Source organism: Amblyomma mixtum, chromosome 9 (genome assembly GCF_055824585.1).
Source record: "Amblyomma mixtum isolate Tamu chromosome 9, ASM5582458v1, whole genome shotgun sequence".
Classification (NCBI taxonomy): domain Eukaryota; kingdom Metazoa; phylum Arthropoda; class Arachnida; order Ixodida; family Ixodidae; genus Amblyomma; species Amblyomma mixtum.
The window spans coordinates 67,441,416-67,513,208 of record NC_143020.1 but is presented as its reverse complement, the minus strand read 5'-3'; the positions used below and the strand labels follow the sequence as shown (position 1 = coordinate 67,513,208).

Below are 71,793 nucleotides of genomic sequence, written 5' to 3'. Positions count from 1 at the left end.
ATAGGAATGTTTACGGCTGGTTCGTGGGTGAAAACAGATGAGAAGTACGCATTCATTACGTCCGAGCGAAGCTCATTTGGAACATGACAACCATCTTGATCTAATAAAGATATATTATGCGAACCGCTACGACCTGGAGTTAAAATAGTCCAGAACCTTTTTGGGTTGTTTCGAAGGATATCGAGTAGGTCATTGCTGTAAAAGTTTTGTTTAGTGCTCTTAAGCAACTTGGTGTAATTTCGCAGGCAGCTAAAATATTTTTCCCATTTAGACGCTAAGTTGGAGCCCTTAGCTTCTCTAAATAATCGTTTTAGAGCGCAGCTCTTTGGCGTCCGTTCCTGGGTTTCGCGTCGTCGTCGGCGTCGGCCTCGTAACCAGCTCCGCCCCCCTTTCATCCCCCCAGCGCTATCGGCGTCAGCGGCATCAGTCACTCGCTGCTATCTCTTCCCTCCTCCCTTTATCGTGTTGTCCGCTTGCTGCGCGCGCTTCTGCCCCCATCGTTTGCCGCTGGGTGTACACGCCGCCCCCCTCCCCCCTCTTCCTGCGAGTCTCCGGTTGTCAAAGCGCCGGCTCGAACTTAATTCCTTTCTTCGCTCCTCCTCCAATGCAACCCCTGTGCGGTGGCAATCAGAGCCAGATCGGTGGCGGCGGATCTGTATATGTGCACCGCCCGAGCCGAAATTGCGAATACGTGTGAAAAATAAAAAAAATTACCGACGATTACGTTACTTCCTAATGCGAAATTTGAGCGCAGCAAATAAGCTGTTTCACCTTTTCGATAGATTGAGGCAAAGAAATCGAGCAACACATGTATGCGCTATCACAGAATTTTTTTTTTTTAGCAGACGGAGGACTTCCATCGGTCGTCTCGCTCATGGCTCAGAAAGAACTGGCAGATAATTTCGCAGTGGCGAACGGCAGCGGCAATTTCGGCTCGGGCGGTGCACATATACAGATCCGCCGCCACCGATCTGGCTCTCTGATTGCCACCGCGCAGGGCGAACGGCAGCGGCAATTTCGGCTCGGGCGGTGCACATATACAGATCCGCCGCCAGCGATCTGGCTCTCTGATTGCCACCGCACAGGGGTTGCATTGGAGGAGGAGCGAAGAAAGGAATTAAGTTCGAGCCGGCGCTTTGACAACCGGAGACTCGCAGGAAGAGGGGGGGGCGGCGTGTACACCCAGCGGCAAACGATGGGGGCAGAAGCGCGCGCAGCAAGCGGACAACACGATAAAGGGAGGAGGGAAGAGATAGCAGCGACTGACTGATGCCGCTGACGCCGATAGTGAGTCAACCCCAGCTGCGGATGAAAGGGGGGCGGAGCTGGTTACGAGGCCGACGCCGACGACGACGACGACGCGAAACCCAGGAACGGACGCCAAAGAGCTGCGCTCTAAAAAAATTCTGTGATAGCGCATACATGTGTTGCTCGATTTCTTTGCCTCAATCTATCGAGAAGGTGAAACAGCTTATTTGCTGCGCTCAAATTTCGCATTAGGAAGTAACGTAATCGTCGGTAATTTTTTTTTCTTATTGCACAGACTTCTTAAAGAGTTGGTAAACCACGGTTTTCCGGCATCACCACGAATGCAAACGAGGGGTACATAAGATTCAGTTAAAGAGGTAATTTTATCTCTATACATGGACCAATTATCATCAATAGACCTGAAAGAGGCAGTCTTTTCGAAGTGGAAAAGAAATTTGGCTAGTTCTTCATTGATTTTAGAAAAATTGGCTTTTTTGTAGTCGCGTATGTATTTCACTGAGGGTTGTCGTGGAGTGATGCGAACTGAAAAGTTGAACAACACTATGTTATGATCGCTAAGACCGGAACGGAAACAGCACTACTAGCGGTTTTTCGAGGTCATCTAGAACTTTTGCATTGACACTTTCTTCCTGAAGTTAATAATTAAAAAGTTAGCTAATTAAACTTAACTAATTAGGTAACTTTGAAAAGCGAAAAAAAATACTCAAAAGTAGGCCATGCGACTATGAACAACCCTGAGTCTTTCACTGGACTAGGACACTTCGCCTTTTTTAAAAGTTTGGTTACATTTAGCTTGAACACCCGGTATATGACCGTAGCTTTTCAGACTTCTAGAAGTTTAGGAGTACCCAGTGGCTGCAGTATAAGTTTCATGGTGTTGTACCTCATTTCAATGCTATGTTTGATATTTAATGTGCAGAACTGCAGCTGTACGCTCCGCTTTTCTGTACTTGGTGGAATACTAGCTTGTAATGTCATGGCACAGTAGCACACTTTACTTGTGATGGACAATACAGATAATGAATGTCGATCTATTGCCCGTAATGACTGCATCAAATTATTATTCTTCAACATAACCGCAGGCCCTTTTCCTGGCCTAGTTGGTGTGATATTGTGTTCAGGAAAGTAAAAACAGCACTATATTCTACACAAACCACACAGAAAGACGGACAGGACGGGCGCTGTCCGTCTTTCTGTGTGGTTTGTGTAAAATTTAGCGCTGTTTTTACTTTCCTGAACACAATTACCACAGGCAACAATGAAATTCAGCGCACGTGTGGATCCTCATTTCACTAAGTACTTTTTACAACAAACAACACTATTACAGGACATGGGCACAATAAACACATGTGCGAAAAGGCCTCGAAATTCAGTTAGAGCTTCGCCTTTTTCGCAATTCTTGGCCATGACATCAGCTAGAAAAGTAATTGCAAACCTGCTACAGGAAACCGGTCTAAACATAGTGCGCAACGAAAAACACAGAATTGGCCACGATATGAACGAACACACTTGAGCCCGGCACGTCCCTGAAGAAAATAGCTCGCTAGACGCTTCAAACGTTACACGCTTTAAACGTTACACGCTTCAAACGTTACACGCTTCAAACGTTACACGCTTCAAACGTTACACGCTTCAAACGTTACACGCTTCAAACGTTACACGCTTCAAACGTTACATGCTTCAAACGTTACATGCTTCAAATGGGCATGTAACAAAGTTTCTGTATACTAAGAGTAAAGCGAGAGCAACTGCTTCCTTTACAATATCGCTCTCCGCCCATGTCATGGCCACCGCCGCTCTAACAAGCTCAATCGCCGAAAAACGAAAATGACAGTTATACCAGCATCAGTGACATTCGATGGAGCGTTGCAAGAACACGCATAGGTAGCAACGAGGTTTCACTGCCGATGAAAACGGGAGCGCGAATGGCACACACACACTGCACGTACAGGACGCGAAACGTCCGCACAATGCGCCGACGACCGCTCTAGCGCACGCCGTATTGAATCACTGGTGAAAGAACAGCGCGTATGCAGCGGCGGTCTCCCGACGGCTCCGAGCAGTGACTGAGTAGACGAAATGCCCGTGCGATCGTGGTCGCCGAGCACGTTGAAATCAATGCACGCAACAACGAGAGTTTTCCAGCGAATTCCACCTGAGATATGAGTGAACGGCGCCAACGTCAGCCTGTGAGCACGAAAAAAACTAACTCGAGCAGTTGAGGAAAGTACGAATACGCCGCACCGCAAATGCTACGCCGCGGCCGTCTGCTATCGCCCGGATTGTAAACAGCAACTACGACGCCATCGCCAAGCAGCAGGGACAAGATGGCCTCCCAATCGAGAAAAAAAACACGTGATTTCCTTCACACTTTTCTCCCAGTGGGCTTCTTCGATTAACAGCGCTCGGGCAGCCCGCTGGCGACCCGCAAGTTCGTCTCTGAGAGGAAAACGCATCATGGTCACGTGGGCTGGCGGCCACCGGAACCAGCCGGTCGGCAATCACGGCGGCAAGCAAGTCGCGGATCACGGAGGGCAGATGCTCTCTCTAGCTTCGCGTTCTGCGTCTCATTGCTACGCACGCGTACGGTAGAAATAGGCTGCTTGGTATCGAAAACAACGACTTGCAGTTATTGAGGGCTGCGTGCCGCAGACTGCAGAACATGCAGCTGATCAAGCTCGCAAATCGGCAACGACAACGCGAGCGTGTGCCTTCGGTGCACTGTACGTGTAAGCTTCAAGAAATCCTCAAAAGCATGCGATGAGCAATCGCAATGTAACGTGTTTCAGTCGACACCACATAGGACGGAAAAACTGCCCGTGCGTTGTTTATAAAACGTACGACAAGCCGTACTCTCGGATTATTGCGTTTGCTTACTACGCAGTAAGTATATATGACTGGTATGACCGCCGACGATCGACCCTGGTGGACTCTGCTGTGGTCGTTGCGATTTCTACGCTCGTAACCTGCTTCCTGTAGCTGTAAGCAGAAAAGAATCGGGATACGTTCGTTCAACTGTAGTCTGTCGGCCGCCGGCTTTTGCTGCGGGCAAGGAACGCATAATCTCGGCAAAATTTGCGCATATCAGCTTATTGAACGCCCACCTAGAACAAGCGGGTGCGCTGCATAAATTTAGCTGCGTATCGTTTCTGTAATAATACAGCTTTATAGCAGAGAACTGCCACTGAAATGAAAGGCGCTACAATAAAGCCCTGCGTGTCGGCGCCTCACGTTCCGCGTGTGTTTGCATGACGATCAGCACTAGAGCTCATTTTTATCTATTTTTTTAAAATGAGCCAAACGCGAGGAGGTGCATGCCTGCGGTACTTCTCAGATATTTTGAGCATATGTAGCAGAAGGCCCGACCATGAAGCTGTACAACACTTGGCCGTGACGACAGAATCAGCACTTGGTCGGCGCGACAGTTCTGTGTGGCCACATATATATGCCCGCAGAGATGTCTCGAGCAATGTGCTCGTGAGGGCTTTTAATAAAGGACATGTTTCAGTCAAGCGTTTTTCAAAGCATATCCACTTTTGCACTGCGCCAAACGCAATGAAGACCATACGCTCTCGTACCGCGCTCAACCAACACTTCGTAAGACACGGTCAGCACATGCATATATATATATATGCGCGCGTCTGAACGCGTACTCGGAACTGGAATCCGGCTGCTCTCGTGAAAGGCCTGGAACACCATCGCAATATCCGCCGGGCGCACGAAATTAACAGCCGAGATATTTTGTGAATCAGAAGTATGCGATCGTAATATGAAGCGAGCAATTGTGCTTTCGAGGTGGTGAGACGATCGAAATGTGATCGCGCATACGCACGCAAAACGTATCAATAAACAGCGAGAACTACCGCAAAAGGTATCATTGCAGGCGACACAGTCGATATGCATCGTGGCCTAGTCGAAACAAGCGCCTGCATCGCGCAAAACATCGCATGAAGAACCGCGGTCCTTCTAGTCCTTATAAAAATGGCCGCGCGAGCTTCCCGCGACCATTCACCTCTCTGTCGTCTGCTAGCTGCCCGAGAGCTGCCAGCACAAAATCGTCCTGGCGAGTCTGGCCGCCGGCTGGCAGCCCGAAACCGCCCAGCCAGAGAAAAACGAACGCGTTCCGGGCGGCCACCGGAAGTGGGCGGAGCAACCCGAGAAAATCGAGCGCGCTCCGGCAGCCCGCAAGAAACCCGCGGGCTGCCAGAGGCGGATAATCGAAGAAGCCCAGTGTATCGAGTGGAAAGGGCCTCTTCCTCTTTTTCTTTTTCTTCCTCCATGACCGCCGCCCTCCACCGACAGATCGAGCTGGGGGGCCATTTTTTCGCAGCTGGTATGACGTCACCTCGACTGCAGCGCCACTGGTGAGAGGAGCGCGAGGCTCACCGCCGTGACTACCGCCGCCCTCCGCCGACAGATCGAGCTGATCCAGATCATGAGAGGGAAATAACTAGAAGAATAAGAATGGGGTGGAGCGCATATGGCAGGTTATCTCAGATCATGAATGGCAGTTTACCAATATCCCTCAAGAGAAAAGTATACAAGTGTATCTTACCGGTACTCACATATGTGGCAGAAACGTGGAGGCTAACAAAGAGGGTTCAGCTTAAGTTAAGGACAACGCAGCGAGGTATGGAAAAAAAATGATAGGTGTAACGTTAAGAGATCGGAAGCGGGCGGAGTAGGTAAGTGAAAAAACGCCGGTTAATGATATCCTAGTTGAAATGAAGAGGAAGAAGTGGGCTTGTGCAGGGCATGTAATGCGGAGGCAAGATAATCGCTGGTCCTTCAGGGTAACGGAGTGGATTTGTATCCAAGAGAAGGCAAACGTAGCAGGGGGCGGCAGAAAATTAGGTAGGCGGATGAGATTAAAAAATTTCCGGCAATATGGTGGCCGCGGCTGGCGCAGGACAGGGTTAATTGGAGAGACATGGGAGAAGCCTTTGTCCTGCAGTGGGCGTAGTGAGGCTGCTGATGATGATGATGGCGTCACCTTGGCTCTAGCGCCAATGGAGAGAGGAACGCGAGGCTCACCGCCGTGACTACCGCCGCCCTCCGCCGACAGATCGAGCTGGGGGTCCTTTTTTTCGCAGGTGGTATGACGTCACCTCGACTGTAGCGCCAGTGGTGAGAGGAGCGCGAGGCTCACCGCCGTGCCTACGGCCGCCCTCCTTAGACGGATCGAGCTGGGGGCCCTTTTTTCGCAGCTGGTATGACGTCACTCCGCGAAAGGTCAACCGTAAGTACCGCCGCGCCACGCTGAAGGCTCAAAGCTTAGCGTAGTATTGATTTCGCTGTAATAAAGAGAGTTGGGGTTTGCTGCCCCAGCGGCTAGCGCCGACGAAGGAGACGAAGAAGATAGAAGACGAAGCTGACGAAGCTCGGGAGCGCGCTTGCGAACGCTGGCCTGCTGAACAGCACCGCTTGAACAAAGACCGGCCGTTCACACTAATTGTGCGAGTCGTCTCATTACACTTGGTGGAGGTGCTGCTTGCTCTTCTCCTGGAGCTACGCCACGATGCTCAGGCTACCAGGCTCTACCACGACAACCGAAACTTCGGCCCAACCTGTCCCCACCGCTGTCATCTGTTCCGGTGCCGTCCGTCAGCGCGACCCTGCGATTTTCAGCGGCACTGACGACACCGATGTAGAAGATTGGCTGGCCTCCTACGAACGCGTGAGTGCTTACAACAAGTGGGATGACGTCGTAAAGCTCACGAATGACATCTTCTACTTGACCGATGTCGCCAATTTGTGGTTCCGCAACCACGAAGCGGATTTTGCTACCTGGGCGGCTCTAAAAACCAGCCTGACTGACGTCTTCGGCCGCCCCGCTGTCCGAAAACTTCGTGCTGAACAACGGTTGCGCAGTCGTGCCCAGCAGAACGGCGAGAACTTCACGAGCTATATCGAGGACGTCGTTGATTTGTGTAAGCGGCTCAATCCATCTATGAGCGAAGCAGACAAAATCCGACACATTCTGAAAGGGATTGAGGACGATGCGTTTCAAATGTTGTCCAAAGATCCACAAACCGTTTCCGATGTGGTGTCTTTGTGTCAGAGTTACGACGAGCTTCGCAAACAGCGACATGTCACCCGCCGTACCAATTGCTCGGACGACACCATTTCGAGCTTGGCAGCAGGCAGTCCTGCCCACGATCAGCCGGCACTTCTTCAGCACATCAAGCAGTTTGTGCGGGAGGAAGTCGCTCGTCAATTATCGCTTGTTACCTGCCAATCCACCCCAACCCCATCGCTGTCGCCATCTATTCAGCGTGTCATCCAGGAGCAGGTAGCTGAGGTCCTGCCGCCCACTAATCCACCCCCTCTGGTCACTTCACCGCTGACCTATGCAGAAGCACTCGCCCGGCCACGACCTCAGCCAGTTGTGCCTGCTTATTCGCCACCTGTCACCGTGTACCCTCAGCGGCAGCTCGCCCCTGCACTGCCACTCACTCACCATCCTCTGCCTCGAACCGGTCCCCGCCCTATGAATCCGTGGCGTACCCAAGATAACCGCCCGATATGCTATGCTTGCGGTCTCGCTGGTCACGTGGCCCGCTGGTGCCGCACGCGCGGATCCGGTTCTCACGACTACGGGCGCCCGCCGACGTACGACGTTCCGTTGCCTTCCGTACCTGTCTCTTCTGCTCTGCCTCCTCAGAATCCCTCCCCGTCCAGCTCCGACTCCTACAACCGCAGCCATCGGTCGCCGTCTCCTCGACGCCGTTCGCTCTCTCCTATGCGCCGCCGGTCACCACCCCTCCAAGCGGAAAACTAGGCGCCGCAGTTCCGGAGGCAAGAACTGCGCCGTCGACGACCGCCTCAAGCCCTGTCACCGCTCCTACGAATGTTATTGAAGTGATCGTTGAAGGTGTTTTGACGCGCTCATTGACACTGGTGCTGCCGTGTCCATCATTAGTCGCAACTTGTGCCGCAGACTAAAAAAAGTGATGACGCCGCTTTCGGACCTTTCTCTTCGCACCGCCAGCGCTGACCCCATTCGCCCTCTGGCAGCGTGCACTGCCCGCCTCGTCATCCATGGCCTCTCCTACACCATTGAGTTCTTCGTTCTCACCCGCTCCTCTCATGACATCATCCTCGGGTGGGACGTTCTGTCCGCGCATCACGCCATGATTGACTGTGCACGTGCTGAAATTAATTTGTCGCCGCTGTGTGATGCTCTTCTGGACGCCTCCCCTGTTACCGCCGCGCCTATTCTCGCCGCTGACGACGTCGACGTGCCAGCTTTCTCATCTGTTCTCGTGCCGCTGACTTGTGCTGCCCTCTCTGACGCTACTATCCTTTATTCACCCTCTCCTCTTTGTGCGCACCGAAAATCTGTAATGCTCCCTCATGCCGTGCTCACACTTTCTGGTGGTTGTGGTGCCCTGTACGTCGCGAACCCGTTGCCTTTCCCCACCACTTTACTTCGGGGAGAATCGCTTTGCACAGTTGATGTCATCGATCTCGACGACGCTTCTCCTGTCCTTGATGAGCCTGCCGCCCATGACATCAACGCCCTCACTCCTCCCGCTGACATCGCCGACCCGTCCTCCTCGGATATGTTTTCCCATTCTGTCGATGCCGCTCTACCACCTCACCACCGCGCCCAGCTCATCGGTTTGCTGCAGCGCTTCCGCGCATCCTTCGACTCCCCTCAAGCACCGTTGGGTCGTGCAGCAGCGGTTCGCCACCATATCGACACTGCCACCCATGGACCCTTGCGCCAACGCCCCTACCGCGTCTCCTCCGCCGAGCGCCGCATCATTGATGAACAGGTGAACGACATGCTACACCGCGGCGTGATCCAGCCCTCTCACAGCCCGTGGGCTTCTCCGGTCGTGCTCGTGAAGAAAAAGGACGGCTCCATTAGATTCTGCGTAGACTACCGCCGGCTAAACAAAATTACTCGGAAGGACGTCTACCCCCTGCCTCGTATAGATGACGCGCTGGATTGCCTGCAGGGAGCAGAGTACTTTTCTTCGTTGGATCTGCGCTCTGGGTACTGGCAGGTGCCGATGGCCGAAGTCGATCGCCCGAAAACAGCTTTCATCACACCTGATGGGCTGTATGAATTTAATGTGATGCCCTTCGGTCTCTGCAACGCGCCTGCCACATTTGAGCGTATGATGGACAACATCCTCCGTGGGCTTAAATGGCAGACCTGCCTATGCTACTTGGACGATGTTGTCATCTTCTCCCAGAATTTTCCTTCCCATCTTCTTCGCCTCGAGAGTGTTCTTCGCTGCCTCAGTGACGCTGGACTGCAGCTAAACTTGAAAAAGTGTCGCTTCGGCGCCCGACAGCTGACTATCCTAGGCCACGTCGTGTCCAAGGATGGTGTACTCCCGGACCCTGCCAAGCTCCGCGCAGTTGCTGGTTTCCCGAAGCCCACATCCCTGAAAGAACTCAGAAGCTTTCTTGGCCTTTGCTCCTACTTTCGCCGGTTCATCAAGAATTTTGCTGCCGTTATCGCCCCGCTGACGCAACTTCTCGCTGGTAGCAACGACTTGTCGGCTTGGTCCCTTGCATGCGACGAAGCTTTTGCAACGCTGCGCCAGCTCCTCACCTCTCCTCCGATCTTGCGCCATTTCGACCCTTCCGCGCCTACAGAACTGCACACAGACGCCAGTGGCATTGGTCTCGGTGCCGTTCTAGCTCAGCGGAAACCCGGTTTCAATGAGTACGTTGTTGCTTACGCCAGCCGTGCGCTCACAAAAGCGGAGACTAATTATTCCGTCACAGAAAAAGAATGTTTGGCGATTATTTGGGCGATCACAAAATTTCGTTCTTACTTATATGGGCGCCCGTTCGATGTCATTACCGATCACCATGCCCTTTGTTGGCTGTCGTCACTCAAAGATCCGTCTGGCCGCCTCGCTCGTTGGGCTCTGCGTTTACAAGATTACGACATTCGGGTCATTTATCGTTCCGGCCGTAAACACTCCGACGCCGACGCTCTCTCGCGCTCCCCTGTGACCTCTGAGCCTGACCCACCATCTATTTCCGGCCTGACACCTTCTCTTGACTCTATTGATATGGCTTCTGAGCAGCGCAAGGATCCTTGGATTACTTCTCTTCTGGATTTCCTAGCCAACCGCTCAGCGCACCTCCCTTCTCGAGCGCTCCGTCGTCAAGCCCATCACTTTGTCGTGCGTGACCAGCTGCTGTACCGTCGGAACTACCTCCCCGATGGTCGCAAATGGCTGCTCGTGATTCCTAGGCATCTCCGCTCCACCATTTGTGCCAGTTATCATGATGACCCGCAATGCGGTCATGCCGGTCTGCTAAAAACTTTTACCCGCCTACGCCTTCGGTATTATTGGCGGGGCATGTACCGTTTTGTCCGCCAGTACATACGCTCTTGCCTGGAATGTCAGCGTCGCAAGAACCCACCACCGCACTCACCTGCTCCTCTGCAACCTTTACTGTGTCCCGTCCGGCCATTTGACCGTGTTGGAATTGACCTTTATGGCCCTCTTCCCTTCACTGCAGCCGGCCACCGCTGGATCATCGTCGCCATTGATCATCTCACGCGCTATGCGGAAACTGCACCGTTACCAGCTGCGACCGCCTCTGAGGTAGCCGATTTCATACTTCAGAACATCATTCTTCGTCACGGTGCGCCTACGGAATTGCTCAGTGATCGGGGTCGCGTCTTCTTGTCCGGCGTCGTGGAAGCCCTCCTTCGGGAATGTCATATCGTTCACCGCACGACGTCTTCGTACCATCCGCAGACCAACGGCATGACCAAGCGCTTTAACCGGACCCTCGGCGATATGATGGCCAAGTACATTTCTGCCGATCACTCAGACTGGGACCGCGTTCTCCCTTTCGTTACCTACGCTTACAATTCTGCAACGCAAGCCACTACTGGTTTTTCCCCGTATTTTCTTCTCTATGGTCGCGAGCCTTCCTCCATCATGGTCACCATACTCCCTTACTGCCCCGATTCGTCCGAATTGACCACCGCCTCTCAAGCCGCTGCGTACGCCGAAGAATGCCGTCAACTGGCCCGTTCCTTTACTTCTCACGACCAGCACCGTCAGAAAAGCGCCCGCGCCGCTTCCCCCGGTCTGCCGCCGCCTTATGCTCCTCAATCCTTGGTTTGGCTTTGGGTGCCCTCCTCCAGCTCGTCGCAGTCTACAAAACTGCTGAGCAAATACCAAGCAAGGCCCCTATCGCGTTGTTCAGCAGACATCCCCAGTTAACTACCTGATCGAGCTCCTCACGCCTTCGTCTGACAATCGCCGCCGCGGCCGTGAAATTGTGCACCAAGACCGCCTGAAGCCCTACTACGACCCAGCCATCGTCTCGAGCCCTTAGGCAGCCAGGATGGCGCCTTTTCACCCCGGGGGTATTGTAATAAAGAGAGTTGGGGTTTGCTGCCCCAGCGGCTAGCGCCGACGAAGGAGACGAAGAAGATAGACGAAGCTGACGAAGCTCGGGAGCGCGCTTGCGAACGCTGGCCTGCTGAACAGCACCGCTTGAACAAAGACCGGCCGTTCACACTAATTGTGCGAGTCGTCTCATTACATCGCAATCAAAATTTGCACTGGCTTAGCTCTGCTATACCAGGATATACGTAGCTTGAGGTAAGGGCGAGGTGTCCACATCTCGGTGGAAACGTGAACCATAGGGAAGGCGGATAACTGCCCTCTTGGAACAGTGGACACATCAAACGTGCTTTAAGCTAAGTGGTGGTAGTGACAGGTGTGCGGTGCATGCGTTGGCATTTACAACTTTGTGCCAGAAACGCGACGCTGAAGCCATAGGCCGTCTGCTACCCTCTGCCGTGCGGTGCTTACGCAGAACAGCCAGCCTACGCTGACATATTATAACCACGAAAAAACATAACTTTTGTTATTTTCATTTTCCGCGTTCAGGACGATTTCATACGCAGCACGCGCTGATCTTACAGTGATGCTGTGCAATACGCAATGTCGCAGAACAAATAGAGTAGCGCATAATCGATACACGAATGTATGGCAATTGCTATGCAGAAGGCAGAGCGTGGGAAAAATTTGGAACCGGAAGTAGCTGACAGACGATTTTCCCATGGTTCTTTGCGTTCACTTCGGAAACTCACCTCACCGCACCTGTTGAAAGGTATAAGAGGAAAGAGTGAAAGTACAGACGCGCGTCGCAACAATCGCGTACCCTGACGCGTCGACGCCGGCTGTAGCAGATACCTCTATGCCACCATTCCCTCATGGCGGATTTATTAAGCCGGAAGCCTTTAGTGCCTCATCGTTGTAAGCAGGTGTTGTAGACAGAAATGTCATGCTTTTTAATTGGTAGAAATGGTCGTGACGTCAAAGTGCGCGAATTTCAAACGGCGCAAATTATACTTTGGCTAGTAACCATGCAACCAATTAAAGGTATCGCATAGTCATCCTCCAACGAAGTGGGACTGAGTTTAGTTCATTGCTTAATTAACCAATTATTCTAATTAAGCTTTCTAGCCAGACCACATCAATAAATAAAACCGAGTAGGAAATTGGTCGAGTTGGGGAATCGAACCAGGGTCTCCGGAGTGCGAGACGAGCACGGTAAAAAATCCGCCATGCCAGCTCGATGGTTTGGAATGAACAAATGTGCGTCTAGTGAATACGGTGTCTTCGTTTACTCCCATCTTCCTCCCTTCCCTTAAGGCGAAGTTCAAGTCTCCACGCAGGTATGCGAGACATACATTTCCTTTCCTCAAACACTAATTTACCGAAGACGTAGAGCCGAATGGGCGATGTCGTTCTGAGGACTCACTGGCAGGCTCCAAGACGCTATCGAGTTCCATACTCAGAGGCGAAGCTTAACATAGTAACCACACATCAATGACACTAGCAACAATACCGCGCTTACGGCTTCCGCCTCTCCGCGCTTTAGGCCCACAAAGCGCCCCCCTGAATTTTTCTGCTCTCGCGCGCCCCTCCTCATTTTCACGCAAGAGGTGACGTCACAGCTCTGCAGCGACGCTAGACGGCTTCAGCGAAAAGTAGAACCTTCTGCACCTTTACAAAGGTTCGTGCGCCGCCTCATGCTATCTTTCGCTCACAGCGTCTACGCCCACTGATCTCCACTAGGTGGTTGGATGCCGCATTACCGCTTTCCGAGACGAGCGCGAGTGAAGCCACCGGAAGCTGGACGGCTTGTCCCGGAAGTCGGGTGTATTGTGTATTTCAATGCACCAAGTCGTGTCTTTCGCCCTTTCGTTCCCAGTTTTTTGGGTGTTTCTTGTGTAATGTCTGCTGTTATATGAAAGGAACAAGGAAGCTGAACGCGAGAAATGTGAGCATTCTACGTAGAACCCTGGAATTTCAGAGAAACCGAAGAAAACAGGCAAGCAGGTCTCACCTTGCCGCTGCTAAGCAGTACGTGCATTAAACGCTATGTTCGACCAACTATGTTCGTCGCGACTAAACTCCTCTTCCAACTCAAAAAAACTAATTTCGCTTTACACACGATTCTCTGGCGACAAATCACGAACTATTTGAAAAAGCGCTGTTCTAGTGAAAAGTTCCTTTGGACAAACATTTCGGCTGTTTTCTCTGCTTCGCTTACCTCTCTCCGAAGCAGCTCTTCCGCAGGGAAGTCCGCCAGAGCGACGTCCTCCTCCTCGTAGTGGTTGCCGTCCAGTGGACACGCATGCGAACCATCCCGCCCGCACTGCTCGTAGCAGCACTCGCATAACACGTGTGTGCACGGTAGCCAGACCGTTCTCTTCCTCACCAGGCCGCAGGCACTGCATATCCGATGCGGAGGCAGGGGTTCGACGAACTTCAGTGCCCTCCAGTCGAGCTCAGGGGAAAATCCCACTGTCGCATACTGCGCGCTTGCAGCAGGCATCGTTCTTGACCTTTGCTCGTTGCACGGAGTGTCGAAGAAATGCGTATTCCGCGGGCACACAGATCGCAGTAACGTCTTTCCTTTTTTCCCTCCCCGTTTGCCAGGGCGACAATCGCAGGGTGATTGGCTGCCGCTTTTGCCGCGTATACCGGAATGCGCACCGAGCGAAATATGTCGCCGCTGGAAAGCTGTGTCACTCACACGGGTTGATCCCGTACGCTAAACAATATGCGAAAGACTGATTGTTGTGTGATAGCTTTTGGTGCCGCTATCCGCCAAAACTCTTCCCCAGCTGAAGAGTTTTGGCGGATAGCGGCACCAAAAGCTATCACACAACAATCAGTCTTTCGCATATTTATAGGGAACTAGATTGAGGTATCCACCACCACACAGAGCACTGACTAGGGAAGAGGCTGTAGGATGGCGTAGGCTACAGACGAACACTTTTCCTAACCTGTACATATACAGCAAAATGTCACCAATGCAATTCAGATCAGACTGTCCCTGGTGCGGCGGTACACCTACACTCTATCACATTACCTGGGAGTGCGAAAGAAACATAGCATTCCACAATTATCAAACACCGAGTGAGGAGCAATGGGAGAGCTGTCTCTCCAGCAGCGAGCTCGAGGTCCAGAGGGCCTTGGTCAAGCACGCTGTTGAAGCGGCACGACTCAGTGGAGCCCTGGACTGAGGGCCCACCCTTGCTCGAAGACTCAAGTCGCCAGCGCCCAAGCAGGACGAACAAGAAGTCTTCATCTCCGCGAATCTCTTGAAAGAGCAATAAAAGTTTTCTCTCTCTCTCTCTCTCCCCAGCTGATGAGTCCAGGCACATTGCTAATTTAGAGCGAAAGCTATGCTACGACCTCAGGGGCGTGTTTCATTCGTTTGCACATTCGCACTGCTTCAAATGATAAGCCCTGCTGAAAAACAGGCATTGGTCTTGATTATCCTCTCTTGATAACATCAGAAGGTTACTTGTTATCAGGAGGCTTTCTCGAATTCTTTTTCCCGTGACTGACGCCACCACGAGGCAAGGTAGCAAGACCAGTCGTCTGATCAATAACATCATGCGTCAAGCTATGGCAAGATGGGCTGCGAACCATAAGCTCTCATATCAAAGTTAATTTTAGGTTAAATTCAGTGACTTTAACTTCGCTGTAGAGAGTGCACCCGAGAGGGCAGGGTTCGAATAGAATAATATATATTATACATCAGTATCCGCTATAAGTATTAAACTATGTCACACAAAGGATTCAGAACTTCGACTCTACGCCTTATGATGACAACGGCGCAATACAAAGTACACGTCGGCGAAATATATGCACCGTTGCTTTTGGTTATAACGAAGTCGAAGTGGCCCCACGACCTCTTTGTTAAATCTTAGCTTAATTATATTCATAGGTTTACTTGACCGCATACGTGGCATTGGAACAGGCCTGCGTAATACCACCTTGATAGAGGAAAACCTATAAAGCTTTCAGTGCGCCGCCGATGTGTGCCGAGGGAGACCAACACTTGTACCGAGTGCTCTCGAGGCTGCCCAAAAAATGTATACACTGACCCAATATGTCAGCCTATATGCAAAGCACCCATTTCTACCCCTGCCCGCATGAGGTTCAGTGCCAGAAACAGGGGCTTGCAGGAGTAAAGTCGTTGATGAGAGGGAGAGGACAGTGGAGAATAGCGTCCATTTCTAAGACATGGTTCCTATACGGGCTGCTGTGGTTGCTAAAAAGGGCACGCTCAGGGGATTTCGTCGCGACTATCCACTTCGGTTGGCTTCCCCGTGTTATTTACGAGTACTTTGGCCTGAACGCTTCACCACATGACAGTGACGCACAGCACAGCGGCCTCTAACATTTCGCCTCCATCTAAATTAGATCCCCGCGGCGTGAATAGGAACAAGACAAAAGGCTTGCACATACGTATTCCTTTCCTCCTTTTCTGCATTGGTTCTGACACTTCGCAGCGAACGCAACGGACCGAACACACGCTCATTTTCTGCTTGTTTCGCAGGTTGGAATTCTCGCAACTTTGTTGCATTACTACTCCTAAGTCTTTCCCGTTGCTTGTGCCGATGCGGTGGCTCAGTGGCTATGGTGCTCGGCTGCTGGCCCAAAAGACTCCGGTTCGATCCCGGCCGCGGCGGCTAGAATTTCTTTGGAGGAGAAATTCTAGAGGCCCGTGTGCTGACGATGTCAGTGCACGTTAAAGAACCCCAGGTGGTCGAAATTTCCGGAGCCCTTCACTACGGCGTCTCTCATAGCCTTAGTCGCTTTGGGACGTTAAACCCCACAAAACCAAACCAAAACCGTTGCTTGTGCTGCCAGTTGCTGTTCCCAGTTGCTATTACCTACGACCAGTGTAAACGTGTTTGTTGTTCATCATGGGAACTGAGATAGCTGACTTGAAGCGTGAAATGCGCAAAGAAATAAAGGAACTGAAGGCTAGTTTTGAGCACATCAACAAAGATGTCGAGGAGTTTCGGAGAGACTGTGCTGATCTGAAAAATAGAAAGCCGCTCTGAAAGTGACATATGACGAGCTGATCAAAGAACTTGCACAACTAAAAAACATGGCAAATGAAAACTCGATGCGGATCACCGCACAGATTCAGTACTCGAGGAAAAAAAAATTGCTGTGGCTTAGCTAAGGTTAAGCCTAGTCAGATGAGAAGCATATTGATGGCTAGGCTTGGTAATACATGGCTTTCCTTGGTTGAATACTTGGTCATTTTAATACAACCACTAGAAGCCTTCGTCGTGGGGGAAGACAACGGCATGGCTACAGCGGAACGCCGACTAACCCCGAGGCGCGCGTTGGGTGAGCGCTTGGATTGCCAGGGAAGCCGCGTCCGCCTGCCCGGTGGAGCGAGCGTTTCACCTACGCCGAGTGTGAACGCGCGTTCGAAATGCGCGGGAGTGTGACGTCACCATACCACGTGATTGACACGGCGTGCAACCGCAGCGACGGCACAAGTTGGAGCCCCGTCTCTCATCTGTCGTGACGTCATTGTGTCACGCGGTGTGACGTCACCATACCACGTGGTCTGCACGGCGTGCAACCGCAGCGACGGCACGAGTTGGAGCCCCGTCTCTCATCTGTCGTGACGTCATTGTGTCACGTGGTGTGCACGGAGTGTAACCGTCACGAAGGGCTTGGGTTACCTATTGTAATATGCTTCGCATAAAAAACTTTGAGATTAATGGCATTCCTGAGGACGAAAACGAAAATTTGATGGATGTTCTTGGCAGGCTTGGTGACGCACTTGGTGAATCTATAACACAAGATGATATTGAAATCTGCCACCGGTTTCCTGTGCGAAGCACTGCTGCTGACCAGAAAGATGGCGACGACGATACTGTCGAAAAAAAGGCCGCAGCAAAAAACGAATAGTAACGGCGACATTGCAGTGGCATTCAACAACCGCGCTAAGCGCGATGCCATTCTTCAGGAAGCAGATGAACTAGGTTTCTCAGAGAAACAGTCTGTCTTTGTTAATCAGCATCTGTGCCCAAAAATGAGAACATTGCTTGGGATGACAATTGGCAAGGAACGGGGGGTGGGCTGGCGTTACGCATGGGTCAGGAACGGCAGGCTTTACGCACGGAAAACGGAAACGTCCCGAGTTATCCGAATTGATAGTGAGTCCGACCTTGATAAGATGCGCAATGTAGCCGCCTCTCCCTGAGTGCCTATGGCCTGCTCTTTTGTACTTGTATATTATTTTTGATAGCTGCTCCTAACGATGTTACCTGTCCTTCTGGCAACAGTTATATCAGTGTTGTGCATTGCAACGCCCAAAGTGCGCGAAAGAAAAACGACGAACTGGCTATGTTTCGTACCGAATTCCGTTTCAAGTTTCAAGTTATTATGGTTATTGTTCAACTAGTCAGAATGATATTCTATAGCGCGATGTTAACAAAATATTGAATACTGGCACACGAAACAATCAAGTACTTCAACGAATAGTAAATGCTAAAACACAGAAAGGGAAGGACCTCGCGGACGAGTTTAACAAATACTTTACAAATCTCTCTTCAGGAACACCTATAAACGACAGCGCTGAAATTAAAAAAAATATTTAGGTGCACCTAATCCTAAATCTACCTTTTTTGAACCGATAACGGGGGACAAAATTTACTCTATTTTTATGTCCTTAAAGAATAGTAAAGCTCAGGACATTGATGATCTTGAAATTAAACCCGTTAAATACGTCTTAGACCTGCTGACTGCATCTCTTTGTTAAATTTACAATACGTGTTTACATACTGGTACCTTTCCAGATATTATGCAGTGTGCAAGAGTAGGAGTTATATATAAATCAGGCGATAAAAATAACTTTTCAAATTATCGACCCCTCTCAGTGTTGCCCGTGTTTCCAAAGGTCCAGAAAAAATAATATGCAAGTGAATCGAATCACCAGTTTCAGTGATAAGCACAAGCTTTTATCTGTACAGTAATTTGGGTTCCGTCGAGGCATGTCCACTGAGTTACCTTTGTTGACGCAGAAGGAATTAATACTTAGAGGGTTTGAAAATAACAAAATGACCCTAGGTATTCTGATCGATTTCTCGAAAGCATTCGACAGAATGGACCGCAAAATTTTATCTACAAAGTTAGAGCATTATGGGTTTCGAGGAGTTTCTGGTAACCTTCTCAAGTCATATTTAAACCACCGTAAGCAATGCGTCGTAATCAACGTAGCGTACTCTTCCCTATTAAATGTCACTTCAGGTGTGCCGGACGGCAGTGTACTCCGACCAGTTTTATTTAATATTTACATAAATGATATAGTAAACGCCAGCACACTTGCATCTTACACCATTTATGCGAAGACAGAAGCATTTTTTTCCAGTCAGCTACTATCGAAGAACTCACTGATTTCGCAAATGTTACACTTAAAAAATTCTCTCAATAGACTCAATAGTTTATAAATTAACGTTCCTAAACCAAGAGCCATATTATTTACTCCTGTACAGAAGGTTATTAGTTGGGATATCGACATAAAACTCGGTTCCGAACAAATAATAGTCGTTAAACAATAAACACACTGGGTGTGACGTTCAGTCAACATCTAAATTGGAATGCCCACGTGCAACGCGTCGTGGGAAACCTGGCAAGAGCTTCCGACTAAAATTAAGTTAGTTATTTATAATTCAATTTTCGCTGACATATTAACTACTGCAGTCTTTTATGGACGGACACAACTCAATCCAAACTTACCAAATTAATGCTATTACAAAAGAAAGCAATTCTTCATTTAGCAAATGCCTCATATGACGCCCATACAAGAGAACTTTTTGCTTTGTTTAATGTACTCCCCATAAACCACTTACATAAACTTAACCTCGTTATAAAGTACAAACACATGGTGTCTTCGGCTGACATGCACTGCCTCCGTGCCGGTGCGCAGGAAGTGACGTCAAATACTACACGAGTGGCACGTCTCCTTGCACATCAGCTGAACGTGCGAGACACTCGCAGAGTGCCGTTGCTCTTTCTGCCGTCTGTTAACCGAGGCCTCCGAGACCCTGGTCGATCTCAGAGGCTATTCCTACGAGCGGCCGACGCCAACGAGCGCAGTCAACAGTTTGTAGAATTAGCAACAGCCTTTTCAGAACAGTGCAGTACCGCGCTTGTAACAGGCGTTGGTAGAATCGGCGGGAAACGCGGGAACCACGAGCCTGCTTGTGAGATACTGCGATTAATTATTTGGGCGCAGTTTTGTAAGACACCACACCAAGGCGTTGTGCTTGCCGGTTTCGGTGCATACGCCTTTAGAGTTTCGGCTAGAGTAATTTCCGAAAATATCACCAGGTGATTCTCAATCCACTAAGCGCCCCACACTGCCGCTTTAATGATAAGCTTTAACCTGGGCATACGTTTGCAAAAAGCACGATGTTATAAAATGCAGCCATGCCGGATGAACAGCATATGCCGTTCGCTGCAAGAGCTAAGGCAGAACTTGCAAGCTTGGCAGTGCTCCCTACTTGTGATCGGTTAGAGCGGTGGGGTGTGTTACTCTCCAGTACCTGTCCGAATTGCCCGCTCCCGGAATCTAATCGCCACGCTACAGTCACCTGTGTTGTAGCGCGTGTCTTTTGGCGCGCGGTTCATGCGGGATTTCGTGGGCAGGGCATTTCGTGCTTCGTCTCCCGCGGCCGCTTCCCCAGCGGCCGTTTTGCTCGCCTGTTAATAGTTGCAGGTCTTTTTAGTTTATGGCGCAGTCGATGCGCCGCGGTCGCTAGTGGCTTTCGACGCCGCGCTGTGTGGCCAATTCTCGGACGTCTCCGACGGGAGGTGATCAGTTTTTTGTCCGAGGAAGTCTTTTTCTTGGGTGAGGAAGAGCTTCTCCGACAATGGTCATGCCCATTTATTTCTGTAAATAACGGTCGTCTTGTATTGGTTTTCAGGCCAAACTGGCGCTAAGGTCTCCTTTTCAATGTTTCAGTGTCTAATTATCGACTTTTCGCTCTTCTCTCAATCGGTATATATGCATTCCTATTTTACATTGCCCATTCCTGTTAGTTACTTAGAAATGTTTATGGTACCTCTTTAATTGGCTCGCCTTACATGCTTAACGTCATGTGTTTTTGTAAATATGAATGTATCTTGTAACCTTGGCACGTGTACATTAGTAAATAAATTTTTTCTAAACACGCTTGCAAGACTAAAAATATTGACGAACCTTTAATTTCCTCATAACGGAAGGCACATGACTGGCCGGCCGGTGGCTGCGTGATTGCAGCGTGAATAAATGCATTGCAGCTGCTATAATATTCAACATTTCTTTAAGATGTGCCCGCTTGTAATGCTTCGTCCTTTTTTCCTCTTCGTCGATCTAGTAACGTTGGTCGATGCTACGTCAACCAACGAGCGTGAACAGCGTCGTCTGCTAGTGCTAGCGCGCGCTGCACGACGGGATGGCACCGCGCTCCACCGTCAGTCTCCACGGTGGCGCGGTGGCGCGCACGCGTGTCGTGCTCGTCCCACCCGAATGTACGACACTGCACGAGTGGCATCCAGCCGAACGTGGGGCACCGCACGAGTGCGTAGAAAACTCCACGAGTGCCGTCAGCCGAAGACACCAACAGTGTTCAAACTAACAACGAAGCTTTCCTCGACTTATGTAATTTACATCGACCTTTAGAAGTGCCCTACATATTCGGAAACAGAGAATACTGGTGTATACCCTCTTCCCGCACTAATGAGGGTCGACACATGCTGCAATACCACATGCTTACACATTTGAATTTCCTACAAAATAAAAATATAGATATAAATAACCTTAGCAAATACAGGTGGTAGAAATAACTTATTCTTGAAGACATATGGGTTTAATTATGTTTCATTTCTCCGACACAAACTGATTTTGTACTGCGGATGTATTGTATCTTTTTGTCATCGTCCATTTTCCTGCCCCAATTACATAAACTTGTGTACACCCTATTGTATCTGGCCCTTTGGAGCTGCTGACGCGATTTTTTAAGGCGAAAGCCGTTAATGTCTCACCGTTGTAAGCCGCAGTTGTCGACAGAAATGTCACGCTTTTCAGTTGGTCGAAACGGTCGTGACGTCAAAGTGCGCCAATTTCAAACGGGGCCAATTGTACTTTGGCTAGTGACCATGCGTGACCAAGCGACGGTGCGATTAATCCGCCGCATAGCTAACCGCAGACAAGGGGTGAGGGAAAGAGATTTATGCCGACTAGTGCAGGCCTTTGCGCTAAGTAGGATACTCTATGCCACCCCTTATCTCAAATTTTCGAAAGCAGAAAAGGACAAATTGGATAGTATGATACGGCAGGCCTATAAGGCTGCGTTAGGACTCCCACTAAATGCCTCAACTGAAAGGCTTATGAGGTTAGGAATACATAACACCTACAATGAACTGAAAGAAGCCCATTTAATGGCTCAAACAGCGCGATTAGCCAATTCCAGAACTGGCAGGAGTATTCTTACCAGGCTCGGAATTAACTTTCAACCTACGAATAACGATGCTAAAGTAGACTTACCCCGCGACTATAGGACGGCCCTACTAATCAAACCACTCCCCAAAAACATGCACCCCTTACACCATGAGGGTAGAAGACAAGCAAGAGCCAAAGCCTTACATAACAAATACAAACAGTGCGCTGGAACACTTTATGTAGATGCAGCAGAATACAAAAATACCAATGCCTTTGCAATTGTGGTTGTGAACGAGAATGGTGACCACATCGTCTCGGCGACAATCAAAACGAAATCCTCTGAAACGGCAGAAGAGGCGGCTATAGCCCTCGCCCTAGCGCATACCCAAGGAAGCATCATCTTCAGCGATTCCAAAATGGGTATCAATAATTTCGCTAAAGGGCGAATTACAAACACCTCCCTTAGAATCCTTAACGCAACCAAATTCTCACAAAATTATTCCGAATTGATATGGGTCCCAGCCCATTCGGGGAATCCGGGGAACGAGGCAGCCCACAATAAAGCCCGAGGTTTCGTCGACCGGGCAGTGGATGAGTCTGGCTCCCTGAATTTCACGAAGGACTCCATGATCACATATCATGATCTCACCAATCATTTTAAACTAGAGAGGAGAATTTTCCCCCCTCCAGACAAAAGACTTAGTAAAGAACAAGAGGTTACGTGGCGTCGTCTACAGACGAGATCGATACGCACCCCATCACTCCTCGCGCGCATTTATCCAGATCTTTACAACCCAAACTGCAAACACTGTGGCCAACGTGCTACCTACGATCACATCCTGTGGGACTGCAAAATAGAGCCACCTCCGGGTGATCTAGTTACAGCTCCTTCTCTCGAGCGGTGGGAGACCGTGCTGGCTAGCTCTGACCCCAGAACGCAAGTTTTGGCGGTGGAGTGGGCTGACAAAGTCGTCGAGGGCTATGTACTCTCGACCACTTAACGCGACCTCTTGCCAAGCTCTTCCCGGCGAATAAAATGTTTTACAATCAATAGTGACCATGCAACCAATAGAAGGGATCATATAGTGATGCTCCAAGTAAGTGGGACTAAGCTTAGTTAATTGCTTAATTACCCAAGTAGCCTAAATAACTTTTCTAGTAAGGCCATATAAATAAATAAAACCGAGTAGGAAATTGGTCGAGCTAGGGAACCGAACCCCGGTCTTCGGAGTGCGAGACGAGCATGCTATCCACGCCGCCATGCCAGCTCGATGGTTTGGAATGAACAAAGGCGCGTCTAGTGAATGCGGTGTCTTCGCTCACTCCCATCCTCCTCCCTTCTCTTCCGGCGAGGTTTAGGTGTCCACCGAGATATGAGAGACACATACATTTCCTTTCTTCAAAAACCAATTTACCGATGAGCGAGGCGTAGAGCCGAATGGGCGATGGCGTTCTATGGACTCCCTGGCAGCGTTGCAAGGCGCTGTCGCATTCCACTCTTACAGGCGAAGCTTAACATCTTAAGCACACATCAGTGACCACACTTCAGGTCAAAAAAGTGCCCCCCTGAATTTTGACGGCTGTCCATCGAGATATGCGAGACGGTTACTTCGTAACTTCCTTTCCTCAAATACAATTTTCATTTTCTTCATTACGGGCCCTCTTTGTCTTCTTTCACTCCCACTTCCTCCCTTCCTCTACGGTGCGGTTCAGGTGTCCACCGAGATGAGATGACAGAGAATTACTGCGCGATTTCCTTCCCTCAAAAAGCGTTGCGTTCAAACGGCACGGCAACGCGCCGGACGTGTGGTGGCGTTCCGTGGACTCCCTGCCAGCGCTACAACACGCTGTCGCGTTCCACTCCTAAAGGCGAAGCTTAAGCGTAATTAATTAGCAGCTAATTAGTATTCATGCATTAATCAGTAATTAACCATTAATTAGTGATTTGTCATCACTTGGTAATTAGTACTCAATTACATGTGACGCCACCAGTGCCACAGAAGCAGTCAAAGTGGTGCGGAAAACGCTTTCGCCTCTACGCACTTTAGACAGTCAAAGTGCCCCCTGACTTTTTCTTTCGTTTTCTGAGCGTTGAATTGTAATCCTAATATCTATAAATAGTCAGCGACGGGTTAACACAGACACATGTTCCTTTTCTCACATCAAAACTATTTCAGATATAGCACCTGTCTTATTGTACATTCCTTTGCATACTTTTTTTTCGCTGGTTCTAAGTTCTGCATGTATATATATATATATATATATATATATATATATATGTAATAACGTGACAGTCTGTTGGTGTCAAGATACTGCATTTGTAGCTTTTTGCTACTACCCTAGCATTTGTTTTCTGTTCTTCAGGACAAAAAATGCTGAATAAAGTTGATTTGAAAGCTGATTTGATAAATGATTAAACTTACGAGTCGACAGCGAATGTATTACAAACATGTTGTACTGAAATGCTGCATAATAACCTTTAGCACAGCCTGCATTCTATACGTGGGGAAAAATTTCATTGAACGTTTTTCGTTTAATGCGAAAGCTTTACTAGTCCCATTACGAGAAGCCCGGCGGCGTGTGTACTCGCAGATTGTGGAGCAAATTCGGGCGATAGCTTGAATAAAGTCCGAGGAAACTTCGGCAACTAAAGTGTTGAGAGGCGAAAGCCGAGGTCACATATGTTCTGACGACTTCCGGTGGATGTGACGTCACACCGTTCCCGTGGCTATATCGATACCGAAATTATACATATTTCGGGGATCATAAGTGTTAATTACGTTTAATTACACTTTTTTCCATCTAATTTGACTCAAATCCAACGTTATTCCAACCATTCTGTGAAAACATTTACTCTGCCGTGACGACTTCCAGTGCATGTGACGTCCCACCATTCCCGTAGCTATATCGACGTCCGCGCTATTTAGACGCAATTTCGACATTTTTGCCTATAATTAATGTACGAACTAATCTAGAGTCATCATACTTGGCTTCTGCGTTCACATTTTCATCCTCTTTCTGAAGCAAGAATTGGCTTTCTTCTATCTTTTATAGTTCCCGAGTTAAACGCGTGTGACAAGCTTTGTTAGTGGACGGACGACAATATGAGCCATTATAGGCTTTCGCCTTAAAAATAAGGTGGCGTTATACAGCTGCCGTGTGGCCCACAGAGCAAGATGCACACCCCGACTTCAAACGATGCTATGCACGTTGTTCGTCTATATATATACCGGGTGTCCCACCTAAATGTAACCAAACTTTAAAAAAAATGCGTAGTGTCCTAGTCCAGTCAAACCAACCATAGCCTCCTTTATACTATAAAGGAGGCTATGAACCAACTCAGGGTTATTTATATGCGCGTGGCCTTGTCCTGAGTATTTTTTCGCTCTTCAAAGTTAATTAATTAGTTAAATTTAATTAGCTAACTTTTTAATTATTAACTCCAGGAAGAAAGTGTCAATGCAAGAGTTTTAGATGACCTCGAAAAACCGCTAGTAGTGCTGCTTCCGTCAAGTTACGATTTACGTAGCTTCATTTATCGGCCTTAAAAGAAAGTTGTCACGTGACTTGCTGCTCGCTCACTTCTCTGCCCCAATGTGCACCCAAAGTCTCATCGAGGAGAAAACTACAGAAAAACTAAATTTTATTCTTTAAGGCGCGTCTTGGGACGTTGAAGTGGCACAGTTGTCATCTGGAAGCTTTTTCTTATTGCGCGAGTTATAGTTAAAGGCGGGTAAAAAAAACTTCGTTACGTAAACATTACTTTGCTGCAAATGCCTCAGTAAGCTGTTTCTCAAAGCGATCTACAACTTTTCCATTGACACTTTGTTCATCAAGTCAGTAATTAAAAAGTTAGTTGAATAAGCTTAACTAATTAGTCAACCTTGAAGAGCGAAAAAAATACTGCAGAGTCGGTCACGCGACTCGAAACAACCTTCACTTGGTTTCAGACGGCCAGGACACCCCGTGTTTTTAAAAGCTTGGTTACATTTAGCTGGGAGACCTGGTATACTCGCCACTAGTTTTCGCGAAATTCGTTCTAAAATTGTGGCGCAACATTTTGTCGTAAAACATTTCAGGTAGTGTCGTACAATTTCTCGCTTCGTATATCTTAGATGTGCCTGTCAAGCTAGAGGCCAGCTTGAGGCAGGGCTACGAACTATGACATGTGCACGTTCGTATAAAGATTGTGATGCAACCGTTCGTCTTTTTTATTTATTATTTATTCGTGGACTACTGGAGCGCCCGAAGGCATGGTTGCAGGCGTGATGTACAAGGAAATGAAGCATTGCAAGTGCCTTAGTCAGATGATGGTACTATTCGAAGGACACATGGAACAGCCATAAAAACATCAAAAACACGCAAACACACACGTACATTTAATTGTGGAATCTTAGCATAAAATCAGTTTATGAAATGAAACACTTCAACATTTGTGAGGTCAACAAAGTTTTTAGGCAGTTTGTTCCACAAAGATATGTAATGTGGAAAGCAAAAATTCTGAATTCTGATAAGCGTTATTTAGACAACTGCATTCTTGTATCTTAAAAGCGTGGCCACAACGTGCAGATTCAAAATGAGGCAGGAGAACACAGAGCTTTATCAATCCGAGTTTTATCGCACTAGATGGGTAGAACATTTCTAATTCACTGCACAGGAGCCTAGTACTAAGAAGTACCCAACCAAAAGATGCTTTCATGGCTCAAACGCTGTTTTGAAAATTGTCGTCACTGGCGACAGAACGAGCTGCACGGCACTGTACGCCACCTAAAAGACCTAATAATGCAACCATACACGTATCCCACTCATCACTGGCATATTCAAGAACGGGTCTAATGTGTTTCAGGTGCAGCAGTTATTCTACACTTGCTGGGGCCTCCGGATAGTGACCATCCCATTCCCCTATATCCTTTCCTGGATCCCCCCAAAAGCCTATACCCCCCCCCCCCTGCTCTCTCGACATCCACCTACAGGACCCCCTCGCTCATATCCGTCTCCAATGCCCGGAGGATCCTGCACCGCGGAGCCTGGAGTACCTGACCGGCTGGGCGGAATGGGAGACCTTATTGCGCTCTGCGGACACGAACACGAAGAAGGTTGCGACGGACCGGGCCGCTGACGTCACGGACCATCACGGACGTCTCTGTACAGTGCGGCAGTGCGGAGCCCTGGTGGGGATTACGTGTACTAACACCCCGTTCCTCTTTCCGGGTGGTGTCACACGAGTGTGTGTGTGTGTGTGGGGGGGGTCTTACATCGGCCAACGGAAACGCCGCACAGCCTCATGCTTCCACTCTCCCGCATGTAAGCAATCATAAGTGCATGACCGATTTTTTTTTTCAATTTCCATTCCAGTGGGCCTGCCGGAGTTTGGATTCAAACACTGCGCCTCTCAAAACACAGCAGGATGCCAAAGATACTGTAGCAATGAGGCAAGTCATTCAAGATCCAGTCAAAATCGCAGCGAAGCACAGAAAAGAAGTGGACAATGATTTCAAATTCGGTGACAAAACGAGAATGGTAAGGACAGACAAGTTAAGTCACAGCCAAGAAGCCTGTGCAATACGTCCAGCATCAAGCGGAAGATTCACCAAATATTTCTCCGAGCAGTGCCACTCTTTGAGGAAGCCTTCTTTCGCCCTCCTCTCACTGCATCTGGCGGCAGCAGCTCCCACTTGACGTGGAGGTTGTCGTTAGCGACGTAGCCCCGAGTGATGAGGTTGTCCAGGTTAAGCCATTCGCCATCTATGTAAGCACTTGCGTTTTGCGATTCTTGGGGCCTTTCAAACCACTTGCCGTAACTCCCCATAACTTGGAAGCCCGCTCTTGAGCAGTCCTTGGGATGCACAACGCTTAGGCTCATTTTATGCCGGAACGGCCATGGAACAAGGTCGTCCATATCCCCCTTGTATAGAGCCAAGACCACATAAAGATTCTCAGATCCGCCAACTTTTCTGAGGCAGATTCCGGGGCACAGGCAATATCCACGCAGATACACCAGATTGTGGTCATACTTTTCAACGCCTTCGTGAAGCGCCTCTTCTCTAAGTGCATTCATGCCTGGTACAATAAAGTTGCCGACCGTTACTTGGAGGTGCGTATATCTCAATCCTTCTGTGATTCTCTCGAGTGTCGTCTCGCTATATTCTTTCAGTTCGGCGTTAAACGAAGCAGCGATGCTTTTCATATGTTCTCGAGTAGAGTTTGTCACATAAACCAGTGCGTCTGTCAGCGTTACACTCCCAGGAAGATTATTTACTGTATCAAGCTCAGCTGTCAAACCATTCTGTTCGTCTTCATTACGGACGTTCAGCTCACGAAGAAATTTACTTGAAACCTCTCCATTTGGCTCGGTTTTAGGGGTAAGTTAATCTTTCATTGTTTCTTTGAACTTATTTATGCCTTGTGAAATTTCGCTGAAGCTATCACTGTGCGTGCGAATGTCAACAGCTATTTGTTCTACGCATCGTCTAATTTCTACTACCTGGTGGTGAAATGCTACTGGGAAAGAAGGGAGAATTGGTTTTTCCTCCTTGTTGCCTGCCCTTCTTGGTCTTCGGATTCAACTGCTTTCCTTCGCGTAGAGCAGTCTGATGTCAGATGAGAGCACACGTCCACGCAAAGAACCTTGGCTGAACACATGGGACAAGTAACCGAGTGGTGTCCGCATTCGGTGTGAAAATGGCGGGAGATATCCGAAGCAGACGTCACAGTCTCGCAGCCACTCGCTTTGTTCCAGCAAGTCACCTGCAGGGATAATGGAAACGGTGTGTACAATGCAATTATATCTGCTGCTCTATGAACTAATCTGTGGTGCTCTCGAAGTTTTGAGTTATCTTAAGGTGGGTTTTTAGCAGCATTTAAAGCACTACGACAGCAGGAGGAGACAGGAAATCGCACCTGTGCACTCGGTGTGCACTCGGAGTGCACTCGGAGCGTCGTGTGCTGAACAAAGGAGATGCACGGTCATATCGTCTCGTCAGAGCTTCGCAAGCAATTGCAGCAGCGGGTTCGTTGAGGCTGACAAGGCATTGCATTCGCCAGCCTTGTGCGCAAGATTATACTAACGAAAAAAGAGAATATTTCCTAACTTTTGCCTTTCGCGAAAATGGAAGCCGTGTAATATGGTATTCTTGCGTGTTGCGCTCAAATGAATGTTGGTACTAGATTTCCAAGCACTATGACATTACAAAACTAATTTCTACATAGTCTTTTATGCGCGTGGACGAAACCTGTCAATGCACACCATCCCTAAGGTTAGAATAATTCTGGCGGCTTCCAACAGAAACATGAACATCGAAGCACTGAGTAGGCTGCATTGAGCATCCAACTTCCAGAAAATTCCACGCCCCTGGTTTAGTTTCAGCGACTGCATAGTGGCTGATAAATCGTCTCGATCGCTGGAACTCTCATCAGGTGTAACAGTTGTGCCCTTTTCCGACGTTTAGAAGTTTCATGCAGTAGAATGAGGGGGGTGACCAGGCGTGAGCTACGCGGGCCACAAATGAATTACCTGGCATTGCGTGTTTTCGTAAAAAAACAAACAACCCCTGATACCTAATTGCCCAAACTCGAATAAACCATGCGACGCTGAGCGAACAAAACCGAATTTTGATTGCCGTGTTTTGGCTTCACTACAGCCACAACACGTAACAATTCACAGCATCGTGTGCGTTTAAACTGCTCGGCTCTCACACTTTTCAACGAGAGAATTCATCTCCTCTGCACACTCAGACTTTTATCCACTGGACACGAGCAGCGGCCGTGCAAAGCTTTCTGTGTGCAACGATGAGAATTGGAAACGAGAATAAGAAAAAAAATGTCAGTCGATTTCGGTAATTAGGTCAAATGCTGATATGTGAGCTACCGTGACGTGTTTCGGGGCTGCGCCTCTCTGCTAGGTTAAGGTGGTTGTTGACGTGTGTGTTCTTTCATGAAAAAGTAAAAGAAGCACATGGAAACTCCTTCCACAGCACCTGCCTTGTGAAACTGTGCCACTGCTCACCTTCCCGCCGGCTACACATTGGCAGTTAAGCCCCCAGTGGCGCAGTGGCACAGGGCAGGTGCTGTGGAAGGTGCTGCCATCGGTTGGGCTTGGGTTGTTTTGGTTGCGTTGCGACCCAAGTTCCTCTTCCCGAGCAGCCTCTCACGAATAAAAGGGCTACCGCCTGACACGGTTGGCGGGTTGCCAACCACCAGGTATGCAGGCGAGCAACCTGCCAAAAAACCGACTTCAAACAAGCAGAGAGATAGACAAACAAACAACGCCTATATGCGGGGAATGGCCACTAAATGAGCTAGAGCACTAAAACATGCGAGCTTGATGCCTCTTAATCATATCAGCTCACCTCTCTTCTCAGCAGCTGGTCGGCAGGGAATTCCTTCCAGTCGACGTCTGCATCCTGGCACTCGTACCCGTCGAGTGGACAGACGTGCAGGCCGTCCTGGCCGCATCGCTCGTAGCAAGACTCGCACAGCACGTGCATGCAGGGAAGCCAAGCGGTGACCTTTCGCACGAGGCCACAGGTGCTGCAAACCCGGTTTGGTGGTATAGGCCTGACGAAGTTGAGTGGCTTCCAGTCGAGTTCCGGAGAGAACCCAACGAGTGTGCACCGAAAACTTGCAGCATCCATTGCTCTTCTCAGGCGCTCACTGCAAAGATCCATTCAAGAAATGCTTTTTTTTTTTGGGCACATGAAGCGCTGTTTTATCGTTCTTTTCTTTATCAAGAGTGGACATGGCGTTAATTGCACCCACTCTGCAGTCTCTTGTCGAACGTTTTACAGAGTCTGCGCGAATGATGTACACAATCTTTCTGTAAGGCTGCCAGCGCATGCGATTTCGTTGAGAGATAATAATTCTCACGCTGCGACGTTGAAACTTCGCCTTGGAAAGCAGTGTTTGTTTATTAAAAACGAAAAATACGCTACTGATGTTTGAGTTGACCGGCTCGGTCAGTGCTTTGCTTGGTCATAGACACCGGGACCAGTATTCAATGGAAGCTGAACTCAAAAATGTCTGCGATTGCTCGGCGCTCTTGGTACAAGTTGACCGCAACTTCTACTGAGAGCGCAGTGCAATTTTGTCGTATTCTGCGGTCTGGGATCAACGCATCGACGTCAAGCATATCGAGGCCCTTGAATCCAATCACTGCCCATTCGTGCGACAGATATAGGAACCCCATGATATAGAAAACACACCCGCAAACACACAGCGGTCTCAAGGCTGCTTTCTATATGCTTACTGGCATTCCTACAAGGTTTTCGTGGCGCCTCAAAGTCCGGCCTTCATTGCCCTGTGCACACTCGTTCATCGCCCCTCAAAGTAATTGCTTCGGTCCGGAGTCGGATGGACATGCTCAGTATGCTGACGTTGCACTGAAACTTCCGAAGGCTGCTTCCTCCAGGCCCCGCGCCTTTTCATGCTTAATGATGATAACATGTCCACCAATTAGACCCTCTTCTGGTTATTAGTATAGCAGCAGTGCATGAGGCCTACGATGGAAGCTAAGGGCAGCGGCAGACTCCAAAACAAACTACTGATCACGCTCACGCACGTAACATAGGCGTAGGTGACACGGCCGTGTGGGATTTCATGTGTTATGTCCTGTCATGGAGCGTAATACAAAAATCTGTCGCAGCGCGAAAAAAACAGGGACAAGAAGAGAGAACAAACACGACAGGACGAGCCCTGTCGTGTTTGTTCTCTATTCTTGTCCCTGTTTCATTCGCGCTGCGACAGATTTTTGTATTATGCATCAACATCAACTAGCCCAAACTTCAGTACTCCTTCACATCATGCAGCGTACACGCAAGCTTCGAGTTATCCTCAAAAGTATGCGAGCAGCAGTCGCAGCAGTCGCAGTTGCAATTTGGAATTCAACGCCACATCTGAGTGAAAAAAACGGCACGCACATTTATCATCTAACGGCGCACTGAGCTATCGGTTATCGCATGCTTTTGACTAAGTACGCAGTAATTATGAACGCAGACAAACCTTGTGATTAACTCTGTGATTAACAGTCTCTATGATCGTGAATCGCTTCCTGCGGGTAGCAAGCTGAAATTAGTTAGGGTACGATCCGCCTCAGTGTAGTCCGCCGCCTGCCGGCCACAGCTGTGGGCAGGGGATGCGCACATACCTTTGATGAACGGCGGTAGGACGCTTTGTGCCAGAAGAACCTTTCTCGCGTGCCGGGGCTTCACATACTGCGTGTATGATGACCCGTGCTGGGAAACATTTGTCTTTATTGAGCCAAATGAGAGGTGATGGCGCATGCGTGTGGTACTCCTCAGATATTTTTGAGCATTTATTAAAGTATATCGGCCTTCTCACTGCTCTGAAGACAAGCAAGACCACGAGCTCGCATCACGCTTCATATAGCTATTAAGAGTATGCGTGCGCGTGTATGCTTGACCGACCAGTAAAAATAATGAAACAGGCCTTTTGCAATTCCTTACCGGCCGCAGCCTGCACAAAGTAGCCGTTTAAACGACTGAAGTAAGAAGGAAACCGCGTCACCGGCCACCTAACGAGCCCAACAGAGCGTCAATGCTTTTGAGAGCTCGTGCTTTTTGCTGCGTACAATGACCACGCGCAGCTTGGGTGCACGGAATGCGATGCGAATGATTCAGAACCCGTGCTTGCGTCTTAAGGTTCTCTCCGTCGTCTGCTGTGGCTCGTTGGCTCCTTGGCCAAGCTGCATTGCTCATGTTTGGAACGTAAGTGACCATTGACGGCGATATAGTGCTCCTCGAGAAAGCGCATAAATACGTATCCAGCCACAATTCTATGAATCTAAGAGTGGCGGAGCAATAAGTACTTCGCTTTGACGCTGTTTCGCACACGCAGAGGCATTGTTCTCCGTGAGAACGGCATATTTGCTACTTCGTGATGAGAGTATGGGCTTCGTGAGTATGGGCTGACTAAGTATTCCACTTTTATGGGTCTTTCACAATTATTTGAGCCGCAACGTACAGAAGACTATGAAAACAAAATCGGCAGTGGCTTAGCTCAGCTAGGTCCGGATATACGTAGCGAAAGCAATGTCGTGTAATGACATTTCAGTAGAGACACGCCGTCGTTGTCGTTCAGCTGAGCTTGAACGTCTTTGCGAGACGTTCTTCGGGCGTCTCGGCCACCCGCTCAGCCTTTCTCTCCTCGGTTTCACGCGGTCGGCCGGCCTTGTACCATGGGACAACTTCTGGATCGGAAGACTCAATTCCACGCAGTCTTTACTGCTGCCGTGAAGAGCACGACCGCTCTCCTTCTCCCACGGTGGGCGTCTGAGGATTGAGGGCATCGCTTCCGGCTTGTATCCCAGCTACGCGGTGCGACCCTGCGCATGCGCAGTGAACCAGAGCGCCTGCGTCGCCACGGCTGCCATAGTACTGGCTGCCATGGTAACGGCGCATGCGCAGTAGTGGCCCTTGGCAGGCAGCACAAAATGCGCTCCTGCTAGGCTAGTGTAGCTTTCGCTACAAAAACAAAAGTGTTAATAGGTTGAATGTGGCTGCACAAAGGTTAGAAGTCATTGTAAGCTGGACAGATTCATTCGTGATGATGACACTTTTTAGTGGTGTATGTGCGCCGGCATCGCCGTATTCGCGTAGGTGTCGCACTGCGTCTGGTGTGGCACCTTGACGTTGCGCAGAGCGTTCAGATCCGCCCTCAGGTACGCATTTTAGCATCACAAGGCTCGGTTTGCATAATAGGGACATGAACGAACTTGTTCAGTAGCCATTCCAGCACAAACCAAGGCGGAGAGTTACTGATCCCAAAAGAGGCGACGAACGCATGCATGAATTTAGAGCTTTTAATTCTGGTAAATATATTTATAACATGCCCACACTGTCAAGCCGTTTCTAATGTATGTGTATTACTCGTCGCCTGGCCTCTCTCGGAACACTTTCATTATTAATGATTGTTGAAATAGAATTCCTTCTGTGCCAGTACTATTAGTTCAGTGCTGTAGACCTTAACGCATTAATTCCTTGAGGCTTCTCTCACTGTCACTGGCGTTAACTCGGCTCCTTCTGCTGCTGTGTATTCGCGCCTGCCTAACAGAAATAAATACATGTTGATGTGTAACATTGGTTGTATTTTCACACTCGGTCGCGGCGGTAGAATTTCGATGGAGGCGAAATTCATGAGGGCCGTGTACTGTGCGACGTCAGTGCGCCTTAAACAACCCCAGGTGGTCTAAATTTCTGGAGCCCTTCACTACGGCGTGCATCCCTGATAGCCTGCGTCGCTTTGAGACGAGAAATCCCATAAACCACAAACCACGTTTCACAAATCCACCTTGTTTTAGGGGCTTCGAACCCGGTTGACGAAAAAAGGGGAGTTCCGCCCTTGTACTGATAAAGGTGCAGGTTTCACCCAGCTATTTCAGAAAAAAAAACGAAGGTGTCTAGAAACTTTCTAGACCGGAATGTTCAAGCGCCACAGGTAAGACTGTGGTCTGCGGGGCATTTTATCTCCTTCTACAATCATGTCTTCCACACTGTCAGTGAAACCAGTTAGCGCAAGAAACGGGACGACAGAAAGAGGTCACACCACGAGCGCTCGTGGTGTGTCCTCTCTCTGTCGTCCCGTTTCCTGCGCTGGCTGTTTGCATGGATAACCAACAGGCCCACATTCACGCGTTCACGTTGTCAGCGTTGAAGCTGTGACAGGCAGCAAGCCCGGGACTATGCTATGAAGATATTTCTCTCACAACATGAGTCAGGCAGGTTCCTTCCTCCGTTCTATCTTCCTTCTTCTCCCGAGTCAGCCAGACAATATCGGAGATTGCAGATTACTAATTGCCGAAATCATTCCCAAATATTTGGTTTGGTTTGTTGGTTTATTGGGGTTTAACGTCCCAAAGCAACTCAGGCTATGAGAGACGCCGTAGTGAAGGGCTCCGGAAATTTCGACCACCTGGGGTTCTTTAACGTGCACTGACGTCGCACAGTACACGGGCCTCTAGAATTTCACCTTCGTCGAAATTCGGCCGCCGCGGCCGGGATCGAACCGGCGTCTTTCGGGTCAGCAGCCGAGCACCGTAACTACTGAGCCACCGCGGTCGGCATTCCCAAATATTTAGTATGGGGGTGACAACTTTGCCGTCAGGGCACGGTGTGCAGAAGTTTTCTTCCGTCGTGGTATCTGCTTCCTGCAGCATCCTCCGGCCCTTTTTCTGCTCCGCATACCCCGGGCCGTATCCTCGTCATCAGCGGACTCGTAGTTGCTCTGTCCATTCGTCCACCTTTAAGCTCTTGCTGCCCGCCGCCTCCGCAGACGCATCCTTCGCAACAGGAAACCAACGGGCTCTGCCGGTTATTGGAAACGTGGTGCTGTTTTGCAAAGTTGCCCAACTTGGGACACGGACTGGTGGTGCGAAGGAGCTTCGGAGAAGTGACGGACTAACAGTCGCGTTTCGCCCACTTGGTAAACGGCTGCTCCAGTCAGGCTGTGGCTCCTGGTTCGAACCTTGGACTAGGGAGGGCATTTTTCTTTACCAATGAAGTTTTTTTGCGTTTGTTTCCTTTCCTTTGTCGTCATATTGCAGCGCTTGGGTGGATGGCGATGAGTGATTACTCCCTGATTAGTAGGATACGAACTGTGACCGCGTTGTCGCCTGTTGCATAGCTGGTTGCGTCTTTCTACAAGGTCACATCCCTAATCAAAGCTTCGAGCTCCACTTTGAGCCTGCGTGTTTTTAAATGACTTTCATTTCTTCTTTTTCCTTACTGCGAAGAATTTTCTTACGTTCTCGCTTATAAGCGACATTTTAATCATTTATGATCGATGCCAAATGCTTCTGGAGGGAATGTCGCATTCGTCAAGGTCACGTGCCAAGGTGGACTGCAGCAACCCTCGCAAGCCACATACCGGGCTCGTTATGTATTCTGTCATGGTTAAATGAATATAGAACGAGTCGAATTAAACGTTAAGCTCAAAGGGAGGTAACCTAAGTTCAAAATTGCCAGTGGTTCAACCCTGTTGAACCCAGTTTCACACAGCGAAAGCTAGAAGCAGCTGGCCGCATTGCTCCAAGACGTAGTTCACTATGCGTGCGATCCTCAGCGCGCTCTCCTTCATCCATAGCGCGCAGCTGTCGCTATATATACTCAATACTTGGCGTCACAACTGTGAGTTGAATCAGGGGCCACAACTTGATTACCACGTGGCTTTCTTGAAGCCTCTGCGCACTACTTGAAAGGTGATAATTCCATGTCAAAGTTCAAGCTCAAAGTTCAACTTAAAAGTATAAGATCAAATATCATGGTGAAAGATCAAAGGTTGATGTCAAAGGTCGCGGTAAAAGTTGGAGGTCAATGTTCAAGGTGAAAGGTGGCCCACTAAGCGGACCATGCGTGGTTAGGTATACGTGCATAGCAACACTAGCCATGACTTAACTCGAGGTCGTTTCAACGCCATTCGGTGGCTCACTGAGACATATATAGCTATAGTAGAAGCTATAGCAGTGTAGCTTTCGCTACATAACTTAACATCGGTGTAGCTGGTCTGAAAATTGCAAGGCCCCGAAAACTGCTGTCATGAATGCATATGGTCCACGCCGGCATGTCGTTTCAAGCAGCTAGTATTGCTTTACTTTAGTGCTCGCCGTTTACCAGTCTCTCTGTCTGAAAAACTTTATTATTGTTTTACGAATTGGAAAAACAGCGCAATGAAAGACGACACAAGAGAAGGACAAAACACCAGCGCTGGTGTTTTGTCCTTCTCTTGTGTCGTCTTTCATTGCGCTTTTTTTCCAATTCGGAAAACATGTACCAACCAGCCCGTTTTTGCCCTCTTCTGGAATTTATTATCGTTACATAGATAGATAGATAGATAGATAGATAGATAGATAGATAGAACTTTTATTCACGTCAATTGCCAGACAACATAAATCAGGCCTACCAAAGCCTCAAAGGGCTTGAGTGGCAGCGCCTGGCAGACAGCTAACATTGGCAAAACAAAGGAAAATAGAGACGTTGCAATGAACTTTGCATACTTGAGGTATCCCGGAAATGGCCACCTCTCACAAGCACTAGTTGCGCTCTTGAGTACAGGAGCCCATTGGCGACGGCTGCGGCTCGGGCGCGCTCGACCAGGGCCTTCTCGCTCACCAGGTCGGAGCAGCCGAGCAGGGCTGCCTCCCAGTCCTGCCGGGTGGGGTTGGGTTTTGGGACGAAGTTCGGAGTTGAATGACATGCCCATACCATGTAGAAGATGTCCGAATACTTATTCGCACAGTACGGACACTTTCCTGTACATGCGGGACCAATATTGCTTTAGAACTGCCGGGCACAGCAGTGTTTTCGTGTAAAGACGGAGGAGTTTGCGTTCCTCCGTCATTGCAAGGCCCTTTCAGGGCTTAGGATAAATTGCATGGCCGGATTGGCATAATTCAGTAATTTGTCGAAAAGTGAATGCCGGATTGGGTTCAGGATCAGTTTCGCAAGGATCTAAAGGCTTTGCCCGGAGAGTGAGCGTGCGGTCGGCGGCATCTTCCGTTTCATTGCCTTTGAGGCCCATGTGAGCAGGAGCCCATACTATCGTTCGAGACGCGGGAGCCTCGTGGTAGTCGCTATATTTAAGGATGCGATACGCAAAGAAAGGAATGTATCCCTCTTGAATATTTCTGCAGGCCCCTCTAGAGTCGGTAATGATGACTCGCGAGTCCTGATATGCGGCGTCTAGCGCAGTGGTGACCTCCTCCGCATGTGTTATGTCTTGAGCCCGGAACGATAGGCCGTTCACCACGACGTTTTGGTGGATGACTGCGGCCATGTACCACCCCCCATGGTGAGGGCCGGAGGCGTCCACGTAGAGGATTCCGCGTTTCTTTCTCTGGTGGTGGGTCAGTGCCTCGGTCCGCGCAAGGCACCTGCCACTGTGGTCGTCACGTGTCATGTTGGCTGGAAGAGGACGCACGTGCAGGGTGTTTCTGGAGACTTCGGGGATGCGTACGCGCTCTTCCGTCAGTGTTGGGTGGTGGATGTGTAGTCGGGTGTAATCGGTTCACCCAGTTCGAGTCGGCGAGTTGTGCCGCGTACTCTGCCGCTCATTGGGTGACCTCGGCCATGGAGTTACGATGCCTTTACCATGCGTTTACAATGCCTTTGCTTTCTAGTCATTTCACGCCAAAGGTTCCAGATATTGCGCTGAACCATCTACGATTTGTTAAAAAAATCACGAAAAGTTAGTAGAACGTTCGTAACCCAGGCCTTAAATGTTTTTGCCGAAAAAAATTTATTCATGAGGAGAGCGCAGTTCGGGACATTTAGGAAAGGTATGACGCTTGGCAACGCACAATAACATATCAAAAATAATTTTTTTTTCCACAATGCTTCATATCCATTAATAGCGTAATGACAGAGTTCGGCTTTAGATGTGATTTAGGACATGAATGAACGGTCGTTTTTGGTTCAAACCTCACTTTTCTGCTACTTCAGTTCTATTTTTTAGCTCGACGAGCTCAGTTTCATCAGCTGTAACAATTCTCCAGGTAATAGACGTCCAGGGAAACCAAGCGGATGTTTTCTAATTTCTGAGAGCAATTTCATATTAACGAAAAACGAAATGGTGTAAATTTTACATTTGCATACATTCTAAAAAATATTCAATGCGTATAAAAATACATGACTCGAATCTCGAAAAAAACAAGATTCTTTGCAATGCCATTAAAAATAACTATGGACTGTGCTGTAAAATGTTATTTTGTTTTTTTTTTCAATTACTGAGCGGTGCTTTATTTCACGTCATTTCGAAATGTTCAAGCTGCGCTCCCCTCAAGAATGAATTTTTTCCGACAAAAATACTGCAGACTAACATTGCGCTCGTTGTGGTGAGTTTTCGTGCATTTTCTTTAACAGACAGACGAGGTCAGGCGCAACTTCCGGGTCGTTTTGGCGTGGAGTGATTATATATTTTGACCATAACGCGATAAAGAGTATCGGTACATGCACAACTATTAAAAGCTTAACTCTCATATTTTTCTGTGATTATTTATGGAGTTCTCTTTTCGGAAACGTATTGTGCAAAACCAAGCAATAAATATATATCAATAAAGCAATAGTCGTTCCCACTGCGCATGATCGAACTACTTATTAAAAGTTGAACTAGGAGCTGCTCGAGAAAAATGAAGTTCCTGCCAGGATTCGGTGCAACGCGATAAATAAGCTCTCGTGCGGTAGGCTTCTTCATCTATCAGACCGCAATGAGGCACTGAGCATTGACCGGAAAATTAAGCGCTCAGTATAACGAGAAGTGCTTTTAAAACTCCACTTCCTGCCAAACTTTTTGAGACACGAATGTTCGTCTCCTCCGAAAAACCATACACTTGTCAATGTTATTTCCCCACTGTGACAGGCTCATCCACAAAGGCTAAATCGGGAAAAAATGAAGCTTGCAACCCCTCAAATCAAAGCTTTTTATTTATTTTCATCACGACCAAACCGGTTACAAGGGCATGTTTACCTCCTGCTAAATTGCGCTTTCTGCTATACAGACGCTGAAATACGTGGTACACTAAAGAAGAAAAACCAAAGAACGAAAATAACGTGAATTTATTTTTTATGGTGCATTTATTCCCTCCAGTTCGTAGCTAAAGTAAAAGGCAGCGCTTTGGAGCATCCCAGCTGTTTACTTTGTAACGCACCATCTATCCTCGTAAGCATTCAGTATCATTTCAGAGAAACATCTGTTTTCGGTGCACTGTGGCTGACGCGGGCCCAATTACACAAGTCTAGTTACTAAGTCAAATACATGAAGCAAAAAACACTGCTTAAGAAAATAACTAGATAAAGACTCTTTGCTTAGGACATTGCGTCACACGTTTCACTGGCAATTAATGCGATTTCTTCATATTAGACCAGAATAAAAGAAAAGAAGCGAACTGAACGCATGCACATCGTGAAAGAAATTGAATAGACGGGCGAATTCGTCCATGATAAATGCGCTAAATATTAACAACAAACTGCTGAAACCAAAACCTGTGGGAAGAATGGCTTCCATCCAACGCCTTCCGCCAGCGCGGCTCACGGCAGCACTTCCCACTTAATCTGAAGCTGGTCCTCCACCACGACGCCACTGAGCCTGAGAGTGCTAAGCCTAAACGAAGGATCAGAAAAACAAAATGCTGAGTTACTTGGTGTTGTAGGCTTTTGTATGCATGGATATTCACGGGGTGACTTAATTTCAACGAGATACTGCCTCTTATCTTGCGGGTGTATTACGCCCAGCCGTATTCTGTGCTGGAATGGCCACTCAACAGCGCCGTCGTTGTCACCCTTATGCAAGCGGAGACTGGCGTGCAGGCGCACTGATTCGCCATCCTTTATCAAGTAGACTCCAGGTGACATGCAGTATCCACACATGTACACCTGGTCGCTCTCGTAGTAAGCATGGCCTTCTCTCAGCACTTTTTCTTCGAGCGATTCGATGCCTCTGACATAGAAGACTGTATGCTCTGGTCGTGGTTCATGCCTTCCAAGCACTGCCTTAATGCGGTCCAGAGTCCTCTCGCTATTATCCACAGTTTCAACTTTCATTTCATGAATTGATTCTAGAATTCGCGAGCAATTGTCACAGCTCTCTTTCTTTGCAGTCGCCAACTCATCTTTAACTATTTTTTCCAGTTTGTTTAGGTTGCTCGAAAGGTTATCAGTACGCGTTATCAATTGCTCTTTCAACTGCTCGTTACCACTGGCGGATTCGCGCACACCCCTTGTCACACTCTCCTGGATTTGTCTCGTTGCTTGGGTCAGTTCATCTCTGAGCGCTTCTTTAAAGGTGTTTCTCCCGTGAGACATTTCGTTTAGTCTATCACCGCGGCATTGAACATCAGCAACCAGCTGCCCAAGATGCTCTCTCATTTCCACCGCCTTCTCCTGAATGACTCGTTGGAAGGAGTTTGGAAGTGCTGCGTCTTCCGTGTCGCTGGGCTGATGGCCAGATTCTGGAGCACGAGGCGTCGACGGTGCTGCACACTCCGATCTCAGGTGTGAGCACACATCGCTGCACAGAACCGAGGCCGAACACTTGGGGCACCATGCAGAGTGGTGTCTACATTCCCGCTGGAAATGCTGGGGGAGCTGGGAAGCAGCCACCACGGTCTCGCAGCCGTTGACTTCGTTCCAGCACCTAACCTGCATTGAATAATTGAAGGAAATGTAGAAAGTGCAACTTCCCCCATCGCGCTCCAGACTGGCGCGCGCGGGCGCCGCAACCACCGCCGACATATCGGTATTCCCGAAAAATGAGGTCGTCGCACCATACCAGCAGCTGACTTCATTCACTCAAGCCACGGTTGACATCAGCACAATCGTGACGCGCGAATGCGCTAGTCACGTGTTTTTTTGTTTTGTTTTTTGCATTTCGCGTGCTTTCTTTGCAGCTCGGAAAAAAGATACACGTGAGGCTTTCTTTATCCCAAATAAATGCAATGGGTGTTTCTGAAGGTGCTCTCCAACTGTGCTATTCACATCTGCTGTATAATATCAATATTTAGGGGTTGAGAAAAATGATCTTAATAGCTAATTAATTATTTACAAAATAAAAATTGCCTTGGATGCGCAAGCTGGCTGGTAGCTGTATGTAAGTGGTTTCCCTGGCCTACCTCAAATGTCTTTTTTTTTAACCCTTGGCTAAAGTTAGGCTTGACACCCTGTATAAATGTTCGTAACATATCTGCGAGCAATTCAAGCATGCTAGTACCAATTTACAACCTTCACTATGCCTGCTCCGCGCGTTCACGGAGCAGCATATACAGAGTGTCCCAGCTAACGTGGACCAAGTTCTAAGCGAATAAGAGAAAACCTAAGCGTTCTTCAGAACTGAAATTGCATGGATGTTGTTGGGGTTTATCTGATGTTACGATACCATTTTTTTAGCTCCTCCTATTTGAATAATTAGTTGAGATAAATAAATTAACTTTTTAAACTTGATACGTTCAGGCGTCAATAGGAATGTTGTGGAGTTCCACAAATATTGTCCAACCCAGGCACTGACAACGAGATACGCTTAGCGTGGCCGTTTTTATTTGGGGTAAACGAAAGCCCGCGGAGTATAAAAAAATACCACGTGGCAACGAGCCCCTTGCGCCCGAATGCGCCGCGATTATAGTGCTCTCATGCGTGCTTTGTAAAGATGCATCACTCGCTTCGCGCGTTTCGTGCTATATTAAAAAAGTTAATTGATTTATCTAGACAAATTATTCAAATAGGACGAGCGAAAAAAATGTTACTGTAACTTAAGATAAACACCAACAACATCATCGCAATATCAGCTCTGAAGAAAGCTTCGGTTTTGTTTTTAAATCTTTGTCCAAGTAAGTTGGGACACCCTGCATACCTGCAAATTGTTTCAAGTACCATGAATAAATGACAAAAAAAGTTGCCACTGGCTTAGCGCAGCTATGCCAGGATATACGTAGCGAGAGCTACCTGGCGTCTGCGCCTCGCAAGACGTTCTTCTCTTTCCACAGGCGTCTCCGCCGCTCATTCTCGCGTGGCGGCGGCGGCGAACTGTGACGTCATGCGCCGCGCACCTGCTGCTCCTCTATGGTTGCGCGCATGCGCACTATCAGCCTCGCAGGCTCGCGGCAAAATGCTCGATTTGGTTGCGTGGTGTAGCTCTCGCTACAAAATTGGCTCACCGGAGCTGGGCGAAACCAACAACATATTGTTTCCCGTCATGTGGGGATCCTCATAGTAATTTTCAAATCCGCTCTATTTGTTAATTACCTAAGATCACTTATGCAAATTTTCTATTATTTATTTCAGCGTCACGTGCGTTCCCTTACGTTGGAGAGGGAGTAAAGCAAGAAACCGATCCCGTTTTTGCAGCAACGTATCTTCTACATGGTGCTTTTTTTCGTAGTTTACATAAAGCCTATGAAATATGAAAAATTGGCGCGGGCTTAGCTTTAGCCTGGTAGGTTGCGAAAGCCCCCAAGGATTCCTGTAGTGAGCAGGGGAGTGAAGGGATCAAAAGGTCCAGGTAATACCATATTATCATAGGTTTTCACATAATTTCAAGAAGCTGGCTGCGCGTTATAATGTACAAGTAGTTTTCTCTGCCTCATGTAAGCTTTCCAAGATCTGCACTAAGAAAATGGTAAAACGAGATGACTGCACGACCAAACATAAACGAAGTTTACGGAATGTCAGGCGAACGTTCTGTACAGAATTCCTATCAGTTGCGGGCGTCACATTGGGCAGACAGGAAGATGCTTCAATGAGAGGGCAAGAGAACAAAGATTATGCGTACGCAACAAATCAGGAAGCAACCTAGCCGACCATTGCAAAGCATGTGAAACAGAGCGAGAGAACGGAGGCTATCCAAAAATAGATAAAACAGAATTCTTAACATCAGCTAAAGGAAAAACAGAGCGTGAAGTCATGGAGGCGTATTTTATAAGAAAAGCTGGGAAAAACTGCGTTAGCGCACCTTGTATTCAATTACTGGACAGTGAAGCTGAATTCCTTGTTGGCTATCTGTAGGTGTGAACCATGTCTCAAGACTGCTTACCGTAAGCACCCTTTCTTGTGAACTGGAACGGTCCCGCTTTTCCTTTTCGTTTTCTTACTGCTTTTATTCCTTGCCATTTTATTGGCTTTTACTTCATTTGTCCTTGCCATTTCTCATATTTGCATATCCCCCCCCCTCGTTGTTTTCTCGTGGAGCCCTCTACACTCCTGTTTTATACTTCTCGTTTTATCCTTTTCTGTATCGGTCTTTCTGTATTTTTTCATGCACATATTCTTCATCGGTTCCTAGTTTTTAATTTTTTTTCCATTTTATTATGTACAGTATCACATCCCTTACCTGTTTTCGGCCTAATTGTCTGCTATCTTTTACTTCCATTGCCAATCCCATAAATGTAGTTTCCTCATTGTCATTCTGTCTTCACCACGTGCTTGTCTTAGTGTAGAGCCTTGTACAATCCTTTCATCTTTTAGCCGATATATTTTTGTCTCCCCGTTTTGCGGCGTTATTTGTTTGGCTGTTAACTTTGACAAGCTTGAAAAGCGCTTTTTGCAGTAAGTTTCAGTACACGATGTCTCATTTCTCTCGGTGTTCCCCCGGCACCGTGTTTTCGTTTTCTTACTTTACCGGAATTTTTTGCTTATTGTCCACACGCTATTGTGCTCTTCTTTGCTCATGCTCATCGCTTGATGTTGGTGATGGGCTCCTATATATTAGACGTGGTGGCATTCCGAAAATAAAGTTGCAAGTTAGCGCCTGTCCTCTCCTCTTCTGTGTCGTCCGTTTCCTTTTTGCGCTGTTTTCGAAGGGAGATACTTGGCCGCCTTTTTAAAAACAAAAGACGCCGAAATCATTTCCAGGAGAGCTAGAAACTACGGCTTTGGATAGTGAACTTCACGATTCTGTTGAGTACGCCGAAGTTTGTGCAGAGGACTGCTAGTGTTGTTCGTCGTCACAAGCACGCTAGCAAGGCGCGCGAAGCATGAGGCAGGCGCATAAATGACATCACGTGGAAAACCTTTCGTACACGCGTTTAAGTACAGCGACACAGCAGTACACCATATGCGCAGCTTCACTTCACAAGTTTCTGAAACGAATATCCATAAAAAGTCCGTTGCAGAAAACTTGCTGAGAAACGTGACCCTGCAAGCAAGACGCGCAAAGCATGAGACACATCGCAATCCTTTCGTTGACGAGCTAAACACAGCGACAAAACCAACACGTGAAAAAATGGGCCCGTGCGCGCCGACTGCTCAAAACTGGCTCTGGCGCAGCCGCAGGACGGGTTAGGGTGCCTCGATTCCAGCGCCGGGTCGGGTTGGACGGGTTACGGGTCGGCTCACAGCGCCCTCTCGCGGACACCAGCGGTGGTGCAGCGCAGAAAAAATGCTTTGTTCTCTCGGCGCCTGCTCAGGCCGTAAGGAGAGAGCGAGAAAGCGCGCGCGTCGAGACCGGCCGTGCCGTGACTACCGCCGCCCTCCGCCGACAGATCGAGCTGATCCAGATCATGAGAGGGAAATAACTAGAAGAATAAGAATGGGGTGAAGCGCATATGGCAAGTTATCTCAGATCATGCATGGCAGTTTACCAATATCCCTCAAGAGAAAAGTATACAACAGGTGTATCTTACCGGTACTCTCCTATGGGGCAGAAACGTGGAGGCTAACAAAGAGGGTTCAGCTTAAAGGGACACTGAGGAGAGCACTATTAATATTTTTTTTATAGTAAAATCCGATAGTTCGGCATGTCATGGCTTTGTTGCCACTTGGTCGGCAGCGAAAGATGCATTTATTTCTAAGAAATTTGAATTCGAAGTTGAAAAAGTTTTTCCCGCCGCTCTGATTCAAACTTGGGATTCGTCTATGACGACAGAGGACTAAGAGACGTGAAACATGACGTGCACATGACGTAACGCAGACTCCGTGATTTCTGGCTGCCAGCAGTGCGGCCTAGCAGCAGCCGAAAAGAAAGCTACCGCCGGCCGCACGTTGAAGGCATCTATCGGCTATTGCGGCCGTCGCTACAGTCGCTTCGATTAAGTTTGCACTGGCGTTTTGCCAGCGTTACGATGGATCTCGTTCTCGAAGTCGTCAACGAAGTTCTCGCAAATAGACACCTTTAGCATACCTTGCACCTTGTTACCGCTAGCGGAATACCGGGAGCCCGCCTACCGCCGGAAAAAAGGCGCTGATTTGTCCCGATGCTTCAGGAGCGCGCGTAGCAGCCGGGCACGTGGCGCCATCTGGCGACGTCAAGGAGATTTGCGCATGATTGGCTGCGCCTCAGTGATGCATGGTTTCTCGGTTCCTGGTGTTGCTAGAACCATTCGTTCTAGCAACACTGTTTTGTTCTATGATCTCATCACGCTTGTACTTGCGAGTTTGCCTGTGGCGGCGATACCTGTATTTTGGTTCTTGCTCTTTTCTACGTTACAAGAGCTTTGTTGTCAGTATGAGTGGCGTTTTTGTAATCAGGAGCTGGTATTCTGTCGATACAAGCCAACTTCAATTTCTCCTCAGTGTCCCTTTAAGGACAACGCAGCGAGCTATGGAAAGAAAAATGATAGGTGTAACGTTAAGAGATCGGAAGCGGGTGGAGTGGGTGAGAGAACAAACGCGGGGTAATGATATCCTAGTTGAAATCAAGAGGAAGAAGTGGGCTTGGGCAGGGCATGTAATGCGAGGGGAAGATAATCGCTGGTCCTTTAGGGTAACGGAGTGGGTTCCAAGAGAAGGCAAACGTAGGAGGGGGCGGCTGAAAATTAGTTGGGCGGATGAGATTAAGAAATTTGCGGCAATAAGGTGGCCGCGGCTGGCGCAGGACAGTGTTAATTGGTAAGACATTGGAGAGGCCTTTGTCCTGCAGTGGGCGTAGTCACGCTGATGATGATGATCATGACGTCACCTTGACTGTAGCGTGACTGGTGAGAGAAGCGCGACACTCACCGCCGTGACTACCGCCGCCCTTCGCCCACAGATCGAGCTGGGGGCCCTTTTTTTCGCAGCTGGTGTGACGTCACCTCGACTGTAGCGCCACTGGTGAGAGGAGCGCGAGGCTCACCGCCGTGACTACCGCCGCCCTCCGCCGACAGATCAAGCCGGGGGCCCTTTTTTTTGCAGCTGGTATGACGTCACCTCGACTGTAGCGCCACTGGTTAGAGGAGAGCGAGGCTCACCGCCGTGACCACGGCCGCCCTCCGCCGACGGGTCGAGCTGGGGGCCCTTTTTTTCGCAGCTGGTATGACGTCACCTCGACTGTAGCGCCACTGGTGAGAGGAGCGCGAGGGTCACCGCCGTGACCAAAATGAATAATGGTCTGGCAAGAAGTTAGCAGATGCATTTAATGACTTGTGGAACTGAAAAGAATTGATTATGATGAAATGGCTTTGAATTACATAAAGTGCACCGTGGATCACACCTGTTTCTTAAGTCCTGTTACAGAGGCTGAAGTAGTGTCAGTATTTCTGGCATTAAATAACAGCGGAAGTAGCGATGCTGACGGTGTTAAGATTAAACCTGTGAAACATGTCCTCGACAGAATTGCACCCTATATCACACACATATTTAACCTTTGTCTAGCAAATGGTGTGTTTCCACAGAAGATGCAGACTGCAAAGGTAACAGTTGTCTACAAAAAGGGAGACAAAAATGACTTTGCAAACTATAGGCGATTGTCAATATTGCCTGTTTTCTCCAAAGGGTTTGAAAAAATAATTTTGTCCCGGATGAATAACTTCTGTAATAAGCATAATATAGTAACACCTTCACAGTTTGGATTTCGGAAAAATCTTTCTACGGAACTTGCTTTGTTAGAACAAAAAGAATTCGTTTTAAACTCTTTTGATGACAAATGTTTAGCTTTAGGAATATATGTAGATTTTTCAAAGGCCTTTGATCATCTTAGCCACATGTTACTGCTTAAAAAGCTTCAAGTATAAGGTTTCCGTGGACAATCCTTGTTACTTTTGAGCAGTTATCTTAAGCATCGACCGCAGTATGTAGCATTAAACGGTCACCGATCAGATGTCAAAGCTATCTTATCTGGTGTGGCCCAAGGCAGCATCTTGGGCCCATTCCTTTTAAATATATATGTGAATGACATAACAGAAATAGACATAGAAACAAAAATTGTAATATATGCAGACGACACCACCTTGCTTTTTTCCGGGTCATGCCCCTCATCTATGATTGCAAAAGCAAACACAACGCATACTCAACTTGAAAAGTGGGCAAGATTTAACGCCCTCAAGATTATTACCTCAAAAACTAAAGCCATTATTTTCCGGCCCGAGAACAAGAACATCCAAAATAATGCTGGTATATTTCTTGATAGTTTGAAAATAGATGTTGTTAGCTCTCAAAATACTAGGTGTATTTTTCAATGAGAAAATGACTTGGGACGAGCACAGAGATTACATAGCATCTAAACTATCCCGTGTCATAGGAACAGTTTACGCTCACAAAAACATTCTCCCTGTAAATGTAAAAATGCTCCTGTATAATTCATTGTTCTGCTCGCATCTAAATTACTGTCACTTGGTATGGGGAAATACATCTTTCACAAACCTCCAAAGATTATTTACCCCAAAAAAAGAATTCTTAGAATAGTATATAATGTAGCATATGACCACCCATCGAAACCACTTTTTGAGAAAGGCGACATAATGCCAATTACTGATTTATATGCATACTGCTTACTCTCTAATTAGAAAACCGAAAATAAAAACAATACTCCTTTCATTGCCACACTGGCTTCATTATGCAAAAAACACGCATCGTACAAAACAAGAAGCAACGAAATATGGCACATTTATGCATACAGAACAGGTTATGGCAAACAGATGCATAGGTATAGTCTGCTGCACTATCTTAACCTCTCCCATAGCCACAACATGACTGTTGAGCACTCGAAAAAAAAAAGAGTTGCAAAACTTTGTTTCAAATATATTGTTACCGGGTTTAACTTTTGAATCGTAATTTCTGTAATTTTGTATAATTTTTTGTGGTTGTGATTTTGTAACTTCTGAATGGTAATTCCTGTAATTGTGTTTAAATTTATGTGATTACAATTTTGCAATTTGTCATTTTATGTAATTTTGTCTTTACGTTTCATTTTTACGCGCTACAAAGTGTTACAGTTGTATCAAAAAATAGGTTCTGTTCATGCTTCCTTTATTTCTTTAGTATTACTGCTGGGTTTTTCTTTCTTTTTTTTAATCTTTGCTGGTATGCTGTTATGCTGTCTGCATATTTTTCCTGTAGAACTTCTATCTATTTTTGGGGAGGCGAGAGCTCGTCAAGCTGCATCCCAAGCTTTTTCTCTCTGCCTCCCTCATCCTTGTGATGGAAAATAAAGGCATTATTATTATTATTATGACTACGGCCGCCCTCCGCCGAGGGATCGAGCTGGGGGCCCTTTTTTTCGCAGCTGGTATGACGTCACCTCGACTGTAGCGCCACTGGTGAGAGGAGCACGAGGCTCTCCGCCGTGACTACCGCCGCCCTCCGCCGACGGATTGAGCTGGGGGCCCTTTTTTTCGCAGCTGGTATCACGTCACTCAGCGAAAGGTCCACCGTAACTACCGTCGCTCCGCGCTGAAGGCTCAAAACTTAGCGTAGTATTGCTTTCGCAATAAAAATTTGCGCTGGCTTAGCTCTGCTATACCAGGATATACGTAGCTTGAAGTGAGGGCGAGGTGTCCACATCTCGGTGGACACCTGAACCACAGGGAAGGCGGAAAACCATTCTCTTGGAACAGTGGACACCTCAAAATGTGCTTTAAGCTAAGTGGCGGTAGTGACAGGTGTGTGCTGCATGCGACGGCATTTACAATGTTGTGCCAGAAACACGACGCTGAAGCCATAGGGCGTCTGCTACCCTCTGGAAAGCGCGCCGGCGCCGGTGCGTCTGCCAGGTCTATGAATCTACGGTTCTGAAGTGCGCGTCGGCGCCTCCGGCGCAACAGCTGCTCAGCTGTGACGTCACTCGCTCCTCGCGCATGCGCAGCTTCGCTCATGCGCTCTCTCGCGAAACTGCTCATCCACGACAAGTATAGCTCGCACGAGAAAAAAACAAAACTAATATGTAATGACTAACGCGTTAAACTAGTTTAACCGCCTACTCAACCAAGTGCCGTGCTTACGCAGAACAGCCAGCCTACGCTGACATATTATAACCACGAATAAACACACAACTTTTGTTATTTGCATTTTCCGCGTTCAGGATGCTTTCATACGCAGCACGCGCTGATCTTAAAGTGATGCTGTGCAATAAGCAATGTCGCAGGACAAATAGAGTAGGGAATAATTGATACACGAATGTACGGCAATTGCTATGCACAAGGCAGAGCCTGGAAAAAATTTATAACCGGCAGTAGCTGACAGACGATTTTCCCATGGTTCTTTGCGTTCACTTCGGAAACGCACGCTTCCGCACCTGTTGAAAGGTATGAGAGGAAAGAGTAAAAGAACAGACGCGCGTCGCAACAATCGCGTCCCCTGAAGCGTCGACGCTGGCTGTAGCAGATACCTCTGTGCCACCATTCCCCCATGGTTCATTTATTAAGGCGGAAGCCTTTAGTGCCTCATCGTTGTAAGCAGGAGTTGTAGACAGAAATGTCACGCTTTTCAATTGGTCGAAATGATTGTGACGTCACAGTGCGCGAATTTCAAACGGGTCAAATTGTACTTTGGCTATTAACCATGCAACAAATTAAAGGTATCGCATAGTGATCCTCCAACTAAGTGGGACTGAGTTTAGCTCATTGCTTAATCAACCAATTCTAATTAAGCTTTCTAGCCAGACCACATCAATAAATAAAACAGAGTAGGAAATTGGTCGAGTTGGGGTATCGAACCAGGGTCTCCGGAGTGCGAGACGAGCACGGTAAAAAATCCGGCATGCCAGCTCCATGGTTCGGAATGAACAAAAGCGCGTCTAGTGAATACGGTGTCTTCGTTCACTCCCATCTTCCTCCCTTCCATTAGGGCGAGGTTCAAGTCTCCAGGGAGACATGCGAGACATACATTTCCTTTACTCTCCTCAAAAACTAATTTACCGAAGACGTAGAGCCGAATGGGCGATGTCGTTCTGAGGACTCCCTGGAAGGTTGCATGGCGCTACGAGTTCCATACTCAGAGGCGAAGCTTAACATAGTAACCAGACATCAGTGACACTAGCAACAACACCGCGCTTACGGCTTTCGCCTCTCCGCGCTTTAGGCCCGCCGAGCGCCCGCCCTGAATTATTCTTCTCTCGCGCGCCCCTCCTTATATTCATGCAAGAGGTGACGTCACAGCTCTGCAGCGCCGCTAGATGGCTTCAGCAAAAAGTAGAAGCTTCTGCACCTTTACAAAGCACGTGCGCCGCCTCATGCTGTCTTTCGCTCACAGCGTCTACGCCCACAGATCTCCACTAGGCGGCTGGATGCCGCATTCCCGCTTTCCGAGACGAGCGCGAGTGAGGCCACCGGCAGTTGGACGGCTTGTCCCGGAAGTCAGGTGTCTTGTGTATTTCAATGCACCAAGTCGCGCCTTTTGCCCTTTCGTTCTCAGTTTTTGCGTTGTTCTCGCGTAATGTCTGCTGTTATATGAAATTAATAAGAGAGCTGAACGCGAGAAATGTGAGCATTGTACGTACAACCCTGTAATTTCAGAGAAACCGAAGAAAACAGGCATGCAGCTCTCACTCTGCCGCGGCAAAGGAGTACGTGCATTAAACACTATGTTCGACCAACTATGTTCGTCGCGACCAAACTCCTCTTCCAACTCAAAAAACAAATTAATTTCGCTTTACACACGATTCTCTGGCGACAAATCATGACCTATTTGATACAGCGCTGTTCTAGTGAAAAGTTCCTTTGGACAAACATTTCGGATGTTTTATCTGCTTCGCTTACCTCTCTCCGAAGCAGCTCTTCCGCAGGGAAGTCCACAAGAGCGACGTCCTCCTCCTCGTAGTGGTTGCCGTCCAGCGGACACGCATGCGATGCATGCCGCCCGCACTGCTCGTAGCAGCACTCGCATAACACGTGTGTGCATGGTAGCAGGGCCGTTCTCCTCCTCACCAGGCCACAGGCACTGCATATCCGATGTGGAGGCAGGGGTTCGACGAACTTCAGTGCCCTCCAGTCGAGCTCAGGGGAAAATCCCACTGTCGCATACTGCGCGCTTGCAGCAGGCATCGTTCTTGACCTACGCTCGTTGCACTGAGCGTCGCAGAAATGCGTATTCCGCCGCCACAAGGATCGCAGTAACGTCTTTCCTTTTTTTCCCTCCCCGTTTGCCAGGGCGATTATCGCAGGGTTATCGGCTGCCGCTTTTGCTGCGTATGCCGGACTGCGCGCCGAGCGAAATCTGTCGCCGGTGGAAAGCTGTGTCACTCACACGTGTTGATCCCGTACGCTAAAAAATATGCGAAATAATGATTGTTGGTTAATTGGTTTTTGACGAAGGAAATTGGCGAAGTATTCGTCTCACATATCTCGGCGGACACCTGAAACGCGCCGCAAGGGAAGGCAGGAAGGTAGGAGTGAAAGAAGAATGATTGTTGTGGGATAGCTTTTGGTGCCGCTATCCGCCAAAACTCTTTCCCAGCTGATGAGTCCAGGCACATCGCTAATTTAGAGCGAAAGCTATGCTATGACCTCAGGGGCGTGTTTCATTCGTTTGCGCATTCGCACTGCTTCAAATGATAAGCCCTGCTGAAAAACAGGCATTGATCTTGATTCTCCTCCCTTGATAACATCGCAAGGTTACTTGTTATCAGGAGGCTTTCTCGAATTCTTTTTCCCGTGAGTGACGTCATCACGAGGCAAGGTAGCAAGACCAGTTGTCTGACCAAGAACGCCATGCCTCAAGGAATGGCTGCGAACCCTAAGCTCTCATATGAAAGTTAATTTTAGGTTAAATTCAGTTACTTTAACTTCGCCGTACAGAGTGCACCCGAGAGGGCAGGGTTCGAATAGAATAATATAGTATACATCAGTATACGCTAAAAGAATTAAACTATTTCACACAAAGGATTCAGAACTTCGACTCTACGCCTTATGATGACAACGACGCAATACAAAGTACACGTCGGCGAAATATATGCACCGTTGCTTTTCATTATAACGAAGTCGAAGTGGCCCCACGACCTCTTTGTTAAATCGTTGCTTAATCGTATTCATAGGCTGCCTTGATCGCATACGTCGCATTGGAACAGGCCTGCATAATACCGCCTTGATAGAGGAAAACCTATAAAGCTTTCAGTGCGCCGTCGATGCGTGCCGAGGGAGGCCAACACTTGTACCGAGTGCTCTCGAGGCGGCCCTGAAAGTGTATACACTGACCCAATACGTCAGCCTATATGCAAAGCGGCCATTTCTACCCCAGCTTGCATGAGGTTCAGTGCCAGAAACAGGGTCTTGCAGGAGTAAAGTCGTTGATGAGAGGGAGAGGAGGGGAGAATAGCGTCGATTTCTAAGACATGGTTCCTATAACGCCTGCTGTGATGCTAATAAGGGCACGCTATGGGGATTTCGTCGCGACTATGCACTTCGGTTGGCTTCCCCGTGGTATTTACGAGTACCCTGGCCTGAACGCTTCACCACATGACAGTGACGCACAGCACAGCGGTCTCTACAATTTCGCCTCCATCAAAATTCGACCCCCCGCCCCCCCCCCACCGGATCGCGAATATGAACAAGACAAAAGGCTTCCACATACGTATTCCTTTCCTGCTTTTCTGCATTGGACCGAACACACGCTCATTTTCTGCTTGTTTCGCAGGTTCGAATTCTCGCAACTTTGTTGCATTAGTACTTCTAAGTCGTTCCCGTTGCTTCTGCTGCCAGTTGCTGTTACCATTTGCTATTACCTACGACCAGTGTAAACGTGTTTCTTGTTCATCATGGGAACTGAGATAGCTGACTTGAAGCGTGAAATGCGCAAAGAAATAAGGGAACTGAAGGCTAGTCTAGAGCACATGAACAAAGATGTTGAGGACTTTCGGAGAGACTGTGGTGATCGGGAAAAAGAGAATGCCGCTCTGAAAGTCACAAATGAGGAGCTGATCAAAGAACTTGCACAACTAAAAAAAATGGCAAATGAAAACTCGATGTGGATCACCGCACAGGATCAGTACTCGAGGAAAAAAATTCTTGAGATTAGAGGCATTCCTGAGGACGAAAACGAAAATTTGATGGATGTTCTGGGCAGGCTTGGTGACGCACTTGGTGATTGTATAACACAAGAAGATATTGAGATCTGCCACAGGGTTCCTGTGCGAAACACTGCTGCTGACCAGAAAGATGGCGACGACGATACTGTCGAAAAAAAGGCCGCAGCAAAAAACGAATAGTAACGGCAACATTGCAGTAGCATTCAGCAACCGCGCTAAGTGCGATGCCATTCTTCGGGAAGCACGAAAAATTCGGTGCGGTGCAGATGAACTGGGTTTCTCAGAGAAAGTCTGTCTTTGTTGATGAGCGTCTGTGCCCAAAAATGAGAAAGTTGCTTGGTATGACGACTGGCAAGAAACGGGAGGTGGCCTGGCGTTACGCATGGGTCGGGAACGGCAGGGTTTACGCACGGAAAACGGAAACGTCCCGAGTTATCCGAATTGATTGTGAGTCCGACCTGGATAAGATGCGCAATGTAGCCGCCTCTCCCTTAGTGCCTATGGCGTGCACTTTTGTACTTGTATGATTATTTTTGATAGCTGCTCCTCACGATGTTACCTGTCCTTCTGGCAACAGTTATATCAGTGTTCTGCATTGCAACGCCCAAAGTTCGCGAAAGAAACACGACGAACTGGTTATGTTTCTTGCCGAATTCCTTTTCAAGATTCAAGTTATTATGGTTACCGAAACGTGGTAATCTTCTACAGCTGATGTTTTGAATCTCCCAGGATGCGAGAGTTTTTTTTTTTTAAACAGGTCCCACCGACGTGGTGGCGGTGTACTACAGCTGGTATCAAAACAGTTTGCATGTGCTGTACAGCCAGACTTTACTGAAATTAATGCTGATTACGAGGTTATAACGACTCAAAGTGAAAACAAGTTGTTTGCTGTCATTTACCGACACCTAATGGGAACATAAACCGTTTTTTTTTTAAGTCTTTAGAAACGTTCTTGAATTTATAATTACGAATAAGCTGCAAATCATTTTAGGCGGTGACTGTAACATTATTCTGTTGGGTAACACTGCTGCCTCACGTGAATTTCAAATTTTGCTTACTTCTTTATCTTGTGGCAATGTCATAACAGAGCCAACACGAATCACCCATCATTCAGAGAGCCTTTTAGATTTATTTGTGGCTAGCAATATGAGTGACTGTGTTAAGTCGGCCTGAATAATTACGGGACTAAGTGATCACTTCCCAATCTACATGATCTACAAATGTAATACGTTTCTTAAAAGAAAGGTTAGCCACTCTGATTCGTACACTGTCAGAGATATAAGTTTCAGGACCCTAGAGGTGTTTAGGAATGAAATAAGCAGTTTAAACCGGAGTCGGGTTTTTGCGTGCAAAACTGCTCAGCAAGCATATGAAATATTTCTCTCATTATTTAAGTCATGCTATCACATATGTTTTAGGTTAAAAATTATAAACAAATCTAAAAAGTTACGCAAGCCTTGGATGACAGATGAGTGCTTTAAATTGATTAAAAGAAAGGAACAACTATACGCAAAGTTCGTGAAGACACGGAGCTTGGATGACCTCTCAGATTTCAAAAAATACAGCAACTTTGTCACAACCACTTTGCGTAAAACAAAAAATACGCATTTTGAAATTTTATTTAACAATTCAACTAGTCAGATTGATGTTCTAGCACACGCAACAATCAAGTACTTCAACTAATAGTAAGTGCTAAAACACTAAAAGGGAAGGACCTCGGGGACGAGTTTAACAAATACTTTACAAATCTCTCTTCAGGAACACCTATACGAGACAGCGCTGAAAGTAAAATATATTTAGGTGCACCCAATTCTAAATCTGCCTTTTTTGAACCGAGAACTGATGAAGAAATTTACTCTATTTTTATGTTCCTAAAGAACAGTAAAGCCCGGGACATTGATGATCTTGAAATTAAACCCGTTAAATACTTCTTAGACCTGCTGACTCCAGCTCTTTGTTAGATTTACAATACGTGTTTACATACTGGTACCTTTCCAGATATTATGCAGTGTGCAAGATAGGAGGTTATATAGATCAGGCGATAAAAATAACTTTTAAAATAATCGACCGATCTCAGTGTTGCCCGTTTTTTCAAAGGTCCAGAAAAAATAATATGCAAGCGAATCACCAGTTTCTGTGATAAGCACAATCTTTTATGTCCACAGTAATTTGGGTTCCGTCGAGGCATGTCCACTGAATTAGCTTTGTTGACGCAGAAGGAATTAATACTTAGAGGGTTTGAAAATAACAAAATGACCCTAGGTATTCTGATCGATTTCTCGAAAGCATTCGACAGAATTGACCACAAAATTTTATCTACAAAGTTAGAGCATTATGGGTTTCGAAGTTTCTGGTAACCTTCTCAAGTCATATTTACACCACCGTAAGCAATGCGTCGTAATCAACGAAGTTCACTCTTCTCTATTAAATGTCACTTCAGGTGTGCCGCAAGGCAGTGTACTCGGACCGGTTTTATTTTATATTTACAAAAATGATATTGTAAAGACCAGCACACTTCCATCTTACACCATTTATGCAGACGACACAAGCATTTTTTTCCAGTCAGCTAATATGGAAGAACTCACTGATTTCGCAAATGTTACACTTGAAAAATTGTCTCAATAGACTCAAATAAATAGTTTACAAGTTAACGTTGCTAAGACAACAGCCATATTATTTACTCCTGTACAGGTTTTTGGTCTGGATATCGACATAAAACTCGGTTCCGAACAAATAAAAGACGTTAAAAAAATAAAAACATTGGGTGTGACGTTCAGTAAACATCTAAATGCCCACGTTTAACGCGTGGAGGGAAGCCTGGCAAGAGCTTGTGGCGTATTGTGTAAGTTTAGAACAATGCTTCCGACTACAATTAAGTTAATTTTTTATAATTCAATTTTCGCTCCTCATATTAACTACTGCAGTCTTGTATGGACGGACACAACTGAATCCAACCATACCAAATTAATGCTATTACAAAAGAAAGCAATTCGTCATGTAGCAAATGCCTCATATGACGCCCAAGCAAGAGAACTTTTTGCTTCGTGTATTGTACTCCCCATACACCACTTACATAAACTTCCAAGAGAATTTTATTGGACCCCATGGTTACACGATAAGGGACCACAGTCCCTCAAAAAATACAAGAGTACAGTTCGCGACTAGTGTCGCTCGATTACGGAAAAGCGATCACTCAAAGCACGACGGCGACTCCTGTCGCCCTGCAAACAAAAGTCATTCACTGCACGTAATAATGTCCACAGTGTCCATAATGTCCGGATGCCGCGGGGGAAGCACGCTCCCTATCTAAATGAGAAACGCGCAACAACACCGCGCACTGCACACACTCAACAAGGCAGGAGCCGTACGGTCACGCGGCCCCTGTCGATGGCGATGAAGCGAGTGCTCCAACTTACATAAACTTAACCCTGTTATGAAGTACAAACACAGTATTCAAACTAACAACGAAGCTGTCCTCAACTTATGTAGTTTACATGGACCTTTAGAAGTGCCCCACATATTCAGAAACAGAGAATACTGGTGTATACCATCTTCCCGCACTAATCAGGGTCGACACATGCTGCAATACCACATGCCTACACATTTGAAGTTCCTACAAAATAAAAATATAGATATAAATAACCTTAGCAAATACAAGTGGCTTATTCTTATTAACTCTTATTCTTTAAGACATATGGGTTTAATTATGTTTCATTTCTCCGACACAAACTGCTTTTGTACCGCGGATGTATTGTATCTTTTTGTCATCGTCTATTTTCCTGCTTCTATTACGTGATATTGTGTACACCCGATTGTATCTGGACCTTTGGAGCTGCTGACGCGATTTTTTTTCGATTTTTTTTCTTTTTTCAAATTATACATCTTACGAGGATCCTTAGTGTTATGTACATTTAATTACACGATTCCATCAAGTTTGACAGAAATCCAACGGTTTTCCAACCATTCTGTGAGAATTTTCACTCTGCCGTGATGACCTCCGGTGGATGTGGCGTTACACCATTCCCGTGGCTATATCGACGTCCGCGCTATTTCGACGCAATTTTGCCATTTTTCCAATAATTAATTAACTGACTACTCTAGAGTCATCAAACTTGGCTTCGGCGTTCATATTTTCATCCTCTATCTGAAGCAAGAATTGGCTTTCATCTATCTTTTTTAGTTCCCGAGTTAAACGCGTGTGACACGCTTTGTTAGTGTACGGACGACAATATGAGCCATTATAGGCTTTCGCCTTAAAAATAAGCTGGCGTCATCAAGCGGCCGTGTGGCCCACAGAGCAAGACGCACACCCCGACTTCAAACAATGCTGTGCACGTTGTTCGTCTATATATATACCGGGTGTCCCAGCTAAATGTAACCAAACTTTAAAAAAAGGCGCAGTGTCCTAGTCCAGTGAAACCAACTCAGGGTTATTCATGTTCGCGTGGCCTAGTCTTGAGTATTTTTTTCGCTCTTCAAGGTTAATTAATTAGTTAACTTTAATTAGCTAACTTTTTAATTATTGACTTCAGGAAGAAAATGTCAATGCAAAAGTTTTAGATGATCTCGAAAAACCGCTAGTAGTGCTGTTTCCGTCAAGTTACGACTTACGTAGCTTCATTTATCGGCTTTAAAAGAAAGCTGTCACGTGACCAGCTGCTCGCTCACTTCTCTGCCCCAATATGCACCCAAAGTCTCATCGAGGAGAGGACTTCAGAAAAAATAAATGTTATTCCTTAAGGCGCGTCTTGGGACGTTGAAGTGGCACAGTTGTCATCCGGAAGCTTTTCTTATTGTGCGGGTTATGGTTAAAGGCGGGTAAAAAAACTACGTTACGTAAATGTTACTTTGCTGAAAATGTCTCAGTAAGCTGTTTCTCAAAGCGATCTACAACTTTTCCGTTGAAACATTGTTCCTCAAGTCAATAATTAAAAAGTTAGCTGATTAACGGTGGGGCTAAGAATTAACATGCAGAAAACCAAAGTAATGTTCAACAGCCTATCAAGGGAACAGCAGTTCGCAATCGCTAGCGAGGTGCTGGAAGTAGCAAGAGAATGTGTCTACTTAGGACAGGTAGTGACCGCAGATTCGGATCATGAGAGGGAAATAACTAGAAGAATAAGAATGGGGTGGAGCGCATCTAGCTGGTTCTCTCAGATCATGGATGGTAGCTTACCAATATCCCTGAAGAGAAAAGTATACAACAGCTGTATCCTCCCGCTACTCACCTATGGGGCAGAAACGTGGAGGCTAACAAAGAGGGTTCAGCTTAAGTTAAGAACAACGCAGCGAGCTATGGAAAGGAAAATGATAGGTGTAACGTTAAGAGATCGGAAGAGGGCGGAGTAGGTGAGGGAACAAACGCGGGTTAATGACATCTTAGTTGAAATCAAGAGGAAGAAATGTGCTTGGGCAGGGCATGTAATGCGAAGGCAAGACAATCGCTGGTCCTTAAGGGTAACGAAGTGGATTCGAAGAGAAAGAAAACGGAGCAGGGGACGGAAGTAAGGTGGGTGAATGAGATTAAGAAGTTTGCGGTGATACAGTGGCGGCAACTGACAAAGGACGTGTTAATTGGAGAGACATGGGAGAGGCCTTTGCCCTACAGTGGGTGTAGTCAGGCTGATGATGATGATCAATTAGTCAACCTTGAAGAGCGAAACAAAACTGCAGACTAGGTCACGCGACTCTAAACAACCCTCATTTGGTTTCAGACGGCTAGGACACCCTGTGTTTTTTAAAAGCTTACTTACATTTAGCTGGGACTCCTGGAATACTCGACACCAGTTTCGCGAAATTCGTTCCAAAATTGTGGCGCAACATTTTGTCGTAAAACATTTCAGGTGGTGTCGTACAACCTCTCATTTCGTATATCTTAGATGTGCCTGTCAAGCTAGAGGCCAACTTGAGGCAGGGATAGGAACGTGGAAATATGCACGTTCGTATAAAGATTGTGACGCAACCGTTCGTCTTTTTTATTTATTGTTTATTCAATGACTACTGCAGCGCCCGGAGGCATAGTTGCAGGCGTGATGTACAAGGAAATGAAGCATTGCAAGTGCCGTAGTCAGATGATGGTACTATTCGAAGAACACATGGAACAGCCATAAAAACATCAAAAACACGCAAACACACACCTACATTGAATTGTGGAATCTTAGCATAAAATCAGTTTATGAAATGAAACACTTCAACATTTGTGCGGTCAACAAAGTTTTTAGGCAGTTTGTTCCACAAAGATATGTAATGTGGAAAGCAAAAATTCTGAATTCTGATAAGCGTTATTTAGACAACTGCATTCTTGTATCTTAAAATCGTGGGCACAACGTGCAGATTCAAAATGTGGCAGGAGAACACAGAGCTTTATCAATCCGAGTTTTATCGCACTAGATGGGTAGAACATTTCTAATTCACTGTACAGGTGCCTAGTACTAAGAAGTTCCCAACCAAAAGATGCTTTCATTGCTGAAACGCTGTGCTGAAAATTGTCGTCACTGGCGACAGAACGAGCTGCACGGCACTGTACGCGTCCTAAAAGACCTTATAATGCAACCATACGCTTATCCCACTCCGCACTGGCATATTCAAGAACGGATCTAATGCGCTTCAGGTGCATCAGTTACTCTACATTTGCTGGGGCCTCCGGATAGAGACAATTCAATTCCCCTATATCCTTTCCTGGGTCCACTCGGAAGCCTATAGCCCCCCCCCCCCCCCTGCCTACTCTGCGACCCCTCCTTCACTCACATCCTTTTCCAATGGCCGGCGGATCCTCCCCCCCCCCTACCCGGCCCCCACACCGGGGAGCCTGGACCACCCGACCGGCTGGGCGGAGTATGAGACCCTGTTGCGCTCTGCGGTCACGAACACGAGGATTGCGACGGACCGGACCGCTGAAGTCACGGACCACCATGAACGTCTGAGTGCAGTGAAGCGGTGCGGAGCCCTGGTGGGGCTTGCGTGTACTAACACCCTCCTCCTCGTTCCGGGTGGTGTCACACGCGAGTGTGTGTGTGTGTGTGGCTGGGAGAGGGTGCGTCGTACACCTCCGAAGGCAAAAGCCGCACAGTGGATCACACGGTTTCATGCTTCCGCTTTCCCACTCGTAAGCAATCATATGTGTATGGGCCGATTTTTTTTTTTCAGTTTTCAATGCAGTGGGCCTGCCGGGGTCTGGGATCAATCACTGCGCCTCTCAATGTACAGCTGGATGCCAAAGGTACTATAGCAATTAGGCAAGTCATTCAAAATGCAGTCATAATCGCAGCAAAGATGCACAGAAAAAAATTGGACACAATAATTTCCAAACCAGTGACAAAACGAGAATTGTAAGGATAGATCACTTTGACTGAAGTCACAGCCCTGAAGCCTGTACAATACGTCCAGCATCCACCAGAAGACTTACGAAATATTTCTCCGAGCAGTGCCACTCTTTGCGAAAGCCTTCTTTTGACCTCCTCTCACTGCATCTGGCGGCAGCAGCTCCCACTTGACGTGAAGATTGTCGTTTTCAACGTAGCCCCGACGGATAAGGTTGTCCAGGTTAAGCCATTCGCCATCTATGTAAGCGCTTGCGTTTTGCGATTCTTGCGGCTTCTCAAACCATTTCCCTTAACTCCCCATGACTTGGAAGCCCACCCTTGAGCAGTCCTTGGGGTGCACAACGCTCAGGCCGACTTTTTCCTTGAACGGCCACGGGACAAGGTCGTCCATGTCTCCTTTGTATAGAGCCAGGGCCACATAAAGATTCACAGAACCGCCAACCTTCTGGAGGCAGATACCGGGGCGTAGACAATATCCACGCAGGTACACCAGATTGTGGTCATACTTAGCAACGCCTTCGAGCAGCGCTTCTTCTCTAAGTGCATTCACACCTGGTACAATAAAGTTGCAGACGGTTACTTGGAGCTGCGTATATCGCAATCCTTCTGTGATTCTATCGAGTGCCGTCTCGCTGTATTCTTTCAATTCGGCTTTAAACGAAGCAGCAATGTTCGTCACAGTTTCTCGGGTAGCTTTTGTCACATAAACCAGTGCGTCACTCAGCGTTGCACTCGCAGGAAGATTATTTAGTGTATCAACCTCTGCTGTCAAACCATACTGCTCTTCCTCATTGCAGACAGTCAGCTCACGAAGAAATGTATTTGAAACCTCTCCATTTGGCTCGGTTTTAGCGGCCAGTTCCTCTTTCATTGTTTCTTTGAACTTATTTATGCCCTGTGAAATTTTGTTGAATCTATCACTGTGCTTTCGAATGTCAACGGCTATTTGTTCTACGCATCGTCTGATTTCTGCTACCTGATGTTGAAATGCTACTGGGAAAGAAGGGAGAAATGGTTTTTCCTCCTTGCTGCCTGTCCCTACTTGGTTTTCGGATTCAACTGCTTTCATTCGTGTAGAGCAGTCTGATGTCAGATGAGAGCACACGTCCACGCAAAGAACCTTGGCTGAACACATGGGGCAAGGAACTGAGTGGTGTCCGCATTCGGTTTGAAAATGGCGGGAGATCTCCGAAGCAGACGTCACAGTCCCGCAGCCACATTCGTTGTTCCAGCAAGCCACCTGCAGGGATAATGGAGACAGCGTTTTCATAAAAATCATATCTGCTGCTCTATGTGCTAAACTGCGGTCCTCTCGTCGTTCGGAGCTATTTTAAGCTGGGATTTAGGGAGCGGTTCGCCTAGGCATTTAAAGCACGACGACAGTAGGAGGAGACAGGCAATCGCAACTTTGCAGTCGGAGTGCACTCGGAGCGTCGTGTGCTGAAGAAAGGAGATGCTCATTCATCTCGTTTCGTCAGAGCTTCGCAAGCATTTAGAGCAGCGGGATCTTTGACGCTGATAACGCATTACATTCGCCAGCGTTGTGGCAGTAAGAATATACTAACGAAAAAAGAGAATATTTCCTTACTTTTGTCTTTCGCGGAAATGGAAGCCGTGTAATATGGGATTTTTGTTTGTTGCGGACAAATAAAAGTTGGTATTACATTTCCAAGCGCCATATGCCTCACCTATGTTGAGCCCGCATCATGCTTGCCTTATCAACGCACTTGAAGTAGTGCAAAACAGAGCAGCCAGATTCATTCATTCTTCATATTTCTACGACATCAGTGTGTCAGAGTTGAAAGATAAATCAGGGTTATCACTCCTCTCAGTTTGCCGTCGCATCGCCAGCCTTTGCTTATTCTACAAATTCTTCCACAGTTCAGTTTCCTGCGCGCCCTACATAGCCCGCCAACCCGCATATCTGATCGCACTTGTCATCCTTTCCAAGTTTCTCGACCACGTGCCCGCACGGTCGCTTTAGCAGCCTCATTTTCCCCCCGTATCATTGTGGATTGGAACGACCTTCCCAGCGAGATTGCAGCCATCACGTTCTCCGTGACCTTCGCTGATAATCTTCATGCTCATTTTTCATCGTGTTAACACTTGCCGCCAACGAACATTGTACCCACCCCTTATGTAATGACCTCACCGGGCCTTTAAGGACAATAAATGAAATGAAATGAAAACTGACTTCTAGATAGCGTCTTCTGCCCGTGGACGACACCCCTTAATGCACACCATCCCTTATGCTAGAATACTTCTGACGGCTTCGAAGAGAATCATGAACATCGAGGCACTGAGTAGGCCGAATTGAGCATCCAACTTCCCGAAAATTCTGTGCCCCTGATTTAGTGTCAGCTACCTGCATAGTGGCTGATAAATCGTCTCGATCGCTAAAACTCTCAACAGGTTGAAAATTTGTACTCTTCTCCAACATTTACAAGTTTCACGCAGTAGAATGAGGGAGGGGGGGGGGGTGACCAGGCGTAAGCTACGAGGGCCAGAAACGAACTACCTAGCCTTGGGTATTTGCGAAAAAAAAACCAAACCGTGATACCTGTTCGCCCAAACTCGAATAAACCATGCGACGATAGGCGACCAAAACCGAATTTTTATTCCCGTTCTTTGGCTTCACTACAGCGAGAACACGTAACAATTCACAGCATCGTGCGCTTTTAAACTGCTCAGTTCTCACACGTTTCAACGAGAGAATTAATCTCCTCTGCACGCTCACACTTTTATCCACTCGACACGAGCATCGGCCATGCTAAGCTTTTTGTGTACAAAGATGAAAATTGCAAACGAGAATAAGAAAAAAGATGTCAGCCGATTTCGGTAATTAGGCGAAATGCGGATATGTAAGCTAGCGTGATGTGTTTCGGTGCTGCGCCTCTCTGCTAGGTTAAGGTGGTTGTTGACGTGTGTGTTCTTTCATGAAAAAGTGAAAGAAGCACATGGCAACACCTTCGCCAGCACCTGCCTTGTGAAACTGTGCCACTGCTCACCTTCCCACCCGCTACACCTTGACAATTAAGCCCCCAGTGGGCAGGTGAGCAGTGGCGCAGTGGCACAGGGCAGGTGGTGTGGAAGGTGGTGCCATTTGTTGGACATTGGTTTCTTGGGTTGGGTTGCAACCCAGGTCGCCATTCCCGAGCATCCTCTTACAATTAAATGGGCTAGCGCCTGACACGGTGGGGAGGTAGCCCACCACCCGGTACGCAGGTGAGCATCCTACCAGAAAATCGGCTTCAAGAAAACACACGTACGGAAAAACACACCGCACCCACATGCGGGGAATGGCCACTATAAGAGCTAAAGCGCTAAAACAAGCGAGCTCGATGCCTGTTTTTCATATTCGCTCACCTCTGTTCTCAGCAGCTGATCGGCAGGGCATCCCTTCCAGTCGACGTCTCCATCCTGGCACTCGTACCCGTCGAGTGGACAGACGTGCAGGCCGTCCTGGCCGCATCGCTCGTAGCAAGACTCGCACAGCACGTGCATGCAGGGCAGCCAAGCGGTGACCTTGCGCACGAGGCCACAGGTGCTGCCAAACTCGGTTTGGAGGAATAGGCTTGACGAAGTTGAGGGGCTTCCAGTCGAGTTCCGGAGAGAATCCGGCGAGCGTGTACCGGAAACTTGCAGCATCCATTGATCTTCACGGGCGCTCACTGGTAAGGTGGATTAAAGAAAAGATTTTTTCGGCCCCATGAAGCGCTGTTTTATCGTTATTTTTTATTTTCAACAGCTGTCATGGCGATAATCGCAGCCACTCTGCAGCCTTTTGTCGAACGTTTTACAGCGCATGCGGGAGTGATGCACACAATCTTTCTTTAAGGCTGACAGCGCATCCTATTTCGATGAGCGCTAATAATTATCACGCTGTGCCGTTGAAACTTTGTCTTGGAAAGCAGTGTGTGTTTGTTCATTAAAATCGGAAAATACACTTAGTACAGGCTTGATCAATGTTTTGCTTCGTCACAGCCACGGGGGCCTGTATTCAGTGGAAGCCGAACTCAAAAATGTCTATGATTGCTCGGCGTTCTTGGTACTACTTGCCCACAACTTCGACCGAGAGTGCAATGCAATTTCGTCGCATTCTGGGGTCTGGAATCAACGCATCGACATCAAGAATCTCGAGGGCCTTGCAAAAAATCACTGCGTAGGTGTAGACAACATACCCGAAAACACAGAGCTGTCGTATGCTGCTTTCCTTAAGCTTACGGACATCCGTACATGTTTTTCCAGGTGCCGCAAAGTCCACCCAGCACTGCCCCGCGAACACTCGTTCCTCGCACCCCACGGCAGACGCTTCGGTCCGATGTCGGATGGACTTGGTGCCTATGCTGCCGTTGCATCGAAACTTTCGAAAGTTTCTCCTTCAAGAATCAGCGCATTTTCATGCTTAATGATGATAACATGCGCACCAATTTGATCTTTTTTTTTAAACTTCTTTATTTCTGCATTTAGTAGGCCGATACCTTGCGGCAGAACTAACCAATTTGATCCTTTCTGGCTATCAGTCGCGGCAGCGCATGAGGTCTACAATGGAAGCTGAGGGCAGCGACAGACTACAAAACGAACTACTGATCACGCTCACGCACGTATACATAGGCGTCGGTGACACGGCCGTGTGGGCTTTCATGCGTTATGTCCAAGGAGGATATATATAGAATTTAAGTTTTATATATCCTCCTTGGTTATGTCCTGTCATGAAGTGCACATGCAAGCTTCGAGGGCTCCTCGAAAGTATGCGAGCAGCAGACGCAGCAGTTGTACTCGCAATATTGCATTCAATGCCACATCTGAATGAAAAAACTGCACGCACTTTTATCATCTAATGGAGCACCGATCTGCACCGACCTATCGGTAACTGCATGCTTTTGACTAGGTACGCAGTAATTTTGAACAAAGAGTACGCTTCTAATTAACTCCGTGATTAAAGGTTTGTATGTTCGTGAATCGCTTCATGTGGGTAGCAAGCTTAAATGTACTAGAGTACGTTCCGCCTAACTGTAGTCGGCCGCTTCCCAGCTATAGCTGTGGGCAAGGGACACTGGTAGGACGCTTTGTCCCAGAGGAACCTGTCTCGCGTGCCGGGGCTTCACATACTGTGTGTATGATGACCCGTGCTGGGACACATATTTCTTTACTGAGCCAAATGAGAGGTGATGGTGCATGCGTGCGGTACTCCTCAGATATTTTTGAGCATTTATTAAAGTATATCGCCTTTTCACGGCTCGTAAGACAAGCAAGACCACGAGCTCGAATCGCCCTTCACATAGCGACTACGAGCATGCGTGTGCATGTATGCAGGAGCGAGCAGTAAAAAAATAATGAAACAGACATCTCGCAATTTCACAGCGGCCGCAGCTTGAGTAAAGTAGCTTGATAAATGACTCAACTTACAACGAAACACCCTCACCAGCCGCCTAAAGAGCACAACACAGCGTGATTGCTTTTGAGAGCTTGCAGTTTTTGGTGCGTACAACGACCACGCGCAGCTTGCACGTAATGCCAGGCGAAGGATTCAGATCCCGTGCTTGCGTCTTGGTGTTCTTTCCGTCGTCTGTTCGGCGCCATTTTAATTACTAAGCGCGTCGCATTCTTGGGTGCGTTGGCTGAGCTGCACTGCTCATGTTTTGAAGGTAATTGTCTATTGACGGTGATATAGTGCTCCTCGAGAAAGCGCATAAATACGTCACCAGCCGCAGTTGTACGAATCCAAGAGTATCGGAAGCATAAGTGCTTTGCTTTTATGAACTTTTGCGCCTATACAAGTATTGCTTTCCGTGAAAATGGCATATTTGGTACTTCGTGATGAGAACCTATCAGTATGGGCTGCCTAAGTATTCAACTTTTATGAACCTTTCACAATTGTGTGAGCCAGAACGAACAGAAGACTATGAAAAAAGAAATTGGGAGTGACTTAGCTCAGCTAGGTCCGGATATACGTAGCGAAAGAAATTTAGTGTATTGACATTTCAGTAGCGACACGCCGTCAGTGTCGTTCAGCAGCTTGACGGCGTCTCTTCGCGAGACGCTCTTCGGGCATCTCGGTCGCCCGCTCAGCCTTTCTCTCCTCTGTTTCGCGCTGTCGGCCGGCCTTGTATCATGGAGCGACTTCTGGATCGGAAGACTCAATTTCACGCAGCCTGTACTGCGGCCGTTACGAGCACGGCCGCACTCCTTCTTCCATGGTGCGCGTCTGAGGAGCCAGGGCCTCGCTTCCGGCTTGTATCCCAGCTGCGCGGTGCGACTCTGCGCATGCGCAGTGCACCAGAGCGACTGCGGCGTCATGGTTGCCATAGTACTGGTTTCCATGGTAACGGCGAATGCGCAGTTGGGGCCTTTGGCAGGCACCACGAAATGCGCCTACTTCTAGGCTAGTGTAGCTTCCGCTACAAAAACAAAATTGTTGACAGGTTGAACGTGGCTGCACAAATCTTAGAAATTAGTGAAAGCAGGACAGATGCATTCGTGATGATGACGCTTTTTAGCGGCGCATGTGCGCCGGCATCGCCGTATTCGCGTTGGTGTCGCACTGCGTCTGGTGTGGCACCTTGACGTTGCGCACAGCGTTCAGATCCGCCCTCATGTACGCATTTTAACATCTGAGGTTCTCTTTGCATAATAGGGACATGGACTAACTTTTCCAGTAGCCACTCCAGCAGAAACCAAGGCAGAGAATTTCTGATTCCGAAAAAAGGCGACGAACGCGTGCATGAATTAAGAGCTTTTAATTCGGGTAAGTATTTTTATGACATGCTCACACCGTCAAGCCACTCACCTGTTTGTCATCTACGTGCATTACTCGACGTCAGTGTTCTGATGGAACACTTTCATGATTAAAGCTTTATAAAATAAGCATTCACTGTTAAAATTCCTTCTGTGCCAATACTATTAGTTCAGTGCTGTAGATCTTAGTTCATATTTTCCTTGAGGCTTCTATCACTATCAGTGGCGTTAACTCGGCTTCTTCTGCTGCTGTGTGTTCGCGGTGGCCTACCAGAAATAAATACATGTTGATGTGTAACCTTGGTTGTATTTTCACAGTTCCGCGGCGGTGGAACTTCGATGGAGAAGAAAATCCAGAGGACCGTGTACTGTGCGACGTGAGTGCACTTTAAAGAACCCCAGGTGGTCGACATTTTGCCGGAGCCCTTCACTACGGCATCCCTCATAACCTGAGTCGCTTTGAGACGTTAAACCACATATACCACAAACCACATTTTCAAAAATTCACCTTCTTTTAGGGGCTTTGAACCCGTTTGACAAAAAAAGGGGAGTTCTGCCCTTCTACTGATAAAGGTGCTGGCTTTAGCCAGATATTTCTGAAAAAAAAAAATAGACGAATGGGTCTGGATATCTTCTAAACCGGAATGTTCAAGCGCTCTGGTCTCCTGGGGATTTTAGCACCTGCTACAATCAACTCTTCCACGCTGTCAGTAAAAGCAATTAGCGCAGGAAACGGACGACACAAAGAGGGCCCACCACGAGCGCTGGTGAGTGCCCTCTTTCTGTCGTCCCGTTTCTTGCGCTAGCTGTTTTCATGGATAACCAACAGGCCCAAATTCAGGCGTTCACGCTGTCAGTGTTGAAGCTGTGACAGGTAGCAAGTCCAGGACCATACTTTGAAGATGTTCCCCTGATAGCATGAGTCAGGCAGGTTCCTTCCTCCGTTCTATATTCCTTCTTCTGCGGAGCCAGCCAGACAATATCGAAGATTGCAGATTACACTGCGCCGAAATCATTTCGAAATATTTAGAAGCGGGTTCACACAACTTTGCCGTCAAGGTGCGGCTTTTCTGCACGGCGTCCAAAACCTTTCTTCCCAAGCCGTGTCTGCTTCATGCAGCATCCTCCGAAGCCTTTTCTTCCCCGCATACCCCGGGCCGTATCCTCGTCACCAGCGGGTCTGTGGTTGCTCTGTCCATCCTTCCATTGGTAAGCTCTTGCTGCCCGCCGCCTCCGCAGACACTTCCTTCGCATCGGGAAGCCAACGCGCTCCGCCGGTTATTGGAAACGCGGTGCTGTTCTAGAGAGTTGCACCACTTGCCACATGGGCTGCTGTAGCAGCGACGGAATTGAGCGACAGAGCGGAGGAGCTTCGGAGCAGTGACGGATCGTCATTCGTGTCTCGCTCATTTGGTAAACGGCTGTCCCTGTCAGGCTGTGGTCCCTGGTTCGAACCCCGGACCGGGGGGAATTTTTGTTTATCTATGAAATATCTTGCGTTTGTTTCCTTTTCTTTGACAGCGCTTGGGAGGATTTTGAGGATTAATTACTCCCTTGATAGTGGAAAATGTGTTAGCACGTTGTCGTCTGTACCATAACTGGTGGCGTCTTTCTAGAAGGTTGCTCCCCTAATCAATGTTTCGACCTCCACTTCTAAGCCTTCGTGTTTTTGATGAACTCTCACTGCTTGTTTCTCCTAACGGCGAAGTATTTTGTTACGTTCTCGCCTATAAGCAACATCTTAATCAGTTATGATTGATACCAAATGCTTCTGGAGGGAATGCCGCATTCGTCAAGGTCACGTGCAAAGGTGGACTGCAGCAACCCCCGCAAGCCACACACCGGGCTCGCTATGTACGCTTCCACGGTGAATTGAATAGAGAAGGAGTGAAGTGAAACGCCAAGATCCAAACGAGATAACCTAATTTCCAAAATGCCCGTGGTTCAACTCCGCCGAGCCGAGTTTCACGTAGCGAAAGCTTCAAGCGACTTGCCGCATTGTTCCAAGATGAACTTTTTTTTTAAATCGAGGTGTTTGCCATTAGACATAATGTAAAAAAGAAAGAAAGTTATAAGAAGGAGTGTACTTCAATACACGTGCGCGCCTCAGCGCGCTCTCCTTCCTCCATAGCACACAGCTCTGGTTATATATACCCCGTACCTTATGTCACAACTGTGAACTGTATCACGTGACACAACGTGATTACCACGTGACTTTCTTGCAGCCTCTGCCGACAACTTCCAATGTCAGAATTCAATGTCAAAGCTCAAGATCAAAGTTCAATATGAAAGTTTAACGTCAACTGTCACGGTCAAAGATCAAATGTCAATGTCAAAGGTCGGCGTCGAAGTTCAAGGTCCAAGGTGGCCCACTAAGCGGACCACACATGGTTAGGTATATGTGCATAGCAACACTAACCATGTCTCATCTCAAGCTCGTCTCAAGGTCATTCGGAGGCTCACGGAGAAAAGCGTCCCAGCGATAGTAATGTAGCTTTCGCTACAAAGCTTAACAACGGTGCAGCTGGTATGCAATTTGCAAGGCCCAAAAGCTGCTGATATGAAATGTATATGGTCCACGGCGGCATGTCGTATCAAGCGGCTACTGTTGCTTTACTTTTGTCCTTCCCTTTTACTAATTACCATGTTTTTACCATGCGTTTACCATGCCTTTGCTTTCAGGTCATTTCACGCCAAATGTTCCAGATGTTTCGCTGAACCATCTCCGATTCGTTAAAAAAAAACGCGCACACTAACTGAAAAGTCGTAAACTAAGCCTTAAATGTTTTTGCCGAAAATAGTTTACTCGTGATGTGAGCGCAGTTGGGAAGAATTCGAAAACCTGTGACGCTTAGCAGCGCTCAATAACTTATCAGAAATCTAATTTTTTTCTACAACACTCCATAAACAGTTCAGTGACAGATTTTGGCTTTTTATGTGATTCAGGCCAAGTATTTTTGTGCGGCATAAATATTTTTTGAAATGTAAATGAGATGTAAAAATTCTGCCATTTTCTCATATCTTTATGAAAATATATAAACTTGCTATCCGGAATTAAAAATTAACGTTTTGTTTCCATACATGACAATTAACTACACCAAATGTTGCAGCAGACTAAACTGAATGCGTCGAATAAAATTACCCTGAAGTTAGGAAAAAGTGCGTTTTCAACCGTAACTTAGGAGGGTAGATGTGTAGGCCAGTTGGTGAGACATGATGGAGCTAGACACCGCAGCGGACACGGGACGCCCTGTGTCGTCGTCTTTCTCTGTCCCGTGTCCGCTGCGGTGTCTAGCTCCTTTATGTTTCAACCGTAAGCATCCGCTTATTTCCCCCTGAAGTCGTTCAAGTAAAGATACAAGGAACAGCTGCGTCAGTGCAATAGTTTACTGCCTTTCATTTCTAAAGTTTAAGTCGAAATGATTTTTGTTTCAAGCGAGAGGAGGAGGAGAAAATCTTTATTGCTTTTAAAAACGTAACCTGAGGTTGACGCTAGGCAGTCAGAGGACACTCGCGATGACCTCGGTGGCTCGCTCATTGTCCTTGCGTTGGCCACCCGGCTAAAAGCTGAGCAGTGCAGTATCCCTCTGCTCGAAAGTACTTAGCGATAGCGCTGGCTTAGGGACGTCAACGGGGAAGCCCAGAAGATGTGGACTGTAGCTGCAACTGCGCTTTCTGCGCAGTCGGTACTACAGCTACAGAGAAACATTTCAGCTGTTTTTCGAGTGTTTGCACGCGTTCTCCTGGCGATTCTTCGGCGCCTTGCCGTCGGCTGGTAGCATTTCGGCATTCCTGAGCAGTCAGGTGTTAAGAACCATCTTTGAGCGATGACGTGGAACCACTCCGCGAGGTAGAAGAACATTGTCGCCGAGCTGCATCCTTAGCACAACGGTTTGCAAGACGTTTTTCCTTCTGTTCTGGCGTCTCTTGTGCACGTTGTCGCTTTCTCGCGTCTTCCTGCCGTTGTCACTTCTCCTTACAAACTCAGCCGCATGACACTGCCACCACCCCACAGCACCTTGTCGCCCTTATCCAGCGCCACATGGCCACAGTTACAGAC

The 71,793-nt window shown here is 47.6% G+C and overlaps 3 protein-coding genes and 1 pseudogene across 3 annotated transcripts in view; all 4 read right to left on the bottom strand.

The window, feature by feature from the left end:
• LOC149329489 (TNF receptor-associated factor 3-like) overlaps nucleotides 1-14,115 on the bottom strand; it is a 23,095-nt gene extending 8,980 nt beyond the window's left edge. The window contains exon 1 of the mRNA XM_089559255.1: nucleotides 13,831-14,115. Coding sequence (XP_089415381.1) covers nucleotides 13,831-14,115 — 285 coding nt within the window. The remainder of the gene's footprint in view (nucleotides 1-13,830) is intronic.
• Nucleotides 14,116-28,527: 14,412 nt separating this feature from the next.
• Nucleotides 28,528-30,662, bottom strand: LOC149329488 (uncharacterized). Its single transcript, XM_089559254.1, has 2 exons — nucleotides 30,378-30,662; nucleotides 28,528-28,776 (listed from the first exon to the last, which is right to left on the bottom strand). The coding sequence occupies exons 1-2, from the start codon at nucleotides 30,660-30,662 to the stop codon at nucleotides 28,528-28,530; spliced, it is 534 nt and encodes a 177-aa protein (XP_089415380.1).
• Nucleotides 30,663-33,263: 2,601 nt separating this feature from the next.
• On the bottom strand, nucleotides 33,264-37,935 carry LOC149329487 (uncharacterized; annotated as a pseudogene).
• Nucleotides 37,936-40,061: 2,126 nt separating this feature from the next.
• Nucleotides 40,062-51,694, bottom strand: LOC149329486 (TNF receptor-associated factor 6-like). The gene is made up of 3 exons (XM_089562259.1): nucleotides 51,410-51,694; nucleotides 40,730-41,171; nucleotides 40,062-40,648 (listed from the first exon to the last, which is right to left on the bottom strand). The coding sequence occupies exons 1-3, from the start codon at nucleotides 51,692-51,694 to the stop codon at nucleotides 40,062-40,064; spliced, it is 1,314 nt and encodes a 437-aa protein (XP_089418385.1).
• Nucleotides 51,695-71,793: the final 20,099 nt, after the last annotated feature.

Coding starts and splice junctions, on each gene's coding strand:
- LOC149329488 (XM_089559254.1), bottom strand. CDS start 30,662: ATGGATGCTGCAAGTTTTCGGTGCACACTCGTTGGGTTCTCTCCGGAA. Junction 28,777..30,377: donor ACCAGCTGCTGAGAAGAGAG/GTGAGCTGATAT, acceptor TTATCCCTGCAG/GTGACTTGCTGGAACAAAGC.
- LOC149329486 (XM_089562259.1), bottom strand. CDS start 51,694: ATGCCTGCTGCAAGCGCGCAGTATGCGACAGTGGGATTTTCCCCTGAG. Junction 41,172..51,409: donor AAGAGCTGCTTCGGAGAGAG/GTAAGCGAAGCA, acceptor TATTCAATGCAG/GTTAGGTGCTGGAACGAAGT. Junction 40,649..40,729: donor GGGTGTGCGCGAATCCGCCA/GTGGTAACGAGC, acceptor TGGAAAAAATAG/TTAAAGATGAGTTGGCGACT.